General features: G+C 34.2%; 5 protein-coding genes across 8 annotated transcripts; all 5 read right to left on the bottom strand.

The window, feature by feature from the left end:
* Positions 1-11,688: 11,688 nt before the first annotated feature.
* On the bottom strand, positions 11,689-15,258 carry LOC147292364 (uncharacterized). The gene is made up of 4 exons (XM_086230275.1): positions 15,125-15,258; positions 14,652-14,782; positions 12,692-12,819; positions 11,689-12,522 (listed from the first exon to the last, which is right to left on the bottom strand). The coding sequence occupies exons 1-4, from the start codon at positions 15,256-15,258 to the stop codon at positions 11,689-11,691; spliced, it is 1,227 nt and encodes a 408-aa protein (XP_086086401.1).
* A 6,100-nt stretch (positions 15,259-21,358) lies between these two features.
* On the bottom strand, positions 21,359-32,407 carry LOC147292363 (glutathione-disulfide reductase). The gene is made up of 17 exons (XM_086230506.1): positions 32,294-32,407; positions 31,735-31,903; positions 31,572-31,636; positions 31,348-31,417; positions 29,285-29,356; positions 28,540-28,743; positions 28,031-28,104; positions 27,855-27,938; positions 26,968-27,055; positions 26,764-26,845; positions 25,853-25,926; positions 24,935-25,042; positions 24,741-24,805; positions 23,760-23,873; positions 23,271-23,370; positions 22,350-22,403; positions 21,359-21,786 (listed from the first exon to the last, which is right to left on the bottom strand). The coding sequence occupies exons 2-17, from the start codon at positions 31,873-31,875 to the stop codon at positions 21,691-21,693; spliced, it is 1,491 nt and encodes a 496-aa protein (XP_086086632.1). The 5' UTR covers positions 31,876-31,903; positions 32,294-32,407; the 3' UTR covers positions 21,359-21,690.
* A 9,670-nt stretch (positions 32,408-42,077) lies between these two features.
* Positions 42,078-56,430, bottom strand: LOC147292362 (Beta-glucosidase, GBA2 type family protein). 3 transcript variants are annotated; one of them, XM_086230969.1, is made up of 19 exons: positions 55,842-56,430; positions 54,801-54,911; positions 54,596-54,652; positions 54,368-54,444; positions 54,180-54,279; positions 53,064-53,137; positions 52,061-52,161; positions 51,871-51,974; positions 50,832-50,885; positions 50,681-50,736; positions 50,557-50,595; positions 47,406-47,547; positions 46,593-46,777; positions 46,195-46,262; positions 45,927-45,999; positions 44,864-44,925; positions 43,498-44,677; positions 42,388-42,586; positions 42,078-42,247 (listed from the first exon to the last, which is right to left on the bottom strand). In XM_086230969.1, the coding sequence occupies exons 1-19, from the start codon at positions 55,920-55,922 to the stop codon at positions 42,245-42,247; spliced, it is 2,766 nt and encodes a 921-aa protein (XP_086087095.1). In that variant the 5' UTR covers positions 55,923-56,430; the 3' UTR covers positions 42,078-42,244. The 3 variants fall into 3 exon arrangements, with proteins under 3 accessions (XP_086087095.1, XP_086087094.1, XP_086087096.1); XM_086230968.1 differs by having other exon boundaries at positions 42,078-42,586; XM_086230970.1 differs by lacking the exon at positions 55,842-56,430 and having other exon boundaries at positions 42,390-42,586; positions 54,596-54,647; positions 54,801-54,912.
* A 6,028-nt stretch (positions 56,431-62,458) lies between these two features.
* LOC147292361 (RNA-binding protein) lies at positions 62,459-65,801 on the bottom strand. Of its 2 annotated transcripts, XM_086234212.1 has the most exons (6): positions 65,643-65,801; positions 65,429-65,534; positions 64,799-65,048; positions 63,024-63,146; positions 62,738-62,865; positions 62,459-62,686 (listed from the first exon to the last, which is right to left on the bottom strand). In XM_086234212.1, the coding sequence occupies exons 1-5, from the start codon at positions 65,720-65,722 to the stop codon at positions 62,744-62,746; spliced, it is 681 nt and encodes a 226-aa protein (XP_086090338.1). In that variant the 5' UTR covers positions 65,723-65,801; the 3' UTR covers positions 62,459-62,686; positions 62,738-62,743. The 2 variants fall into 2 exon arrangements, with proteins under 2 accessions (XP_086090338.1, XP_086090337.1); XM_086234211.1 differs by having other exon boundaries at positions 62,459-62,865.
* A 3,172-nt stretch (positions 65,802-68,973) lies between these two features.
* Positions 68,974-70,841, bottom strand: LOC147292360 (uncharacterized). Its single transcript, XM_086230274.1, has 6 exons — positions 70,753-70,841; positions 70,609-70,684; positions 69,840-70,181; positions 69,667-69,725; positions 69,401-69,470; positions 68,974-69,228 (listed from the first exon to the last, which is right to left on the bottom strand). The coding sequence occupies exons 1-6, from the start codon at positions 70,839-70,841 to the stop codon at positions 68,974-68,976; spliced, it is 891 nt and encodes a 296-aa protein (XP_086086400.1).
* Between the last annotated feature and the right edge of the window lie 1,248 nt (positions 70,842-72,089).

Raw genomic sequence — 72,089 nt, 5'->3', positions numbered from 1 at the left:
GCGGCAACAACAGTTGCTCATCCTCCTTCCACATTGCGCAACTCATCATTCAAGGGACACAAAGATCGTCCTCGATGCAATTACTGCAGTAGACTTGGCCATACGGAAGATCGTTGTTATAGCAAGCATGGCTATCCTCCCCGCAATCCACCACGTAGTGATCAAGTTATCCGTCCTCATGCTAATAATGTGCAATCTGATCCTTTCACTACTTCTACTTCAAGTGTTTCACCACAATTTACTTCCAAGCAGTATCATCAGTTAATGAATCTCATCACTTTGGGTAAAGAACCTCCTAGTGCAAACATGGCTGGTACGTCCCTTTCTAATTTTTCTTGCTCTTCTCCATGGATCATGATACAGGGGCCACCCATCATATGACATCTACATATTCCCATTTCACCAAAGAAATTAAAAATCCTAATTTTCGTCCTGTTCATTTACCAAATAACACCCAAGTGCCTATTTCTAAAACTGGAAATTTATCTTTATCTCCTAGTATTCAGTTACAGGGTGTACTTTGTGTTCCATCTTTCAAGCATAATCTACTTTCTGTTAGTGCTCTCACTAAGAATCTCAATTGTGCTATTACCTTTCATCCTGACCATTGTATCATGCAGGACCTCACCTCGAAGAAGCCAATTGGAATGGGTAGACAACATGGTGGTCTCTACTACTTTCATAGCCCCAATGTCATCATGGTTGCACATGCTACTACACCAGCCGCTCCTCAGTCGTCTCTTTGGCATCTTCGTTTAGGTCATCTATCTTCTACGCGTCTACAACTTCTTTGTAGAATAAATAAGGATATTTTTCTTGCTTCTAGTCATTGTAATGTCTGTCCTTTGGCCAAACAATCCAGGCTTTCTTTTTCCTGGAGTTGCATTTCTACCAACTCTTGTTTTGAAATAATACATTGTGACATTTGGGGTCTATTTTCTACTTCTACTTATTCTGGTGCTCATTATTTTCTGACCATAGTTGATGATTTTAGTCGTTGTACTTGGACATTTCTCATGCGCTATAAATCTGAAACACCAACTTTTCTTAAATACTTTGTTAACATGGTCAAAACCCAATTTAACACCACAGTTAAAATAATTCGTTCCGATAATGGCTTAGAGTTTAAATGTCATGATTTAAATTCTTTATATGATAGTGGTATTCTTCATCAACTCAGTTGTGTTTATACGCCTAAACAAAATGGTGTTGTGGAGCGTAAACATCGTCATTTACTTGAGACAACTCGAGCTCTTAGATTTAAGGCACATTTACCACTTCAGTTTTGGGGGGATTGCATTCTTGCTGCTACCCATCTTATTAATTTGCAACCCACTCCTCTACTTGGAAACAAAAGTCCATTATCTTCTATATTATTGAGACTCCACAGAAAAGTGCTGAGGAAACTGAGACATATTCACAATATGAATACCCAGCAGTGACTTTAACTGTGGGAAAGTTCAAGCTCTGTGTGAAGAAGGGTGAATTTACCGATTCTCATATTATTGTGCTGCTGGGTGAGAATGGAACAGGGAAGACAAGATTTATCCATATGCTGGTACTCTTTAATTTCATTTTCATTTGTTCAGTTGTATTTTCACTTACATCTGGAGATTTTTAGTAATCATATTCTTTGAATTGTAGGCTGGTCGATTGAATGAAACCTGATTCTGATGTGGAGATACCTAAGTTTTGTGTTTCTTACAATCCTCAAAATGCTTTTACTCCAAAAGTAGAATCAACTGTCAGACATTTTCTTCATGCAAAAATTCGTGATTCATATGATAATCCCCGGCCAGTTTGAGTCGAATGTGATGAAGCCTCCTCTTATAGAGAAATTACTAGATAAAGAACTTTTGAAACTCTCTTGTGGAGAGTTGCAGAGGCTTGCATTATGTATATGCCTTGGATAGGTAAATGATTTTAATCATATTTACAGAAATCACAAATGATTTTGTTGGTAACATCTTTGTTTGAATGTAATTGGGTTGCTCATCATGTTGATAGGTTAAGTTTTTGCATGTATGTCAGTTGTGAATTTTGAATTTTTGATAAATTCAATAAGCAACTATCAGCTGTTATCATCAGTTTAGCAAATTCTTGGCTTGGAATAGAAGTAATGCTGACTTTTCTCCAATTTTAACTTAGCAAGTAGATAGTTGGTAGTGAGAGATTGGGTTTGAAATTGTGCCTAGAGAGGGCTGAATAGGAATTTAAAATTAACCATGCCCCTTCATTACTATTTCAAGTATGATTGTTAAAATCCTAGTTTGATGTGCCTTTCTATGTGTTCTTAGAATACATTTTGTCACACACAATATAAAGACTTAAAGGAGTTCTATGTCTTGATAAGGTTCAAATATGCCAAGTGTTGTTGGTCTTGCCTTGTTATTATGAATGGCAGTTGACTGGTACTGTGACTTGGTCGATTGGTAGTCTTGATTGTTTGAGTGTTTGGCAGTTGACTGGGGATAAGACTTGGTCATCCGGTGTTCTTATATCTCTAGATTTTTCGGCATACAGTTTGGATTTCTAACGCTTAACTTATGTTTATCAAGCAATCAGAATTCATGGCTACCCAAAACATGCTTTCAGTAGTTATCTTTTTGGATGCTAGAAAACTTTTTAACTGGTTATGACTAAATTCAATATAAACATTTAAGACATTATCACTATTATTTTAGGTGTTTCAGCATCCATTCCAACATCCACCCCCAGTTGCACAAGGGTACACAGTTACATCAACAATCAAAGACAATCCCCACCAAACACACCACCACTCAGGACAAACAATCCACATTATCTGCTATGGTCTGCATACAATTACTGAATATGAAACACTCTGAATTCTCTCTATTCTCTTTTATGCTCTCTCCATCTTTTATGTTATTTTCTTTACTTTCATAACACGTTATCAGCACAATAATCTCACCACGATGATATGCACAATGTAGATGTTGCAATAACATCATAAACTATCAATGTGCGATGTGGGTGATCGTATTATTACTTACTGGGTTTAAGTTGTTTAACGTTATTTATTTGCTTCCTCTTAGAATCTATATGGATTTTACTTCCATATGTATTTCTACTAACTATCAACTAAACCCGTGCCCCGTGCTTTTATACATATTTAGCTATTAGTTTTATATAGCATATGGTATATATGCTATTGATGTGACACATGTTTATCTGTAGTTGTTACTAATCTTTACAAAATGTCATTTTGTTTTTGTTTATTTAAATTACCAATATTGTTTATATACTAAGTTTAGATTTGTCAGTGCTAAATTTGTTCAGCCCCTTCACTTCAAAACGTATATTACAATTAAAAGTTGGTTTTAAGGGAAAATTTTTCATTCATGGCACGTATTTTGAGGTTAATCCTATTTTATGATACACGTTTGAGTTTATGTTAGTCTAGGACATATATTTACAATTTATATTTTTGTGGGACAAACAGTCACCTCCGTCAATAATTTCGTTAAAAATAGATATGTGCCACCCACATGACCTATTTTCATGGGACAAAATGGACAATTCACCAAAATATATTAAAAGAACTAAAACTAAAACAAAAAAGAAAGAAGAACAAGATGCCAGCGCACCCATTCTCCACCCAGCCCCAACCCACCTCCGGTCCTCCCCCTCCCCCTCCCCCTCCCCCTCTATCTCACTCTCTCTCTTTCTCCCTCCATTTCTCTATTCCTCTCTGTCTCTTTTTCTCTACAGATCGCACCCCCCTTTTTCTCTCTCTATTTCTCTGCACATCGCGATCGCCCCAACCACCTCTGGCGGTGGCCTTACCCGCAGGCGACGACCCACCCTCCCCCTCTCTCTCTCTCTCTCTCTCTCTCTCTCTCTTCTCTCTCTCTCTCTCTCTCTCTCTCTCTCTCTTTTTCTCTCTCTCTCTCTCCATCTCTCCCTCTATTTCTCTCTTCATCTCTTCCTCTCTCTGTCTCTTTTTCTCTCTCTCTCTCTCAAGGTTTTCAGTTTTCTAAGAGATTGATGAAATTTCAATGTACATAAATTTATTTATGAAATTTCCAAGAATTATAATTAGATCTGAACCTCAATTTGCAAATGGAGCAAATCTTTATTTCCTTGAATATTTTCTCATTTTTATTCCAAAACCAGAAATCTACATAAACTATCAAGTCAAAAAAATTCACAAATCAAAATAAAATTTTGAGACTTTGAGTCTGCATCTTTGAGCAAACATGGATAGGAATGATAGAGAGAGAAATGGATAAAGAGAATAGCAAGTGGACTTTGCTCTTTTCTTTCTTTAGACTTGCAGTAAGGCTAAAGGTGTGAAAGATGCGCAGTTGCGCATCGAGTAGCAGAGAGAGAGAGAGAGAGAGAGAGAGAGAGAGAGAGAGATGGAGAGAAAGAGAGGGGAGGGTGGGTCGTCGCCGGCAGTAAAGCCACTGCCGGAGGTGGTTGGGGCGGAGTGAAAAGGGGGGGTGCGATCTGCATCTCCCTCTTCAATCCTTTTTTTTTATTTCTGGGTTTTTTGTGTTTATAGTTTCAAACTTGTTTAATATATTTTTAGTTTTAATCTTGTTTAGTTTTAATATTTTTCAATTCTAATATCTTTTAGTTTTAAATATTTTAACTTATTTTAGTATTAATCTTTTTAATTTTTAGTTTTAATATTTTTTAAGCTAGAAATAGATTATTTTTTTTTTGTCTAAAAAAAATTATATATATACAAAAAGGACCAAATTGTCCTTAATTTTGGACGAAATTTTAACGGAACTGACGGTTTATCCCAAAACAACACAAACTGTAAATATATGTCCTACAATAATACAAACTCAAACGTGTGTCAAGTATGTGTCCTGTTTGAAAAATTTTCCCTTTTAACTTATTTTCTTTTGAAGTTTTGATAGAAAGATGAGATTTAATTTATTTTTTTATATTATATTATTGTTTTTCACATTGTTTTGGTTTATGACTATTAACAAATAGGATATTAACTACTCTATTGCTAATGATTTTGACCACATGATCAATTCTTTAATGCAAATTGAATATTAATTGCCTTGTGCTTTTATACATTCAGGTTGTCTAGATCAGTATGTATATATGAGTATTAATGTTAACATGCTTTTGGATTCATCTAATTGCTAGGTGGAAGGACGCAATGAGAGGGTTGATCAAAATTAATCATTATGATGACTTGCTATATGGTTAATTGCTTGCACAACTTTATACATCATCAAGAGATTGAAATCGGTATGATTAAATTTTATGCTCTTATATATTATGATATTCTTTTGTCTCACAAAAGATATTATGATAAAATTATTTGATCCCACAAATAATATCAGGATTAGAAGAAAAAAAAAATCCTTGATTCTTTGATTAATTAAGGGCAAGAAGTTCCTTAATCCTCTTCAAAATAATTGAGGGCTAGATGTTCCTCAATTCATATAGTTCATATGATTGTCGAATTAATTGATTAAAGACTAGAAGTTCCTTAATCCTCTTCAAAATAATTGAGGGCTAGAAGTTCTTCAATTATTTTAAAATTGAATGAGGGCCCGAAGTTCCTCAATCTTTATATGCAAATCTGGACCCGAAGTTCCTCAATCTTTATTAATTTGCAAATTAGGACCCAAGTTTATTGGCTTCTTCTTTGTTGGAACCAGAAGTTTTCATGATCTATTTTATTGCCATGTTTTTAAAATTTATGTTTTAATTTCATTGTTATTTTTAATTCCTTGTTTTAATTGTTAGCTTTACAATATTTTATTCATATGGACCTATAGTCTTAAACATCGAACCTGAAGTTTCAAGTACAAATATCACCTTGAAACTGTAATTCAAAATAAATCTTAGAACCTAAAGTTCTAATTATGTTAAAACTCGAAATAAAAATCTTGTCAAAGAACCAGAAGTTCTAACATAATATAGATGTACATGTAATTCTACTTGACAACTTATGTGTAATGCAAACATATGCCATTTGCAATTCTCCACTTATAATAAGTTATCTAGCTCTCAATTCTTTAATGCAAACATATGCCATTTGGTATTCTCCACTTATAATAAGTTATCTAGCTACTTATATTTTGAATTGGTTTTATTGCAATCTTAATCTTCAAAAGGCTTAAATCTGACCTGAAGTTCAGAATCCAAATTAGGACCCGAAATTTTGAATAGAATACTGATATCTTATTCTCCAGCAAGGGTATGCAGCCGGAAATTCCAATCCAAAGTGTCATAAGCCTTAAGGATATCAACCTTAACGGCACATCTAGGGGGTCTTTATTTAGATGGTAGTTCCTGAAAAGTTCTTGGACAAGAAGAATGTTATTACCAATACAGTGACCAGGCACAAAAGCAGATCGAGCAAGATTGATGAATGATGGGAGAATTCTTTTAATTTGGGTAGCTAGCAACTTGGAGATGATTTTATAGAGGGTATTACAACAAGAAATGGGCTGAAAGTTACTCATTGAGGAGGGGTTAGGAATTGTAGGGACAAGGGTGATGATAGTAGCATTAAGCTCTTGAAGCAGGGGGTTGGAAGAGAAGAATTCCTGCACAGCGCAAATAAAGTCATGACCAATAATAGGCCAAGCACGCTGAAAGAAAAGGGTATTAAAACCATCAGGGCTTGGGGATTTGTTTGGATCCATTCCAAAGCAAACAACTCAAATCTCTTAAACAGAAAAGTTATTGCTCAAAGATGCTGCAGTGTCATTAGAAATAGATGATGCATTGTCATTAGAAATATGAGAGATAATTAGGTTTAGATCTTTTAAAAAACTAGTTTTTAGATGGAGACTGGAAGTATTTTAAAATTTATAAGAAAATCCTTTTAATTCATAATAAAGTGCTTTAATTTATAAAAAAAAAATTTAATTCATAATAAAGTCCTTTTAATTTATAAAAAAATCTTTTTAATTCATAATAAAGTCCTTCATCGATTTGAAGGATATTTCTCCCGATTTAAAGGGTATTTCCCTTCCTAGGGTGTAAAGTGGACTTTGTAAGCTAGACTGCATGTTAGGTTTTAATTCCGGAATCACATAAAACCGTCAAAGAAGAAAAATAAAAAGATTTGATTAAAAACCCTAAATCGCTATTAGTTTTAATTTAAGAAAGACTCATAAAATGAACTGGACTCTAAGTCCCCCTAAATAACCAGTTGAGCTCATTTTAGAACATTTATTTATCCTCAAAATCTTATATTTTAGTTCTTGTGTTTTCGCAATTTTAGTATTTTAATTATCTAGCTATTTATTAGGTTGTATTAGTTTTTATCTTATTTTTTTAGATTTTATTAGGTTTTATTAATTTCATGAAATTTATGAGTTTTTATTAATTAGTTTATTTTTATTTTGTAGGCTTTTAATTAAAAAAAAAACCCAAAAATAAAATAAGAGGAAAGCCCAAAAACAGGAAGAAAAGAAGAAGAAAACTAAAGCCCAAAGCCCATAATCGGTCCCAGCCCAAACCCGCACGGAAGCCAAAAAGTCAGTGCGTAGGCCCAGCCCGCCTAGGGGAGGCGAAAGGTCACAAGAGCTGGGAATTAACTTCTTCAACTCAGTTTTGATTAATTTCAATTTCATAGCAACTTGAAATTAAAAAGAACCATAGACAATAGTGTTCCAAGCATGAGAATTACAAAAGGAATAATAGGTCTTTCTGCCACCAAAAGGAACGCCTAGATGGACCAAAGCAGGAGAATGATCAGAGGCCCCAGGTGCTAAGAAATTGGCCATGCTATTGGGGAAATTAGGAAACCAAGCACCATTCACCATGGACCAAAGCAGGAGAATGGTCAGAGGCTCCAGGTGCTAAGAAATTAGCCATGCTATTGGGGAAAATAGAAAACCAAAACAAATGTTATTGGGCAAATGTTACACGAGTTAATTACACTTACACCCCCTGAAGTTTATCATCTTTTCACATACATCCCCTGGGGTTTCAATAATTACACATACCACTACTTAATCATTGTCAATATGGCAGATATCAAATTCAAAAACCAAAACAAACAACCAGTCTAATGTTTGCACTTCTCAAGAAATGCTCAACATTTATCTAATTCTATAAATCCAAGGCTTCAAAGAGGATAAAGTACTTTTTTTCAAATAACAAACAAGTAATTCAAAATACAATCCAACTTCTAGGCATTCCCCACATTTAGTAGAAGATTTCCACTTCTTAATGAAACCAAAAAAAAAAATTAAATTGTTCAAGTCATCCTCTTTTCACCTAACATAATTTCTTTAAGTTCGGAATTTTCCAGCATTCACATTCGGCTCCACAAGTATGTTTTAGATTTTCATTTGAGTTAAATATGTCCAAACAAAATACAAGATTAAAATCCTAATGCATCTTCAAATCTTGCCTTCCTTCAGAAAAAGAGAATGACCACTTATATTGATCCATGTGTGCTACTGTTTCCTGGAGAAAGAACAAAATATCGAACACCAAATTGATCTACCTTAACATGTCAGTTCTAATGCATTCTCAAGAAACATAGCAGATTTCTGGCAAGGATGACCTATGAGTTAAATTATTCTACAGATTGCATGAGATCATTAAGTGTATTTGTTGTAACCAGCTCCACCGTATAAAGGAGTGAACATTAAATACAAAATAACAAAAAGGCACTCATTTTTTAAAAGGAGAAACTGTTACCAAAAAACTGCACAGGGTATATGTCTGTAATTTGGTTTGCTAGGTTCCCCACCAAAAACAATTTTCTGTAGGAAATATAAAATAAATGAATAACTAGGGCTGTAAATTGGATCGATACAGCTCGAGTTCGTATCGAGTTCGACTCGAGCTTGGTTCGTTTGCTCGACTCGAAAAAATACAAGCCAAGTCGAAGCTCGCTCGTTTAAGAAACAAGCCAAGCTTGAGCTTTAGTATGTTCGGCTCGGAAAGCTCGTGAGTAGCTCGTATTTTCTAGTTTATATGTTTCATACCTCATTTTCCATAGCTTATATGAGGACTTGCTATTTTTATTTCCTATTTTGTTTTTGTATTGTTTGGTTAGAAGACTTCTACTACCTTACGTCTCTTTTTTAATGAGAATTTTTGCAAATGTTATAAGTTATCAATGTTTAGATGAAATTATTTGTTACAATTGTATTTCTTGAAAACCATATTCATTTATATGGTGTTTTAAAGAAGTCTTTGATGCCTATCTAATTTAATTAAAAATATATATTAACTCTAAGTTAAATTAACATATTATAATGCTTTCAAAAAGAAAATGTTCGATAGAAATTAATATTTTTAAAAAATAGTAGCTAATAAAATATCTTTGATAAAATTATGTGAATAAGCTCGATATAGCTCGAGTTCGTATCGGGTTCGATTTTTTTTTTAGCTCGTTCGAGCTCGGCTTGTATAAGAAACAAGCCAAGCCAAGCCAAGCTTAAGCTCGAAAAATTTAAAACAAACCAAGCTTGAGCACGGTGGTATTCGGCTTGGCTCGGCTCGTTTACACCTCTATGAATAACAGCATGAAATCTTCTGCTTTTTGAAAAAGCAAAGAACCAAGGGAAAAAATTTAAACAATCCACAAAAAATTAATGGAAAAGGTATGTTCCCTTCATTAAAGCCACAGCAACTAGTGCAGGCACAACCCTTGTATGATGTTGAATTTGAACTTCTCGGACCAGGGTTGTAGGCTGCATAATATATAAAGCTGCCCAACAAACAAGAGGATGGGGATCTTGGAATGACTTCAAGATACACTTTGTAAGTAGGTCCAAACAATTTTCCATCAATACCTGCCGTCATAGAATGGATTGACAAACAAACCAAGATTTAAGGATCATGAAATAATAGTTACAGGATGCCTGAGTTTCTAAACTACATACATACTAAGTTGCAAATAGAAAATTACACACCATAAATAGGTCAAACTGTTAGGAGATAAGCTGCTAGCTTTATTTATCATTAACAAACCTTAAACCCAAAAATATCAGGCCAGATATACAAATACACAGAGAAACAAAAAGAAAATTTATATGGTCTATGTAGGTAATATATCTTTGATCTTTTACAGATAGACACAATATATGTTAATTGATCATTAATTATACGTAGATGAGGTCAGTCAGGCACAAAGCTATTACCATTTCGGTTGACCACTTGTCTGCAATCACTGCTAGCATACACAGTGCTGCACAACGCTTCCTCCAATCGCTAGCATTCCTGTAGCATTTGAAAACCTCTAGAGAAACTGGGGTTGTTGTCCTTTCATCTAAGTGTGTTAAAATTCTTTGCAGATACTGAATTGCATGTCTATATAGAATCGAAGTCATGTTCTCAAAGGCAGAGGCAGTTCCAGTTTTTCCATGTTAAAATGGAAAAGGTGTGACGAAGAACTTCAGTATATGAATTACTCTATATCTATTACAAACGTATATAAAACTTTATATAGACTACTCTAGGCTTGGTCAACAAGTCAGTTTCTACAATCAAGGGAATTGATGAACTTAAGTAAGGAAAGATTACAGCAGAAAGAGAAGCCTTCAATTACTCCTATGATATTGGATCTTGTCTAATTTCTGAATTCTCAACACCTCCCTCAAGTTGGAGAGTGGATGTCATGAAGTCCCAACTTGCAAGCCATGAATTCAAAATTGTCCTTTCCCAACGCCTTAGTGAAAATATCTGCAATTTGGAGAGAGGAAGGCATGAAGGCAGTGGAAATCAAACCTGCCTGTAATTTTTCTCGCACCACATGAAAATCGAACTCAATGTGCTTTGTCCTCTAAAGGAAACATAATTTGCTGCTATGTGAAGTGCAGCTTGATTGTCACAAAATAAAGTTGCTGGCTTGACATGATTGATTTATAAATCCTGCTATATATAACGCAACCATGAGAGTTCGCGACAAGTTGCTGCCATGGCTCGGTATTTTGCTTCGGCTGAAGAGCAGGCAACATTAGTTTGCTTTTTAGACTTCCAGAAAATTAAGGAATTACCAAGGAAGATACAGTAACCAGATGTTGATCCTCTAGTTGTTGGACAACTTGCCCAATCAGAATCGCAATAGGCTTTTAATGTAAGGTCATTATGTGCAGGAAAGAATAGACCCTGACCTAGAGATCCTTTTATAAAACGCAGTACACGTAATACTGCTTCTAAATGCGGCTTTCTTGGGTTTTGCATAAATTGACTAAGGACTCGCACAGAGTACATAAGGTCTAGCCTTGTGACTGTGACGTAAATGAGTCTCCCAACCAACCTCCTGTAACGAGAATGATTGTCTAACAAATCTCCATCTGTAGAAGTGAGTTTCAAATGTTGCTCCATAGGAAATTTGGATGGGCGTGCTCCTAAAAGACCTTCATCATGGTGAATATCTAATGCATACTTTCTTTGAGAGATAAATATGCCTTTCTTGGAGCGAGCTACCTCAATACCCAAAAAATATTTGTGTGCACCAAGATCCTTAATTCGGAAACGATTGTGAAGAAAAACTTTAAGTTCGTCAATGGCATTTGGATCATTCCCTGTAATCAAAACATCATCCACATAAATTAACACAACAGTGAAAGAATGACTGTTTCTCCGAGTAAATAAGGAATAATCTGATTTGGACTGCTGAAAACCAGCAGCTTGAACAACAGTGGAAAATTTAGAAAAACCAGTTTCGAGATGCCTATTTAAGCCCATATAGAGACTTGTTCAGTCGACATACTAGATTCTCCTCCTATAGACTTCTTCTTCAAGATCGCCATGTAAAAAGGCATTTTGAACATCCATTTGATGAAGAGACCAATTGCGAGAAGAGGCAATGGCTAAGAGGTAGTGAAAGGTAGTGAGTTTGGCAGTGGGTGAAAAAGTCTCACGATAATCAACTCCTTCAACTTGTGTATAGCCTTTGGCAACAAGGTGGGCCTTGTAGCGTTCAATGGTGTCATCCGGCTTGTATTTGATTTTATATACCCATTTATAACCAATAGGTTGGTGCCCAGGAGGTAAAAGGACAAGGGACCAAGTATGATTTTGTTCCAAGGCATGAATTTCTGCAGCCATAGCTTGTTGCCACTTAGGATCATTCGCAGCCTTGAAAAAAGAAGAAGGTTCCACAGTTTCTGAAACAAGTGCTAAAAAGGAACGATGCGAAGGTGATAGACGAGCATATGAAACAAAATTGGAAAGTGGGTAACAAGTACCTTTAGTGGGAGAAGACAGCAAGGTCGACGACGGAGTATGGGTAGGCGAGGCAACGTGAGAGATAGTGACATGATAGTCTTTGTGCCAAAAAGGTGCCTCACAATCATGAGTAGAATGACGCAATGGTGGTGCTGGTGGAGGAGTAGGTGAGGGAATGACATGAGGAGAGGATGTAGAAGATGCTGGTGAGACAGGTTCTATAGGAGATGTTGTTGAGACAAGTTCTGTAGACGCTGGTGAGACAGGTTCTATAGGAGAAGCTGGTGAAACAGGTTCTATAGGAGACGCTAGTGAGACAGGGTATTGGTGGTGACACAACTGCAGGTTCCGATGGCGAAGGAAGAGTGGTGGTGCCTATGGATGACAAGGGAAAAACCGGACTAGTGGTTGATGTATTAGGCGAAGCAGAAGCAAAAGGGAAGACATTTTCCTGAAATTTGACGTCGTGACTAGTAAAAAACTTTTGTGTGGAAATGTCATAAAGGCGATAGCCTTTTTGCCCAAAAGGATACCCAACAAATACACAACGCCTAGCACGAGCATCAAACTTATGAGATGGATGAACATTAGTGGCATGACAAAGACAACCAAAAACACGCAAGTGATCATAAGTGGGAGCACGATTATATAGTAGCTCATAAGGTGACTTTCCTGACAAAAAAGGAGTGGGTAAGCAATTTATTAAATAAACGGCAATAAGAACACACTCACCCCAGAAAGATAATGGTAGCAAGGATTGAAAACGAAGGGCACAAACGATCTCTATGATGTGTCAGTGCTTGCGCTCCACAACACCATTTTGTTGAGGTGTGTAGACGCATGAATGTTGATAAAGAATTCCCTGCTCATTAAAAAAATGTCGCAGAGAATAAAGTTCGCTACCATTGTCAACTCGAATAGTTTTAATTGTACGACCAAATTGAGTTTGAACAAAGGCAAAGAATGATTTCAATAAAGATTGAGTTTCAGATTTACATCGCATCAAAAATAACCAAGTGCATCGAGTAAAATCATCAACAATAGTAAGGAAATAGCGTGCACCAGTATGAGAAGTAATTTTATGTGGTCCACAAATATCGCAATGTATTAAAGAAAAAGGTTCAGAACTAGAAATTGAACTTAAACCAAATGGTAAGCGTGTTTGTTTGGCCAATGGACAAACATCACATGACTGATGAGACTTAAAAGGAATAGAAATAGACTTAGACAAAAATTTAGAACGAGCAGATGAAAGGTGACCAAGACACTGATGCCATATATGGTAGGAGGCGGAGACATGATGTATGGCTGGTTTTGACACCATAGGTGTGAGGTAGTAAAGGTTGCCACGTCGTTTACCTAACCCAATCATCTTCCTCGTTGTCAAATCCTGTAAAAGGCAAAAATCTGGAAAGAAAAGAACACAACAATTCAAAGATTGTGTTAGTTTACTGATTGATATTAAATTGACTTGAAAAGATGGAATACAAAGAACATTTTCTAAAGAAAAATTAGGACCAAAAGAAACTAAACCAACATAATGTATATTGGCCTTATCTCCAGTGCGTAAATGAACGGGTAGAAAACGTGTAGGTGATGTTGGATTTTGCAAAATGGATGATTGAGATGTGATATGATCTGTAGCTCCACTGTCTAAGATCCAAGAATTTTGAAAACCAGTTGAAAGAAGGGAGTTGCAAATAGGAACTGACAGATCTGCGCCATCTGCTTGTGGGTGGGCAACATTGTTCATTATGGCTGCAATTTGTTCATATTGTTATGATGTCAGATTTGGTGCTATTGACTGAAGATTCGGCTGGTCAGAGGTCTCCCCATCTTTTCCCATGGAGAATCAGAGAAAAAAGGTGAGTGTAATCTCAAGGCTTCTCTCACAGAAGGGAAATAAGAGAAAAAATGGAGAAAAGATTAAAAGAGCATGAAGAGAATCAATGCTCTGATACCATGTTAAAATGGAAAAGGTGTGACGAAGAACTTCAGTATATGAATTACTCTATATCTATTACAAACGTATATACAACTTTATATAGACTACTCTAGGCTTGGTCAACAAGTCAGTTTCTACAATCAAGGGAATTGATGAACCTAAGTAAGGAAAGATTACAGCAGAGAGAGAAGCCTTCAATTACTCCTATGATATTGGATCTTGTCTAATTTCTGAATTCTCAACATTCCAGGCCATATGTTGTACCATAAATTGGCATCATACTGACAGAGCACCAGTCTTGTTAATTGGAGGTGGAGCAGCTTCGACTTAGTGGCATGAGTTAACTCCATCAATAACATAGGTCCTAAGTCTAGAAAAAAAATTTCAGCAAAAATTTTTGTTTCCTCTGTCAAGCGTGCAAACTCTGATATGATAAGTATCTGCCTTACCATGTCGTTAACATGTGGCTTCAACATTTCTATCCTGTTTGTCGTTGGCAATCGCAAAAGATAATTGAGAGCCTTGGAAACATGATCTTCTTAGTTGTGGTCTAACAAACCAAACAGTCCAAGCACCATTTCTTGCCAATAAGTGCCAAAGTCCGATGAAACAGTTAACATATCTATCACACCAACCACAGCACCAATCGTGGCAACCCTAACATCAGCATTCGATGATTTCAGTCCACGTCTAAATCTCACCATTAAAATGCAGATTCTTAAGTCCTTTCAGAACCCGATTCAACGGGCTTTACTAAACACCCAGCCAGCTCCGACCATTCTTTGCTAGTACTACAAATCCTTGATACAAGATCAGATAAAACGATACAGAGTGACCTTATAGTGGCCATTGGAGGCGCTTCTACTTCCTCTTGAAAACAATAAAGAAACTTATTCTTAATCATAATCTGATTATTCGGTGTCAAGTGACACCAGAGATCCGTAGCTTTGGCATAACATAGAGCCATAAGAGTTGCCAGTACTGTTATAAATGCAAGCAAACAATTTGAGGAATAGAAATTCTGGGAAATACCTTTTGTAGCATAGTAGAAGATTGAATGCATGATCTTGACCACCATGAAGAATTTTCAGCCATGGCTGCACATCGCTCATGTTGAAAACTCGGAAGGCTAGTCTCTGGAAGTCCAAAGAGAATTTGTCCTCCATTTTTCGTGTTTCAAAGGAAGAGGCACCGATCTGAAGGAGAAGGAATTGGAAGATGCACTAGACTGTTGGAGATGGAGAGGGAAGAGGAGGCGCTGGTATGTTGAGGAGGATGGGCCTACGGCAGATGATGATCAAGATCGATTGGAGGCGCTTCTAAATCGATCTTGATCTTGATCAAGACCTTGATTTAGAGGAGGCTCCTCTAAATCAACATACCAGCACCTCCAATGGCCACTATAAGGTCACTCTGTATTGTTTTATCTGATCTTGTATCAGGGATTTGTAGTACTAGCAAAGAATGGCCGGAGCTGGCTGGGTGTTTAGTAAAGGCCGTTGAATTAGGTTTTGAAAGGACTCAAGAATCTGCACTCTTGGTGTTCGCAGATTTTTCAGATACAGCTAAGCTGTTTATTTTTTAAGCATTAGCGCCTAGCCTAAGTCCTTTAATGGTGGGATTTAGACGTGGACGAAAATCACTTAATGCTGATGTTGAGGTTGCCACGAATGGTGCTATGGTTGGTGTGATAGATATGTTAACTGTTTCATCGGACTTTGGCACTTATTGGCAAGAAATGGTGCTTGGACTATTTAGTTTGTTAGATCACTACCAATTATCTTTTGAGATTGTCAACGGCAAACATGATAGAAATGTTGAAGCCACATGTAAGGCAGATACTTATAATAGTCTACACAGTTGACAGAGGAAACAAAAATTTCTACTGACAAATTCTTTCTTGCTTTGGGACCTATGTTACGAGTTGTGGATATAGCCTATCTGCCCATGTATTATCTATGGGATGCGGGTCAGTTGCGGATATAGCCTATCCGCCCATTTATGGATAAAGATATATGTTTATTTTTATCCATAAATAGGTGGATAGGCTATATCCGTAACCCGTAACCCGTAACCAACCCGCATCAAGTCGGTTTAGTGTTCTTTCCATCTGCCCAATATTTCTGCATAGAGGTGGACAAATTCAGGTTCATCATCAAATAATAAATTCATAATTAAAATTTGACAATAGGTGAATCCAGGATTCTTAAACAAATAAATTTAAAAAGAAATGAAAACTGCTTTCACCTGTGTTACAGAATACTTGGAATAATCTTTAAAAAACTTAATTGAGATAAAAAAAAATTAAAAAAAAAAATTATTAAGAGGGTGGAAGAAAATAGCAGATTACCTTCGTTGAGGAAAATGGGGGAATCGCAGAGACGGAAGTAAAAGTCCTTCTTAGACGAAAAGGAGGGGAAAGAAGAAATGGCGCGAGAGAGGATATGTTGGTAATCTGAAGGTAAGAAACGCTCCCAAACGGCTTCGGATTGGGCAGCCGATAGAAACGTAGTGGAGAGCGTCGATGCTCGGCACGCATCTTTAGGGGACGTCAAGAAAATAATATGGGATATGCACTCTTCTGGTAATCTCTCTAACCTCACCATTCCCACTCCCTCTTTGATCTCAACTCTCTTGTCGCTAGTTGGAGTCGGCCATACCAATAGGGGGTGAAGCAAAATCTTCATTCTTCACCCGTATCCCCGATATTTTGACAATATTTTCGATAAATATCGAAAATCCTCGATATTGTACCAAAATCACCAAAAATTAGAGGAAAATTTTGAAAAAAAAAAAGGAATAATGAGAAATTAAGCCTAATTTTCCATACCCATCTACTAATTCAGAAACCTAATCAATGAATTAACATTTGTTTGTCAAAACCCAATAATTGAACAAGAAGAATCTATGAACAGGAACATCAATAAGCAGCTGTGAGCTTTGTGAAGGTGAGTCTCCTCATGTTTCTCTGTCTATGTATCTCTCTATCTCACTCCCGCTCTCTCTCTATTTCTCTGTCTCTATCGCGTTTGGTGTTTGTGCAAAATGGATAAAACGACAAAAAAGCATAGGGTAGGAGAAGACTATATTAAATTAGCGTAAATTTTGCGTTTGGTCCACTTATTATTCCATAAATCTTGTTTTCGTCCACAAATTTTTTTACGTTCCATATTGGTCCACGAATTGTCTAAAGTGTTCTATTTTGGTCCAAACCGAACAATTTTGCCCCTTAGTTTTGTACCAATAAGTTGACTTTGAGAGACAAAATTGTCCATTTTGGACCAAAATGGACAATATCAAACAATTCATGAACCAATATGGATCTTACAAAAATTTATAGACCAAAACGAGATTTATGCAATAATAAGTGGACCAAACACATAATTTTCTCATTCAATTATTAATGGGTTTGGACTTCTTTTAGGTTTTGATTATGCCTTATATTAGGATTCTAATTAGTGGGTTTGGGCTCAAATTTCTACACAAATAGTGGGTTTAAAAAAATATTAAACATGAACACATTTTAATTTGGGGCATTTTACTAGTTTTTTTTTTTTAAGAATTTTTTATTTACTGTTAAAAAATCTTAATTCTACATTCTTATTAAATAGAAAATAACATTCTAATAATAATAAATAATAAAATGTGTCATGATTGTGTTCAATTTTAAATAATAAATAGGATCAAGTATCAATGAAGTTATACATTAATTATCTATTATAATTCAATTTTACTTTTCAAACTTAACCTAATGTGTATTATATCTCCTACATATCCTATACTTATTAGACTCAATTACAAATGCAACCACCAACTATGGGGAGTATTTCAAATTAGTCCACGAATAAAAAAATATTTCAAATTAGTACACTAACTAATAAAAAGTTACAAAATAGCACATTTGTTATGAATTCCGTCAAAAAAGACAGTTAAATGCTACTTTGGACAACGATGACGTGAATGTTTTTAATAATGTGGACACCAAATTTGCTATACATGGATTTATAATGTCATATTGATAAAAAAAAAAAAATATTAAAAAAAAAAAAAAAAAAAAAACCTCAAAAACTTGTAAACCCTTAAACTTGTTATCATTAATCCATGTGGTGTAAATTTGGTGTCCACATTATTCAAAAAATTCATATTAACACTGTCTACACTAGCATTTAACGCCCTTATTGACGGAATTTGTAACGTATGTGCTATTTTGTCACTTTCTATTAGTTAGTGTACTAATTTGAAACATTTTTTTGTTCATGAATCAATCTGAAATACCCCTCATAATTGGTGGGTGCATTTTGTAATTGAACCTACTTATTATATAGACCCTAATTTATGACAATTATATGTTTAATACATGCATTGATAGTTGATTTTATATTGCCAAAAGTTTCATTTAAAAATTATGTGTTTTGAAGCCAATATCTGCTGTATTTGTGAACGGTGGTCAATATCGATATATCCTTATTTTGGAGTCTCGATAATATTTTTACGGCTGATACTTTAAACCTTGGTCACGAGTCATGTTGGTTATATAAAATGTTCCCACTTTTAGTCCTTGTCCATTCAGTCAAGGACTCAAGCCTGTTTGATTTTTGTCAATTTTGCACATGTGACATGCTCATGACAAAATAATGAAAGGCAAAATTGTCAAATCATTTCATATAAAGTTTAAATGATAAAAATTGAGAATTTCTTTCATTTTAGATCTATATGGTCAATTTCTTCTCAGGCTGGCATCACCATAGCTCAAACCAGGACGATCCAATATACACATCTCTGGTTGATTCCCCGCATCCACGTGCAAACGCATTTGTACATAACTGAGATGTTCGGTAATTGCAGTCCAACATACAAATTCTAATCGGTAGCCATCCACCCAAAGAGTTTCCATTATTCGATTGACACTTATAGAAAATTAGTATCATGTTTGGTACTAGTTCTTCGAACGAAACATGAACTAGTATACTAACTGGCCAAATGCACGAAAAAACTTCAAAAAGATGTAAGAAAATTTAAACTCATGCCTCATTTGGAGGTTCCCTAGGAACGATTTTACTTTCCATTCGTCAAAAATCACTATTTTTTAGGGGAAAAACGATTTTGGGCCCTATGTTTTGCTCCGAAAATGGATTTGGTTCGTGTGGCTTCAAAACTCTATATTTGGTCCTTATGTTTTATATTGTTTGCAATCTTAGGAATTTTGCACTCAACCTAAAAATTTTTCTCAAATCAAAACTAATAACTTGTTTAAACTCGCAAGTTTATTAAAAAATGACCGAAAGTCATGCATATAACCTTAAATTTGATTTTCAAACAAATATTTAAATAAATCTCAAATTTAAAGTTCAAACCCTGCAAATTTCTCAATCTCTTTAGCAAATAAATACGAAAATGAAAATTGAAATTAGTTTAGAAAACCCATAAGATGGTCTTTCAATCCCCCAACAAATTTTTTCTTGAAACAAATGGATAATTTATCCCCAAATTAAAATTTTGAGTTTAGTCAAAATTGTACTAAGATTACAAACAACATAAAACACAGGGGCCAAATGCAAAATTTTGCAAGTACAAGGACTAAATATGTTTTCAAGGTAAAACACAGCCACCAAACTTCTTTTTTCCCCTTTTGTGAGAGTGGTAGTGATAAAGAGTTAAGTTATTGTTAGCAACTAGTAAAGTATAAAGAGTAAACTGATTTTTTTTTATTTTTTTTTTATAAAAAACATCATTTATTCTTAATGGTCAGTTCATATGGAGATAATAATCCATTCATGTAAAAAAATGGTGTAGAGCAAATCCTTGGGTATGAATAGAATTTCCCAAAACTAATGCGGCACACAATTCAAAATTTAGGGATCCTTTTGTGACAAAATTTCGTTTAAAGATAAGAGGGCTGCTATTTGCACACCCTAAATTTCTTTTTGCACACCCTTTCTTAAAAAAAAAAAAAAAAAAAAAAAAAAAAAACTCAAGGGAAAAGACCATTTGACCCTTCCCTCACCCACACACCCCCATCCTTTTTTTTTTTTTGCACACCCTTCCCAAACAAAAAAAAAAAAAAAACACACACACACACACACCCAATCCCCATCTCCCCCCCCCCCCCGGTACACACCCCTTCCCCACCTCTCCTCTCTCCGGCACACACCCATCCCCGAGCAGCCTACCACCACCGGCGACCACCCCACCCTCTCTTCTTTTTCTTCCCCCTACCCCGACCACCCCACTCTCTCTTCTTTTTCTTCCCCCGACCACGACCACCTCCCTTTCTCCAGCTAGCTCACCGTCGCACGCCGGCTGGAGAGAAGAGAACTTAAAAAAAAAAAAATGGAGTGGGTTCGGTGGACCAGTGCCGAACCCGATGGTTTCGTTCAGTAAGTACCCACCGAACAATCCTATTCTATTCGGCGGGTACCTGTCGAACGAAACCACTAGGTTCGGCACTGGTCCGCCGAACCCGCTGCAATTTTTTTTTTTTTTAATTTGTTTGGCTATTTGCTTGGGTGAGAGGAGAGAGGGAATGAGAGATAGAGAGAGAGAGAGAGAGAGAGAGAGAGAGGTGAAGAATGTGGTGGCTGTTTGTAGGTGGTGCATGCGGGGAGGAAGGGGGAGGAGGGATTGGGGAGGGCTCGGGAGGAGGAGTCGGAGAGGAGGGGAGGGCTCGGGGGGAGGTGGTTGGGGTGGGGGGAAGAAGAAGAAGAGAAAGGGTGAGGGGTAGGCTTCGACGGTGAAGAAGAAAAAAAAAAAGAAATTTGCAGGTGAGGGGAGAGCCAAATTTGCAGGTGAGGGATGGGGGTGTGTGGGTGAGGGAAAGGCCAAATGGTCCTTTTTTTTTTTTCAGAAAAGGTGTGCAAAAAGAAATTTAAGAATGCAAATAGCAGCCCTCAAAAATAATAGTTGGAGAACTATTGCTATAATCAATCCAAAATGAAAACAAACATGCTTTTTTGTTTAAAAAGATCGAGTCGATATGAGTCAAGATTGAGTTACCCCCATCTTGACCATATCTCAACTAGGACATAATCCAAAACAAATTGACTATGTGAACTTAAAAAAAAAAAAAAAAAAAAAGTTATATTTTTGCATCTCAACCATTCCACGTATATTTAAAGGATTATTGTCATCAAACATCATTGCTTTCAAGGTTCACATTTCTAGTCAAAAAGGAGGAAGTAAATTACTCGTGCAAAGAATGACTTGAACATAAATGCATCCATTTATCTACAGTGTCCTTAATTTCATAGATAGCAGCAGAAGAGGATATAAAGCACATTAACACTATATTAATAGATATCATATCATGTAATCGAATTTGGGCCAAACCAGTGGCCTTAAATGAATTTGTATCACATCAGGGAATAGAAATGGAAAGATCAACTGCTATGGTAATTGCATCTTCATCTATCATCCGAACATATACTGCCCAATTTAGATATGTGAAGAAGCTTTATTTTTGACAAAATTCAACCAATTTCAATTTCCCAATATCTATGTTTCCGTTGGTGAATGTGAAACAACTATGTAGGCTTGGGAGTACAGGACTGTCTCCTCCAGACCTTGTGTACTTTTCATTTTTCATCCTAATGTATGCATCCTTATAGATTTGTCTTTGGTTTGCTACCTGCAGCAATACGCCTTGTCACCGAACGCATTGTCACAAATTCCTCTGCAGCAGAAGGGTGTATCCCTACCTGCACAAGGAATAAAAAAGCTTTTTCAGTATAAGTGTAGCCACAAGGTAAAAACATGCGCGGAAATAAATTCTCAAAGTAAGGTGACCATTTACATTCTCTTCCAACATCCGGAACCTAACAGAAAGGATGGTTACCATCTGTCCATCTCTCCCCTCCCTCCCCCATTTCTCTTCTATCCCCTGAACCATGTCTTTTTCTTTTTTTCTTTTTTCGGACAGACCCTGAACCATGTCAGGGGGGTTAGGTAATGTACCAATGCCTCCTCTCCCTCCCAACCCATGTTTATCGTTATCCTTATACAGCAAATGCATTTATCCTCGTATGGTGAAAAATCTATGGGTCACTATTTTATGTGCATTAGTGCAACACACTGTTTTGTTAGCCAAGAACAAGACATTAAAGGGGCAAACACTATATTCGCTACTGTATAGCCATCACCAGAAGTCCAAGTAGGGTCAGTGATCCCAACATAAATCAAACCCAATCAAAGTGGGTGAGATTTGAAAGTATAACTCAGAAAATGAATCATCACCAAGCTCTAAAATAGAGGTACAACTTACTGTACTGTCGAATTGTGCCTTGGTTGCTCCGCACTTCAGTGCAATAGCAATTCCCTGTATAAGACACCAAAGATAATGTGATTCTCTGAACAACAAAAAGATGGTGAAATTAAAAGGAAATGGAGAGTACTATACAAAGCATTTAGCTGTATAAGCTCAAGCAACACAATCTCTCAGCGACATGGTGAAAATTAAGCTTTATTTTGCAGGAACTGATAACTCATATGATTCTAAAATCAAAAGACCTTAGGGCAGTCCAATGCAAACTAAACATACAAATGAAAATATCAAAAGATTATACATTAAATTATCCCCCTTATTCAAGCAACATATAGAGTCAATTACTGATCAAGAATTGTGCAAATTATTAGAAATCTTTCATAGCAAGGAAATGATGATGGCATTGCAACACCAACAAAGAAAAAATTAGAAACACACGCGCGCACACAAAAAAAAAAAAACAGACAAGCAAAATTCATTTTATTGCTGAGTATAAATTGGACTGGTTAGAACCAGGAATTAAGGATAGACAAACCACCCCTTTCATATTGTCATATCAACTTAGTAGGTTCAGCTTCAAGTGAGCAACAGACGAAGCCACTACGAAGTAAGAACCAGTATTTTGAACATTCAGCTCTCTTAGGAAATTCATGCAATGGGGCAGTGAAAATTCAGGAAATCAAAAAATGTGTATTCAGCATTCTGATGTCAAGATTGCACACAACAAAGCCACAAAGTGAGAGATACAGACAAAAATTTTCTAGATTATCTTTAAAGAAGGAATTAATGCACTTTATTAAAGCAAGGCCAATTATGTTCACTTGATAAGTTCTTTTAGAGATCAAATTACAACAATTGCAAGCACAACACAGAATTTCTGACTGATTTATTGCAGAGTTGTACAAGTGAAACAACATATACCTGCAGAATCTCAGGTGCATCTGGCCCGCACATGGATGCTCCAAGCACCTTATCCGTCTCAGCATCAACAACAAGCTTCATAACTGACTTTTCTTGTCGTCTGGAAAACAAATACAATAAAGTTAATGCTTAAAACACCAAGCAAATGGATTCCAGATTTTGTTCATAAAGAGTAACTAGAAGTTTGAGTTCAGTTTAACTGATAATTAGAGGTTCAAGATTTTGCTCATTCATTGAAGTTAGAATTTTCGCCTATATATATATTGTTCAAATGATAATTGACCCCTCATGTTAATAATCTTATTTGTGGCAAGCACAAAAAGTATCTGAACTCAAACTTGATCATGGGGACTCAATTCAAACCAAATAAAGCACCAATTGTAATTCTGGAGTCAGCATCTGTATGGAGACATGCAGTAAGTCCAAAGATAGCATATCTTTGCTAGACCATGACCTTATTTAAAGTAAGACCTCTTAAGCAGTACATACCCAGATACAGTGTTCTTCATTGGATTGAAGGTTGATGTGAAAACCAATACATCACCATTGGCTTGTTCTATTGCCTCTTCTTCATTAAGGCCCACGACAGAAAGAGGTGGTATGCTACAAATCAGAAGCACAAATTCATTAAGAAAGAAATCAGAAATGTGTGATTATCATAAGATTGCCTTAAACACAAAATGAAATATCCATACAGCTACTGAAAAGCCAATATAAAATGGGTGGACATGAAATGTCTAACATGACCAAAGGCAAATGTTACACAGACCACTACTTAATCATTGTCAATATGGCAGATTTCAAATTCAAAAACCAAAACAAACAACCAGTCTAATGTTTGCACTTCTCAAGAAATGCTCAAACATTTATCTAATACAATAAATCCAACGCTTCAAAGAGAATAAAGTACTTTTTTTCAAATAACAAACAAGTAATTCAAAATACAATCCAACTTCTAGGCATTCCCCACATTTAGTAGAAGATTTCCACTTCTTAATGAAACCAAAAAAAAAAAAAAATGTTCAACTCATCCTCTTTTCACCTAACATAATTTCTTTAAGTTCTGAATTTTCCAGCATTCACATTCGGATCCACAAGTATGTTTTAGATTTTCATTTGAGTTAAATATGTCCAAACAAAATACAAGATTAAAATCCTAATGCATCTTCAAATCTTGCCTTCCTTCAGAAAAAGAGAATGACCAATTATATTGATCCATGTGTGCTACTGCATCCTGGAGAAAGAACAAAATATCGAACACCAAATTGATCTACCTTAACATGCCAGTTCTAATGCATTCTCAAGAAACATAACAGATTTCTGGCAAGGATCACCTATGAGTTAAATTATTCTACAGATTGCATGAGATCATTAAGTGTATTTGTTGTAACCAGCTCCACCATATAAAGGAGTGAACATTAAATACAACAGAACAAAAAGGCACCATTTTTTAAAAGGAGAAACTGTTACCAAAAAACTGCACAGGGTATATGTCTGTAATCTGGTTTGCTAGGTTCCCCACCAAAAACAGTTTTCTGTAGGAAATATAAAATAAATGAAGAACAGCATGAAATCCACTGCTTTTTGAAAAAGCAAAGAACCAAGGGAAAAAATTTACACAATCCACAAAAAATTAATGGAAAAAGTAAAAGAAAAATACATACAGCAAAGCATGTTCCCTCCATTAAAGCCACAGGGGTAAGGTTTGCTCGGTTTGTAACATCACCAACAGCCCATATGCTAGGTATGCTGGTACGTGAATACTCATCAACCTGGAAGAGAAAAGAAAGCCAAGACCTATATGTTATTGTTTATGGCCACATTACATACAAACTATTTATGAGAATGGTAAAGAGAAAAGAGAAAAGGAAAAACAAGGTAAGATACATTACTATTATCAACAAAGTCAACTCTATATGTATTTTATGGTTGAAGAAAAAACTGGGTCTTCAATACATAAAAGAGGAAACTATAAACTCCACTAATAGAAGACTGCCCCCAACTGGTCCTTTACACAACCCTTTTTAAAAAGTATGTCATTGGCGGCATAATGTAATTTACAAACCCCAACTTGTATCTCATGCATATCTCTCAAAAGCCAATAACTCATTCGTGTTACACAATCACAGACACACGCCTAAAATTGATTGGGATGGAACTTGAGAATAAAAAGTTATGATTTAAACCCCTACCTGCATATTAGAAGATATATGCATTACCACTGAGCTTTGATAGTTACAAGGATTTTTACAACAGAAAGGAAGATGGACAACAGAACCAAAGCAGAGCTATTAGGGTTCTAAAATTACGGGAACCAGAAACACAGCCCACTTGCCTTCTCACAAAGCAAGGGGTGGGGGGACTAAAATATTTAAGAAAACTCACATTTACAAATACAAATTAACGACATAAAAGATATTAACACCTGGATTAGTGGTGAATCAAGTTCACAATAACTTCAAATGTCTAGAAAAGAAAAAAAACCACTGCAGAACTAATACTAAAATCTACACAGCCAAATCCAATTCAAAAGTAGAAACAAATGACAATAAGCAGGAGATGCAAAAGACAAAGCTAGTAACCTTCACAGCTCCTGTTGCATCCAGTTTTACACCTACAGCTTCCAAATTCAACCTCTTTGTATTGGGAGCCCGACCTATCATTTATAAAATAGACCAAGGTAAAAATCATAAAGAGAAGATATCATGACAATGTTCACCTCCAAGCTCTATGTTATGAGAAACAAAAAAAAAGTTTATACTACTAGTGAACCGATTATTATATGTATGAATTTCATGAAATCCCAAGATGTCTAGATATATGGATAATTGGATATAAGAATACCACAAAGTAGTGCAACTGTCAGAATTAATATAACCATTTAAATGCAAGATATGCAATAAGGTATAATCATTTCAAATACCTAACTAAAATATAAAAAAATAACATGCAAGTGAAATTATATGTTTAGACTAAATCATATTCATGACTTACATGCAACCTCACATAGATATTATTATCCAGATTAACCTCTGACATAGGCTCATGTGATAACTACATTAACCTGACAGAATCTCATTAGACAAAGCTTTACTGATACTATGCGCTAAAGACAAACAAAAGCAGATATCAAATGTGCAATCAAATAAGTTCTCATAATATGATCAAATCCCAAAAGCAGAGTTTTACTGCCATGGGTCCGCATCTTGACCCCATGGTTCTTGTATCGTACGCGTGCCTTAAACGGGCCAAGCCCGTGCCACGGAACAACCCCCCTCCCCCACCAATTCATGTTGGACCCATGTCATGCTCATGTCAGCCCACTGTTTTAAGCCTCTAGGTATAATATAATTAAAAGTAAAATGAATTGCAAACAATAAAAACTCCATCCAACAAACATAACCTTGATACAAGCCTGTAAGTTAACAAGTAGCCTAACTTCTAGCTCCATTATCAGAAATCCAACTAAACAGGTCTGTAGTTACCAACATACCAGTAGCAAACAGTACAACATCTGCTATCAGCTCTTCACCATGATCTGTGATAACTTTTATGCCATCCTCTGTTTTTATCAACTGAATATACAGAAATATTTATTAGTACAAAGATCAAACAGAAGTAAAGACTAAAAAAGCAAGAAATGATTAATGACAGCAACAAAAGTAAGTCTACACTATTTCCTATTGAGTCAGAATACCTCAGTCAAACTTGTCCTTGGGTGTAAATTAATGCCCCTTCCTTCAAGATTCCGTGCAACCACTGCCCTCATTTCATCATCAAAACCTCTGTAGTAGAATAATGCCATATCTAATTGAATCAGAACTGCTACTGTGTCTTTCACAATAATTTTTAACATGGAATAGGAAACATATACTCAGAATGCAATTCACTTCTCAAACATAAAACAGCAAAAACTTCCAACTATCAAATGCAAGGTAAGTGGAGCATCATCAAAAACTAAATTTACTCTCTTTTGAACAGGAAGCTTTGCAGGCAGCATAAACAAGCAGGAAAAGTGCAATTTTATCTTTTCCATAGAGAGCAGAAAAAAAAATTAAAATAAAAAAGCGTTAAGTTTCTGTAACTCATGTTAGTTTAACATTTTATACCACACAACAGTTCAACATTATAGACCTGCATTGTCCAACTTCAGCCAATTTCAGCCCCTCATTTCCTGTCTTTTCAGTTTTCTTCTCTTTCCCCATGGGCATACAATCTCTTTATTCATAACAATGGTCCATCCACTAGGAATTCACCATGTTTAATGGTCCAAAAAGACGTAAACTTTTTAGCAAGGAAGTTACAGTTTTCAACGTCTATTTCCTTCAACTTCAGAATCATTCCAACATTTGATTTAATAAAAGTTTGAGCATGACAAAAATGTCTTGCTGTGCAATAAGAAAATGTCCAAAAAGCCAGGAAAGTTAAATATGAAACTCAGCTCCCAATAAAATGCCTTGGGGCCTCACACTTGTAACAAACATTAAATAATACACATATAAAATTTCAGTAACTCCACCGTCAAAATCAAAGAGCCTAACAGTTCACAAATAGAAAGAGCAAACAATAATCCGAAGTAGCAACCTCAATGGAAGTTCCTTTCTGATTAATAGATCCACGGAAGCACCCATCCCACGCCATATTGAAGCAAACTCAACCGCAATATACCTAATATCAAGAGAGGATAATGGAACAAGATCACAAACATGCTAAGCAGATAAAATCAAACAAACAACACAAATGAAGAGATTAAGACAAACCCGCCCCCAAGCACCACAGCACGTCTAGGTAACTCCTCCAAACTCAATGCTTCATCAGATGTTATAGCCAATTCCTGGAAAAGTCAGTCAAAATAAATTAGAAAGAGGAGAATATGTGTCTAACAACAATAACAGCACATCTTAGAAATCATATTTGAATGCTCTGACCATGTTCAAGTACTTTATCAAATTTAGAGAGTACTTCCGGTGTAATTGCAAATGAAGGACAGTCGACTACTATCAACATCAACTCTACTAATCCAATTGGGATTACAAAGGGCCTGTTTGGCTGTGTTTTTATTATAAAGAATGTTCTTTTGAGTGTTTCAAATTGTTTTGCTTTCTTTGTAATGAAACATAAAACAAAGAAAAAAATATCACTTTGATGTTCAATAAATTTTCCTTTCGTAACTGCATAATGTCATAAAGCACAATCAGGCCAAAAAAAATCCTAAGGTACACACAATATTTAGTATATCAATTCAAATTCCCAAGTGCAGAATAACTACCTGACCAGGAATACCAGGTTTTTGAGCCCTACTGCCAGTTGCAATCAATATATGCTTCGCTGAATAGCTCAATTTAGTGCCATCTAGCTGTGTCACCTCAACTTCATTTGGACCAACTATCTTACCCTCTCCTTCAAACAATTTAACCCCAGCATTCGACAATAAGCGTTTGTAGATTCCATTTAATCGAATTATCTCCTCCGTCTGTTTAAGAAAAAGGGCAAAACAAATATTATTTTCAAGTTATTATCACGACTTAATAAGTAATAAAAGGCAATTTAAATGAACTGGGGAGAAAGTGTTTCTGGATTCCAGAAGAACATTCATCAGATAAAAATTTCTAAAGCCAAACGTAGGTATTTACTTCGTATGGAAGTTTGATTGTAGGAGTTTCCAAAAAATTAAAAGTGAAAAAACCCACAAGAATGTGTATTATTTGGTGGACTTCTTGTTCGCCCCTGTTATACTGTCCATTTTCTACAATTAATTTTCTCTGTTCTTTAAAATAAAAATAAAAGCAAGTAGCCTACACATTTTAACTGCAGTTGAAATTATTCAGAACCATACATTTTTTGAAGGCTTGTTTTGTGATTATGAAAACAATTAGCCCAAGCAACAAGAAATTCCCAATAGCTATGCAATAATTTTGCAAGGCAACCCACATGTAGGTTATTCTGCTAAAAGATGTTTCAATCACATAATATAAAGTACAGTGAAATTTACAACTCAAATGCTATGCTCCAACCTTCTTATGCAAAAGTTTCTTCCAGTTGAAATCAACTCTCTCATTCACTTCCCACCCATAATTCCGAGCATCCTACAATAACAAAACCAGTACACACATCAGACCATATCTTTTAATGAGAAATAATAATAAGATATAAACATCGGAAATAAAGAAGTGAACAAGCTGTCCACTGGAAATACATAAATAAAAACTAAAAAACCTCCACACGGAAAACCTCGCAATGTGCTAGATTATGAAGAAGATCAATAATTTGAGCATCGACTAAATTGAGTGATCAATCTGTTTTTTGTTTTTTAGCTGAAGTGTTTGATCACATCATATGACCACATCCCATCAGACACGTGAGTTTGGGGAAAGGGAAAGTACATTCATCAGACCATTTAACATAAACTAAAACAATATATATTGAAAAGGGGGGAGGGGGAACCTTCCTATCCAATAAACATAGTAAACAATGATTGCAAACTATCAAGTATTAAAAAAAAATTTATTTTTGAATATCTTAATAAGCAGAGTAATCTATCTATCAAGCATAAAACCGAGCTCCATCCCATCCTTATAGGAAAGGTTGAATTTTACTGACTGTGAGATGCATCCTAGAATCATGAAATCTCCTACCCTCATTTGCATTTCCATGGGTCACAGATCGCTACGTCCACCACTCAATGACAAGTTTACCTTATAGAACACTGAATTGTTGTGGAACTTGAAGGTACTTTTTCAAACCAAGGATTTGCATTTTCCACAAATCCTCGCTTCTTTATTGATAATTAACCTTAAAATTAGTCATATTGATGAGTTTACTGAAAATTACGGTATTTTATTTCAGTTTTTTAAGTGCTAATAGCAAAGATTTTCAGTATTAACCATGTTAAGTCTGTTTTACAACACTATTATTTTCTAGATTGAAGGTTCAGTGACTAACTATTCATGACATGCAATATAGTTCTTATATTTATCCGATATAGTTCTAGATTGGAGGGCAGCACTTAGATAGATGGATTTTGCTTTATGAGGCCTAACTCTATGTTTTTCTTTTTGATCTTTTCTCTTAAATAATGGACATCTTGTCCATTGAGTGTATTGCTTTGAGCTTTGATCAATAAAAAGTATCTTTCTTCTCCAACAAAAAAACTATTCATGACATGCAAACTCTGTGGAGCTTCAAATTTACATTAAGAGTGACCATTTTCGCCATTAAAATAATTTCTACAACATTTATATAACCATTATTTTCATCACAGACATTCATAACTTTTGATGCCACCACTACCACCATGCTCATTGTTAATGTTGATGTTTCTATGAACAGCACAAGTAACTGCCTATGCCACCATATTGTGATTGTGTTTATTAAAGCTTTTAGGATCAGTTGGCCCAGTTGAAGCTTTTAGGATCAGTTGGCCCAGTTGAAGCTTTTAGGATCAATGGTAAACCAATTAAACTTATAATGACACCCGAGCAGGAGGACCAATATTTAAGGTCCCCTTTCTCCACCACATGCTCTCTCCATTTAGTTCAAATAATACAGTGTTGCGCCCCACTTGTGAGGGAGAGCCTAGGCCAATGCCTAAACAGTGTGTTAAAATTTAAAAACTACTGTCTGCCCACTTCCTGAAAAAGCTTCACATAGTTACATGATACATCAACTAATCACCTCCAAAATAAACACAATTTTGTTTCAAACAAAAAGTTTGAATAAGAATTATTCAGGTTTAAAGTTTTGAAAATCAGGCATAAATCAAAAGGTGAAGAACAAAATTGTAAAATATATGGCTTTCAGACTTTGGCATTCTGTACTTCTCAGAAAATTTCAAGTTCTATAAACAACACCTATGGGATTGAATAAAGTCAATCCATAGGAAACATGTCGAACTCAAGAATCTAAACCCACATTGGTTTTAGTACAAGGAATAACAAAATTCAAAACCATTCAAATCCTAAAGGTCAAGAATTGATATGGTCAACTATCTAACTTCACCTACATCTTTTTCCACTGGAAAATAAGAATATCAGACAAAATAAACAGTTTCAACAAAAATACTCATAAAATATCTCACCTCAATTTCACCACCAAAAGCTGCTCCATACACCAAAATTTTTTTGGGAACACAACCACGAATTACACATCTGAGAAACCGAATTTGCAAAACAAAAATCAGAACCAACTTCAATTTCCTTTCTCAGTAAGAAAGGCAACTTCAATTTTCGGCAGTCATATGGTCACAGCAAGGTGACAGGCCACCAGAAAGAGTATTGAATTTAAGAATTTTAAAGAACTTACGTTCCACCCACTCCTCCAATTACTTCAGAGCTGATCGGATGAAATGGAAGCTCGCATATCGCAACCTGTGAAATGAACCCATAATATATATGCTTCCGTTAGAGAAAGCAATGAGTGAAGAAAGCTCAAAACAATGTTAATGTGGGGTTAGCTGGTTAATTACCTTAGCTCCAGAATTAGCTGACAATCTGGAGGCACGGACACCACCACTTCCAGCCCCAATAACGAACAAGTCGAAGTCATAGTGGGCTTCTTCTTCATTAGGCTTGCTCAGCTCACCATCAATTAGCATCTTCCTCGCCATGATTATTATAGACTATATCGAACTAAATCTACAGAAACCACAATACCATCATCAAACAAATAGTTAAAAATAAAATGAAATTAAAGGTGCATAAAGCAGAAAAGCCAACACTCTGTTTGGCTGCTGAGAAAGTTTTGAAAAATTTTGAAGCCGATGAATTTGATTCCTTTTTGTTCAAACCAAAACGCACCCGAACTTACCAATTAAGAGTCCCATAAAATGAATACAGAAATTAAGAAAACCCCATTGAGTAGGCGGTTAAATGCATGAGCTTTCCACAACCACAAATGAAAAACTGAATAATAATAATATATATATATATATACATAAATAGGTAGGTTTCTTTAATTTGTACATAGAGATTAACAAATTTAAAACTTTGTGTGGGTAATCAAAGAAACGGAAACGTGGATCGTACCAGAGTGAAGAAGTTGGAGACGGCGAAGCAAGTCTGGTGGTTTTTAGGGTTTTTAATGTTAATATAAATGGAAAATTGCGAGATTGGTAGCTGCAGAAGTAAAGAGAGACCGACTAGGGGTGGGCATTTACTACCGAAATACCGAAACTGAACCCGTACCATACCGTACCGTGTTAATGTTATACCGAAAAACAATACCGATTATATACCGTACCGATACCGTACCGTACCGAGTCTAAATCGGTATGGTATAGGTATGAAACTTTCAATACCGTGAAATACCGTACCGTACCGATATATTTTTAATTTAATTATTTAATATTTTTTTAATTGAGTGTTGCCATATTAGTGGCTATTTGGGCAAGTCTATAGACTATAATAGACTTGCAAGTACTATTGCTCATAATTAAAGTAGTGTTTATTGCTTGTTATAACTATTATTGTGTATTTGTCTTGGTTGTTTGTAATAAGCCATAAGGCTTAAGTACTAACTATTATTATGTATTTGTGTTGACTGCTTGTAATAAGCCATAAGGCTTAAGTAATACTATTGTTTTTGACTGTTTTTGACTGTTTGTATTTTGTAATAAGCCATAAGGCTTAATTATTTTGGCTTTGAGGACTATCAAGTTGAGTTTTGTTTTATCTTTTGGTTGGGAAAAAGTATTTCTTTTTTGTTGTGAAAAAGTATTTCTTTTTGGTTGTTAAATATTGTTTTTTGACAAAAAAAAAAAAAGAAGTTTAAAATATTGGTACATACCGAAACCATACCGAACCATACCGATTTCATAGAACACTGGTATGGTATGGTACGAGTTTTAAAAATGTCCATACCGTACCGATACCGTACCGAATAAAAATTTCGGTATGGTATCGGTATAGGGCTCATACCGTACCATGCCCACCCCTAAGACCGACAGAGAGAAAGGGAGAGATATGGGTGAGAGCAGAGGACTCAGAGGAAGGAAGATGGAATCAATGGTTTAATGTACAGTCAAATGCATGACATTTAGTTGTATCGCTTTTCTCAATTTTGACTTGTGAGTTGTGACTCATCATCATAATTCATAATTCATATTTCATAAGCCAACATTTATGTGTTTCCGATTTTCCTACTTTTCTTTTATTCTTCTTTGATTCTTTCTAACCCATTAATTTTCTTATTTAGGCGGTTTGGCACTAATTATTAGAAGCGTTTATATTCAACAAAAAGCGTTTATATTCAACAAAAACACTTATACTCATAAGTACATATAAATTTTTATAAAAAAATTCAAGTGTTTCATGCAAAAACACTTGAAAGTGCTTCTCAAAAAACTATTTAAAAGCGCTTTTATAATCTAGAAGCACTTTTATTTATTTCTGTCAAACGCAATCAAAAGCATTTTTACTAATTTGAGATCACTTTTACCAATTTTAAAAACAGTGTCAAACGTGATTTTAAGGTTTTCTCCTATTTTCATTTTCAATCCCAAAGTATTTGTAAATGATCATTATAACTCTTAATAATCTTTTTTCCTAGAACATTAACATTTTTTTAATCCTATTAGCTTTTTTTTTATAAGAAGCAACTTTATTATAATTTGAAAGCATATAAAAAAACCTTTAGGGTTAGCTCAAGTGGTAAAAGTAAGTGGGTAAGGATTAGGATTAGGGGTGGGTCGGTGTCGGTAACCGAACCGAAACACCAATATCGACCTCCGAACCGCCACACGCCAGAATGACCATATTCAATGTCACCACCACCACCACCGAAAATGTCAGGTTCCAATAGCTTCGAAATCGATTGGGTTTAGTCAATAACATTTGGTATCATAGAGAAAGAAAGAGAGAGACAGGGGATGGTGGTGGGCCAGTGGCTGTGGGATGGTTCTGTTAAATCCAACCGAATCGTTGGTATCAGAGTTGGCACATGATCGGTTTTTTTTGGTAATTCGGAGAAAAAATTCAACCCTAATTAGGATTAGGATTAAAATTAGATTAAATTAGGGTTTGATTCCTTCTAATATAATTAAAAAAAAACATGTAAAAAGAATTTGAGACAAGCACAACTCTATTATTATTTTGTATATATTACCATTATACACATACTATGATTTAAGTTGATCATCAGTATTACTACATAAACATGTCACTTGATATTAGACTGACATTCAATCATTTTTTGTGATTTAAAAAATTATTTTGCAAGTTCATTATTATGGGAGTTTTTACAAAGGATATGACTATTAACTAGTGATGCACATTATTAGTATAAAAAAAATTGAAAACATGTCGTCCTTATAAAACTTTTAACGTACTTTTATTAGGTCCCAAATTTCGATTTGCATTCTACTTTTGAGAAAAGTCTCATAGAGCCATAGAGGTTGGGAGGGGGGGCGGTTTATTATTTGACTAAAATGCAAAGCAATTAAAGGGTGGTCGTAGTCTCGTAGATCAGTTGGCATTCGCATTAGAGTGCCCTTATATAAATTTAACATGAAATATCTTAAAAAGTATGATATTAACTCTAAATTTGTCCTACATCAAAATATGAATTCGAACTTGAAACTTTTTGCAATGTGCACCCTCCATTCAATTTCAACGAGATTTATGTCAAACATAGCATGTGTGTACCTCTTTTTAACGAAATGATTTGGTCTTAGTTTATGAATGCTTATATTCAAACCCTAAATTATGCTTCCATACCTTTAAACTTCCAATTTTACCCATAATCAGATTCAAAAAAAAAAAAAAAAAAAAAAAAACAAATACACATACACATGCACACACACACACACACAGAACACTGTTAGTGTGTCTAATATGTAAATAGTGGAAAGGTTAGAGTAATAATATGTAATTAATATTTTCATGTAATTACGGTTGCACACCTTGTATATATAATAGTTATATACCACTTATGCGATCACAACCTAATATCAGAAGTGTTTTACAAAAACAGCAACCCCACCCTCCTTTCCTCCACCCCACTGCCGAGCACACGTGACAACCACCCTATTGTTGACAGTCACTCGCTCCGAATACGCATTTGATGGACGCAAAAATTGTTCTTTATATTATGAAATATTGTTATTCATATTTTTGAAGGTAACAAATTTACGTTATTTTGGTTAATTTCAATAACTGTTAAGCCCTGTAGAACAATAAACTATGTTCTTTTATTTTTAATTGGAGTGTTGAAGAAAGACCCTTCTTTAGTTATACTACAAGGTCAAGGACAACAATTTGCACACGACAAGAAAATGAAAACCAACACTCACATGAATAGTGATTAATAAATATGAGGGGATACTAAAACATGGGCATTTTGATTTTTGAGTATGAGACGTGTATATTTTGCCTATCTATCAAAACTTGGAGATCACTTTTCCTCAAATAAATAATTCGAAAGCCAAATGTGGATGGATGTGGTCCCTTCAGAAAAGCAGAAGGAATGTGGAACGTAATCGAAAGAGCAGTTGGATTTGCAATTTGCATATCTTCCAAAAAGAGTATCTAAATATTGGTCTACTTAGCTTAATTAGAGAGAGACTTGTATATAGTTTTTGTGATATTGACAATGGTAGGAACTTTCACTAAAGGATACTTTAAATGAGGTTTTTTTTTTTTTTGCCACTAAATGAGGTTATTTAAGAGATTTATCTTGGGTTGATTTTCATTGTAGTTTAATAATTGAATTGTTTACTTTTTAGTTTTTATTGAAGAATATTTATACACATGATCAAATAAATAATACACACCGAAATAATCCTCAATTGTTATATAATATCCAGTGGGTCTACTTTTTCAACAAAATAGTAAGTTTTTTCCTTTGTTATATAATATAGCAAGCAAGTGAGATATGTTTTGTTTTAAGTCAAAATATGGTTCGAAGTAGGGCTAAAATTTACTTATCCTTTATTGTATACAACATATGAGATACACATATGGTTATGTGACTATCATATGACCATGTTTGTGTCTCACATGCTGTATGCAACAAGGGATAGGTAAGTTTCTCTCTCGAAGTAGATATTTTCTTTTTCTATCACCGATTGATCTGCTATTTTACAAAGTGATAATCAGTCTACCAATCGTTTTCTTATTGTATTTTTTTGGTTTGGTATGAAGCTACGACTGCATGGAGTTTATAAAAGTTTAGGGCTGAAGACCTACAACATAGATAATAAAACTTAAGCATAAGCCTTAAATCATAATATAGTATTAAAAAAACAACTAATGGAATAAGTTATAATTATGACTCAATTAAAAAGTTATGATTGTCATATAGTCATAGTTGAGTTTGTAGATAAACGGAAAAAACTTTGGCCCATTGATGAATAGATAGAATAATGTTTTTGGTTTAACCTGAATGCTGGTACCTAAACTGAATTAGCATAAAATTTTAGTAATTAATTTGAAGAAACAATATAATTTAGTACCTAAAATCAACGAACCTAAAATCAAATGCTGTTTGATTTATGTAATTTTTAAAATGATGATCATTAAATAATATTTAAAAGATAGACAATTAAATTACCTTGCGTAGTGAATGGGTCCTCAAAATAACTTTTTATTTTTGGTTACATTCAAATAACTTATTTAATAAAATAAATTTCTTATTGCAAGCTCTCTTATGTCTATTGAGAACGGTGGATAAGATAATAAGTTGTAGATTTGAATTTCACTGTAATAAGAAAATAATTCAAAGTAATCCTTAGAATTTCAAAGACTTATGGAATTCACGTGCCTACATTTATTTTTTCCATAGTGGAATATTCTATAATATCGGTTTTAGGAAGTGATGACACCGACAAACATGACCAAATCCATTTCCATTGGTCATAACCAGTGAGTAAAATTTCAGATTTCGCATAAATTTTGATGGAAAAAATTAACATAAATGAAAAGATTGTAATCAAAATACGAAAATTTTGAATGAAATTTTACTATTTGTTTATTTAGCATATTATCTACTACATTAATAAAAAAACATTGAAGAAATCAAATTATATAGTAGGTTTCATGTGATATAAGATGAATATAATGCGTGCTGGCCGGAGACAAATACTGTTAAATAAAAATTATTCACTAATTAATAATTACATAAATTTTATTGATAAACACCGTTATACTACAATATTGGATCATGAATTACATAAGTAATCAATACCACATAGAGCTTCTATGAGGTTCAAAATGTTCACTATCTTCAGCATCCTCATGTCTAGAGTAAGTGTATTGCGAAAAATAATCATCTAATGATAATTCTCTAGAATAATTGTTTAATTGTTCATTTGTTCATGGAGTGATTGTATAATTTGTAAATTATATTACATATTTACATTAATATTAAGAAGGTATATTTGTATAATTTGTGCATATTATCTAATTTGCATAATTTGCAAAGACATACATAATTAATAACAAATGATATTTAATTGTTCATGGTGACATAGACTAATTGTATAATTTGCAAAGACATACATATTAAATAATTTGTAGAATTTGCACATACTCTAAATTCTAATTTGTCCATACTCTATCCATACATAATTTGTCCATACAGATCATACTCTATCCATATTCAATTTTGCTCAATTAAAGGATTTAAAGGGGAATTGGGAATTTTGGCAAAAAAAAAAAAAATGGGAATTGGGAAAATTAGTAAATTTTTCGAAACTTTTCGAAATTTTTCGAAAGTATGCCCGAAATCAGTACAAATCATTCTCGAAACTTCATTGAAATTTTGCCAAAAAATTGATGAATTCGTGTTAAAATTTTCATACCTCTAAAAAACAAAATTTTATTCCTTGGTCATAACTTCCGTCAATATTGAATCATGCAATGGAAGAAAAAATAAAATAACCTACATAAAAAGAGAAAAGGATGTATAAAGCCCATTTCCTTATCCGCATTCATCTTCAATGAACCAAGACCGTAGTTGCTGTCTTGTGCATTGCATCATCTCTAGTCATGGATTCAACTTTCATTTCACTCGGAAAAAGCCAATTTTTCAACCAAAGGTAATTACATAAATGGTCCATTTATTATATACTAAGTCTCGTTTTGGTCTATAAATTTTTATAAGTATCATTTTGGTTTACTAATTGTCTGAAGTATTTTATTTTAGTCCAAACCGAGAATTTTGCCCCTCAATTTTGTATTAATGATTTAACTTTGAGGGACAAAATTATCTGTTTTGGACCAAAATGAAACACATCAAACAATTCATGTACCAATATGAAATTTAAAAAATTTTGTAGACCAAAATGAGACTAGCTTAACTAATAATAAGTAGACCATTTCTGTAATTTCCTCTTTTTAACAATGTCTTTGTCTCTAATCCAATAGCATTCTAAGCATTTTTTTAGGAACAAGAAGAATAAATTATTTATCAAGAAAATAAAATTTAAGCATAAATTCAATTTAGACACATAACTATATAAGCTATTTCAACGGAGTTCATGAACTTTAAAATATTTCAAATATACACCCGATCTATTATCTAAATTGAAAAATGAATTTTTGTCCATTGATTCGTTGAGAGATCAGTTAAATGACAGCTTGGCTTTTGCTGACCGGGATTAATTGGCGACGTGGCGCTATCTCAGCAAACATTTCTCGCCAAATGAGCGACACGGGCCCACAATTTAATAATAATAGAGAGAGAGAAAGTTTGTGGGCCCGTATCAGGGGTTAGGTGGACCCGTGTCGCTCATTTCCCGCCAAATGAGCGATACAGGTTCACCTAACCCCTGACACGGGTCCACAAACTCATCATCTCTTTCTCATTCGTTGAACACAAGTGAGAGATTTATATTCGAATTTGGGGGAAAAACGTGATGTTTTTTGGAGACTAAATGGTTAGGAGAGCGTTCGACGAGTAGAAAAAAGGTGATGAGTGTGTGGGCCCGTGTCAAGTGGACATGTGTTGCTCATTTGGCGGGAAATGTATGATGAGTTGGTGCCACGTCGCCAATTAATCTCCGTTAGCAAAAGGCAAGCTGACATTTAACTGACCTCTCAATAAATTGATGGACAAAATTTCATTTTTCAATTTACATAATAAATCATGAGTATATTTGAAATATTTGAAAGTTCGTGAACCCCGTTAAAATATCATATATAGTTATGTGTCTAAATTGAATTTATGCCTAAAATTTAAATACTATATAGAACATCTATTTCAATTTACTTACTAAAACTTTTTTTTTTTTTTGCTAGTTGAAAAATCAACAATAAATTTTACAAGATTGGGGCCAAAAATGTTGTCAAATTGTGGAACGAACTTCAAACACTAGCTTAGGCATTCAAACTCTCACACAATAATATTTCTTTATTTTTCAAAATGAAATATACGTCAAACAATCCTCAAAGCTAGTAGTCCTTTAACTGGGTAAACACAGCCTCGTGTGGTCTGCATAAAAGAACAATAGGAGTTTTAAGCTATGTAGTATGTGCCTTCAACTTGAACAATAAATCAAGTACTGAATGTACAATCGACTACGAAATTTAACTACCTCTAGGCTTGAATTACTATTCATGTCTTTTGACATGGACATCCAAATGCGACTTTTTGATTAATCAATTTGTGTTCCAACGAGAAGATTGATCCAAATAGCCTATGGCTCTTCCTGAGAATTGTATTCTCTCTATTTTGGTCTGTATCTCAACTAAATAAACAATGATGGCAATTTATTTAAAAATAAAAGCTAAACATTGAAATTTAATCAATTTTATAATAGGCTGAAATTATCATGATTATTGAAATTTCATGATTATCATGTATTTCTCTTCAATGTTAGAAGAGGTTTCATGTTCGAATATCTTAAGATATGATAATTAACTCTTTAAACTTCTTATCTATTTTGCAAAGACATCATCACGTCTCTTAAAGCGGTGATTTTTATCACAACAGCCCTGACCCACAAGGATCATGCCAATTTCACAACTTGAAAATTGACAAGTTCTCCTGGATCATCATATTCATATATGAGTGCTTAGGAGCCAAGCCGAAGTGTAAATGTGATTGTTATGAACTCATGGGTCAAGTTGTAGATATTGCTAAAAGATGAATAGATAATGCAAAAGTGAAAGTAAGATAGGGACCACAATTGACAATACCAAGCTTTTCATATTCTTTCTTAAATATCTTTCTTGGAATTAACTCTTTTTGGCATAAGTCCTTAAACTTCATAGAGATATTGTGAGAGGGCTGAGAGTCAAAGACAGTTAACGGCCAAAATGACATGATATTATGAGGGACCTGAGGGCTGATTGAGGACCAGTTTGGAGTTTTTGAGTGCCATGACTTATACTCAATAATTGGGTGTATGGAGACATTAAAAGGTTACGTTTGAGGTCCTCATTGCTTGTTGCTGGGCAGGCCGTGGCCACATGATTCCAGGCTGCTAAATTTATAAAACCCTTCAAAATGCATACAACTTAATGACACACACATGTACTTGTTCAACAAAAAGAATACACAAACTTCATTGAATGCCTAATCTCATGGTTGAAGAGAGAAGAGAGAAATTAGGAATCTAAGGGTGCGTTTGGTAACGTTTTACAAAATAGTTTTTCATTTAACAAATTTAAAAAATGACAAAAATGCGTTTGATTGCCGTATTATGAAAACAGTTTTTGAAAAACACAAAATAGAATTTCTAGTGTACAGTGTAAATTCAGAAAACGACTAAATAATGTTTTCAGTAAATTTAAAAAACATAGAGAATACGGATACAAATAAAAAAAAATTTATAACTGAAAAAAAAAAATGAAAAAACATGTGATTTGCACCTCCTCCCCACCTAGCCTGACCCACCTTCGGCGGCAGCCCTACCCCCCGCTGCTGCCCACCTCACTCATCTCTCCTTTATTCATCTATTTCTTTCTTTTTCTCTCTACCCATCTCTCAAAATATATACTTTGTAATCCCTCTATAGTTTCCAATTCTCGCTTCAATAAACGGATCAAGACTCCCCGTAACATTCATGGCAGGAAGCTCACGAGCCTTAACAACTCTTATATAGTGAAAATACATTCGTTAAACTAGATCATAGGTGCTTGCAGTTTTGTTTCAATTAATAATATGACCACCAACAACTCTTTCACCTCCAAGGTAGTTGCGCCGGCCGAGGTGGATTGGGTAACTTCTCTTTTTTAATTATATATTTTATGAAATTGATTAATAATAATTTATAATTAATATCTTTTGTGAATATAATTATTCGGTTGTAATAATTGGTTAATATTAAATGTGTTTTCATTATTTTTATTTTGTATAATTATTTTTCAATTACGTTATTAGACGTTTTCTCATATTTTGAGAATGTAAAATTTAATTTATTATTTTTATTTTACAATACAATTTTTAAAAAATTATTCTGTAAAACATTATCAGACGGACCTTAACATTTTCAACATTTTCGATCACACCGCGGCAATCTATCTATATTATAGTACATGTAGATCTCCCATATGGATAAGTAATACCACGTTTGTTTGTGAAGAGTGACCCACATTTTTTTACATTTTTTTCCAAAAGGACGATACATAAGAACTGGCGGTCCTTTAAGGGACCACCTGCCATGAGTGACTATCCATGGTATTAGGAAAAGTATTGATTATACTAAATGTTCAATATAGATATATACAGCTATTAACTCGAAGCTTGATCTTTTCTGTTGATAATTCAATTAAATGTATTCATTTTTATACACTGGTACTCATGTGTGGCTATTTATTCAGCTACCCACAACACAGTATTTGCATTTAGATCTTAGAATTCAGATGGCAATACAAAGAAATCACTGGCTGCATTTTTGAATTACAAAAAATTTCTACAATTACAAGGGAAGACTGATCTATATATAATGCAAATAAAAGGCCAGCAGCCCAGTCTTTTATTACCTATTTGGCTATTTCTACGAGACTTCCTCCAGACCTCTCCCAGCATATATTGCTTCACTGCAAGAGGGTTCAAGGAAGCAAGGAAAGATTAACTTTTTCACTTCTTTACAATTTAGTAAAGCTACATGTTACAATCAGCATGCACAATGAAACACAGAGTTCCCAAGGCACTTTGCCTTGTGTACAATCGTACTCACACCTGTTTCGTTGTGAGAGGATCTTGAACTAATAGAAGATAAATGGATTCTGTCCATTATATTGATCGTTGGAGCCTCGAGGATTGCCTTAGGCATAGTTAATGCCCATTGCATGCTCCAAATAGATAGTGGCCTCATATACATCAGAGATCGGAAGTGGCCGTCCATTGTCCATCCCTCAGGAGTCTGGAACCCGTATCTACATGTAGCAGAACAGGAGAGTTAACTTTATTATACCAAATAAAAAATTTTGGTGTTCACAATATGACAAAATATTCAAGAAAGTATTTCTACTCTGCAAGAATTAACTGAGACACAGATGCTGAAAATTGCAATCTAATTGCACAAGAAGTAATGATGTGAGAAATTTAACTGTTAAAGATGTCTATAATAGAGTCAACCAAGATAGCCTATCTTAAATTTCTACCATTTTGTTAGCCGCTTTAACCATACAGAGAGTCACTCCTTCCATAAAACATAAGGCGTGCTCCAGCATAAACATGGTTTCAACTTAACCATACAAAGAGTCACTCCTTCCATAAAACATAAGGCGTGCACCAGCATAAGCATGGTTTCAACATAAAGTAGACCTTAGACCATAAACCATAAACCATAAACCATCAAATTTCCTTAGACATTGTCATTTAGTTGATTCATATCATTCCAGAAGTTATCACTGTAGTAGACATCCATAATTTTAATTAGGTATACAAGTGGAACTATTTAACGTGATAATAATAGGTTTTTATTTTAACCTCAGAAGAGTATCAAGCATATATCTGAATCATATTCATTACACGACTTCATTAAAGAGCTTCATGAATACATTCATCACTAGAACTGAAGATAGGGTGTTAGTGCATGTTGTGTCAAGTTTCATATACATCAACAGGCATTTCCCTAGCATTTTTTATGCTTTTAGGGAAATTGATAGCTATTATTGACCAAGGGGAAGTGAAAAACTTGGTAACAAGTAAACTATAATTATCCAATGCCGTATCATCATTTTCACATCTACATGCCATAAATAGGTTTTCAGTAGAAGTAAAGAGGAGAAAACACACCAACAAAAGAGTACTGCAAATATTTATAAGTGTGTGTCATACTTACCCGAACCCCTCTTCAGACCAGCCGGCAATAAAAATACCTTCAGCAGTATTGAATGCCTCTTTCACCTTTCCAGCAAGGATCATCGTAGAAGCCACTCCATAGGTGACACCAGTCCATATTTCACGTGACTGCATGCAAGACTCATCCACCTTTCCATTGGGATGCATTCCATTGACGGCACCCATTCTGCCTCCTTTAATTTTCATGACATTGAAATCATAGATTTTTTGCAGAGCACTTTCGATTTTAAAGTCATCAAAAAGTGAAGGTAAACCTGAGGATGCGGTATACCACTGCCCAGCCAGTTGATCTGCTTGTATAGATTTACTGTTACTACTTGATCCACTGTCGTAATTAAAATAAGAGCCATTCCATAATTTTTCTTCAAATGCCGGTTTTGCCTTCAAATATTTGGTTTTGCACCATTCGGCAAAGGTCTTGTCGCCTAGTTGAAAGGCCATCGCAGCTGCAGCTTGAAGTGCAGCAAGCCACAAGCAGCCACAGTAAGCACTTACTCCATGAACTGTCCAAGCATCGTAGGTCTGATCAGGGAAACCATCGTTCTCAATGAGACCGTCGTTGTCCCTATCAAATTGTTCCATGTATTCCATTGCAGCACGAACAGCAGGCCACACATCAACTCCAAATGACATATCCCTTGTTGCAGAAAAATCTCTATAGACCTGAAGTACAAACTTTGGGTTCAGATCCTTCCACTTACTAGTATCATGAATATTATATGCATTCATTTCATTCCATGGATCATGTGTTCCCAGATCATGAGGGACAGCTCCCCTAACCTTACGAATTCCCCAATTCCCCTCCGCCAGAAACTTTACTTTCCTTCCATCTTCAGATAAGACAGCTTTTGCAAAGTCCCTTTGGATATTGAGTTCAATCTTGGGAAACAGCATAAGCAGGGCAAATGACGCATAGAAGTGTACATCATATGTGTTCCACATGATATATTCCACTCCTTCCAGATAGAGAAACCTCCCAGCATCTTCATTGTCATTTTTCCGGTCCAACATTACATTCCTACGGCAACCAGTAGCAGTATGCTCAACAACTGCACCTTGTTTGCAGTTCACTTCACCCTCAGAAACTTTGACATCTGTATCTTCAACATTTGTTAATTGATGTTGATTGTTGTTAATGTTTGATGCTGGTAAGGGAGAATCTGCATGAAGGATCATTAACAATTATAATGTATTTCTTAGCTTTATGGAAAAAAAAAAATGTAGCAAAAATGGAAAGATAATATGTATTTAAAAGTGCATGAGGTACGTCTAGTGTCCATATAACAAACATTTTTAGAAGTGATGTGAAGATGTAAGGTATCAGGGAAATCAGGATAAATGAATACCAATCCAAACTGTTCCACCAGCAACCAAAAAGTAGAGCTCATTGAACAATGTGAACTTGTACCTGCAAACATTGTGCACAAAAATATGCATTAATTACAAAAATAAAGATAAAAAGGATCAAGTACTAGTTCTATTATGTCCTAGATCACTAAAAGTCTTAAAATCACCATAACCAATTAATGATAAATAAGCATTGCAAAGTAACTCCAAAATGTTCACCCAATGGTTATGGATGCATGATGATTTAATTACAACATTTGCAGAGGGAAATTACATGCATTTAAAATGTCCAACATCATAAGATTTCTGACAAGACAATCTCGTACAAATTGAGATGCTATGTAACTGAACCAATTACTCAAGCAAGCTCAAAACAGCTTAATGATAAATAAGCATTGCAAAGTAACTCCAAAATGTTCACCCAATGGTTATGGATGCATGATGATTTAATTACAACATTTGCAGAGGGAAATTACATGCATTTAAAATGTCCAACATCATAAGATTTCTGACAAGACAATCTCTTACAAATTGAGATGCTATGTAACTGAACCAATTACTCAAGCAAGCTCAAAACAGCTTAATGTTATTTAGCCCTTTTGTTCGGTGGAGAAGGTCGCTGACTGTTAATTTGGCAGAAGAACCCAAAGCATACCACCATTGCAGAAAGCACAGAGATAGTTGTCCATGTCGAACACAATAAAGGTATCTAACATCACAATCTCTTTAGCAATGAGATGCAGAAAACTAATTTCAATGTTTAAGATATACAGGGTTCTCCATCATAGCCAAGAAAAGGCAAAGAATCTGTGTTCTATGGCATACACATGACGCATACATTTTTCTTATGTAGGCAAAATATCACCATTGACACACTTAATTTTAAAGAATTTTGAATAGAATTGAACACACAATTCTAAACTTAAGCTCCAGGCCTCTACCACAATTTGTTCCAAGGCAAAAGGGTTTCACACACCAATTTAAGGCACCAAATAATGTTTGATGGAAAATTAATGGTTTAACTAAGCACAATCACGTTATAATGCTTCAACTAAGGCTTACCATTCTGGTAATGTTTCATCATTGAGGATAGGACTTTGCCATTTTTCAATCTCTTCTTCCCATCGCTTATAATCTGTTTCAGATTCCAAAACTGATCAGGGACCAATAAACATACGAAGAGTAACCCTTGTTAAACTTGAAGCAAATGCCAAAAAGTAAAATCTAGAAAATGTAAACAGGATAGTGGCTTGATTAATTACTGATTCTGCAGAAAAGGATACTTAAACAGATCTCAACAACAAAACATATCCAAACCAGAGATGCATACTTGTTAGCGCATCATGCACCAAGTCCTGAGCAGCCCTTTCAGAGGTTCCATAGAATTTTGTGTACCTCCTGCAACAAAATAACAAGATTAAATAACCAAACACGCACATTACTAGTATTTCTGTTTATTTTCTAACTCACAATTATCAAATGCATTCATTTGTCAAACAGCTATGTTGTTCAAACACCTATGCATTGTTAATTGTCTGTATCCACAGTTTTTTTTTATAGAAACATACTTTTAATAATTGAAAACAGAAAGCACATCATAGTGGACAAGCTATCCACTATCGAAGAAACCTGAATGCACATTTCCAAACAGGTTTTCATGTGTAAATTAATAAACACTGATAATGCAGAAAGGTACAAGGAGGAAAAGAAGATCTACAAGAAGTTTACCTATGGTATGAGCTTCCTTTCAAAAATTTTACTTTTGGAGATGACCATGATAGACCAAATGCGACGGTGCACTTCCCATGAGGTTCCACCCAAGCAGAAGCTGAAACTGCAGCACAGAGTGTCTCTCCAGGTGATGAAGACATGCATGGTCCAGAATTGAAACTCTCCCAATCAAATTGTCCATCCTTGAGAGATAAAGGCATGAGTTAAAAAAGAACTGTCCGGTATCAAAGGAAGTTATGCACCATAACAAAATTACAATAGGTAAAATAGTTTTCACAATTTTAATTTGGGTTAAATACAAAAATAGTCTATGAACTTTACAGTGAATCTCAATTTGGTCCACTAACTATAAAAAGTGTCAATTTGGTCCACGAAATTTTCAAGTTGTACCAAAGCAGTACAAACGTTAACTTCCATCGAAAAATTTAACTGAAACTAGTCATGTGCACAGCAAGTGACCACATTTTCAGGACCATTTCAGTCCGTTATCACATTTTTATGTGACCAATTCCGTTAATTTTCAAATAGAAGTTAACATTTGTACTGCTTTGGTACAACATGAAAAATTCGTAAACCAAATTGACACTTTTTATAGTTAGTGGACCAAATTAAGAATCAGTGTAAAGTTCGTAGACCATTTTTGTATTTAACCCTTTTAATTTAATCAGCCAGATCACTGAATTGAAGTATGTTCTAGATAGAAAGCCAATTAAATCTTAGGTAAATTCCAGAAAAAGACATATAGCATTAACCAACCAAAAACACATAAGGTACGTAGAACTAAGAAACCAAAAACAGGGAAAGTCATACCTGCACCATTTTATCCCACATCTCCTTCGCCGTAACATTACTTCCTTCGGATAACCCAAAACATGGCAAAACACTTACGCTTACATTTTGAGTTTCACACGCAGCTATTGCAAAAGTAACAGGAGGATTCCCTTTTGCAGTCCTGAAACATATACATAGTTCTTAGAAACAATTAAAATCCACTGTCAGAGTTAACAAAATAATGACTGACATAAAACTCTGGAAGAACTTTCAAAAACCACACATCGTGATAAATTTATTTGGTTGTACAGGTTACCAAGAACCAAAAATATAAAATAAAGCAGAACTTGTAGACAGTATGCAATGTTTAAGCAAAGCAAACAAAAAAAATCGAATAAGGTGCTCACAAGCAGACATTTCAATGTTAACAGATATGCAGAAAACCCAAGTATCAACTTTAACATGGCCACATCACTTATTGTCAATGATTGGAAAAGATTAACATTTGTAAATAGGAAAACACAGGAAATTAAAAAGGAAAAAATAGAAAAAAGAAAATACTTGTATGAAAAAGATATTGTAACTATTGGTTTGCAATATTGGCTCCTGTGGATAGTCAGGTTGGAAATAAACAATTGGTTTTTTTTTTTTTTTTATGGCAAGAGGAAGCGGATTTTCCTTGGGATAGGATTAGGTTCTTAGCTTCTCTTGGGGTGTCTTTATCAAGGTATTTCAGAGATATACCCTTTAGTAGAATTCATCTTCATTGGGGTGTGTATCGACTTGAATGTAATTTGTGTTTTTTTAGTTTATAGTCATATCATGGAATTTATGGACTTCTTGTCCATTTTACTTGTACTTTTCCAATTTTAGTGATATATATTTTTAGCTGTACTGAATATATATATATATATATATATATACATACATATTGTAACTACCAAAAAACAAAAAAGCCTTACTAAGTTACTCCCCTAAATTAATATACAACAATCCCTCCCTTTTTTGAACAATTAACAAAGTGCAGAATTAAGCAGTTAGCTTTCTTTCCCTTTTATATTTTATATTTTTTTCCATGTTTTAGTAGATGACAGAAAAATACAATAATGTAGAGGCATACTATAAGTGTACAAGTGTCATGTGACATGACACGACACTCAATTGCTGGTCTAAACAAAGTGGAACAAGGCATAATGGGAAGCAGGAACACAAATGATGCGTCACTTGGAATCACTTGGAAAAGAAAGTTCAGCTACCATTAAAAACGAGTTTACATTTGCTTTCTTAGATCTTCTTACAACAGATATTTAGTTAAAACGTTTTCACCTCTGCTATGGTGCTACCATAAATATCAATTGAATTGCTTTAGAAATTGAAACTTCCATATGTCTTAAATAGTGTGAAGTTACAACAATAAATTATGCTTCTACGACTGTTAAGACAAGTTTCGCAAGCTTAGAAAAAGCTATATTTGTTCTCTATATTTTTAAGTAATTTAGATGACAATAAAATAGATGATCATGATCCAATTGTTAACGAATCAACACATCAGAACATGTGCAAAATGTAGGGTCCTACAAATGATTTGTTTTCACAATCAAATATTCAAGAAAAAGATTATTATTTTTATATACTACCATTAAAAAAATGTGCCTTGCATATGTGCTGTAACATTCAAAATACTGAGACCATGACATGAACATGCATTAAAGGGTATGAAAAATTAAGATTTACGATGCTTTTACAAAATCCTTGTAAATAATTTGATTTTATCATCAAGCAGCAAATGGTTTTAATTGAAGGTGGAATAAAATGTTATATTATTCAGACAACAAAAAAAGAGGCATTTATCCAATTTAATTCACTTTCTTGAACCAACAGAAAATAATTACGCATGAATAGGATTTCAAGAGAAATTCCTTTATAAACATAAGAAACATGCACATCTTTATGCATGAATAGGATTGCAAACTACAGTTGTATTTAACATAAAATGTTGGCAACCCAATGGTGCCAACTTCTATGCTTATCTTATGTGCAAATAATTTATGCTTATAAGGGAATTGCTGAGGATTTCAAAGAAAAAATAAATATACAATTAATGTTTTATAAGTCATTATACTTGATTGCTCCACAATTTTACAATTGAAGGTGAGAAATAAATGGGAGTAACAGTACAAGTAAAAGTGAAACCAAAAAATCTCATCTTAGTTATTTTTATGATCCAAAGTATAAAAAAAAAAAATTGAAATTTTTGTTTAAGGACTTGTCATATAATGTGGTATGAGATTCAAATACTTTCAGGACCACTATATAAAAGATATAGACCAAAAAATAAATTTATTATTTATAAGGGTACTTTTGCACAGTCAATGTTATTAACACATTCCCAGTTTCATATGTAGCATACATTAGTGTTCAAATGTAAGGGTTTAGGGTTCAACTCAAATAAAGTAGACTTTTTCCCTGTATTACTGAAACAGGAATGTAACTATTTAATATATTCTACATTTGGAGATATAAATGTTTTCAATTTTTCAAGGAAATATTCCTTTCTTTTTTTATATTGGCCACACTCATGATTGGCAAACTGGTATATGAAATGAAAACCCAATTCAGATTCAATCAAAATGGCCAAATGCAAAATATCAGTTTTCTGGCGTATTATCATGTCAGTTAGAATTCCCAACCAAGCAGCCAATATCACAATGGATCATTGTCCAAAGAAAAATTAGAATTTATATTTTAACCTATCAATTCCATAAAATACATAAGCAAACATATTTTACTTTTAACATCAAGTGATCAACCCCTCCTAAGCCTTTTTGTGCTTGTGTAGTTGTGCTTCAATTCTTTTCCATCCACTATATCTTGAAGAGGTAATTTTCAAATCTTTAAATATTTCTGCTTAAATGCTTGTATGACAGAATTTTTTTTTTTTTTTCAACTTTTTAATTCATTTTACTGAGATTTTTGGATTGGATTTTAAGTTGGTAAGTTAATGCAGAAGCATCTTGTTTTGCATCATGATCTACTTTCTTTCTCTTTGTCCAAGGCTTTGTATGCCTCAACAGAAGGGAAGGGGCTGTTTAAACACTTTGTCTCTACTTTGACCTATTAAAACACTGTATTGGCAGAGAAATCTGCAAACCAACCATCATAAAAAGTGTAATAAGGTTTGATGACTTGCTTGTGATGAAGGAGTACACCAGAGACTCCGTCTTCGCCTCTATCAAAGAAAGAATTAAGTTAGAAAATATTAAAAGTATGTATTGTTCCATAGTAAACATAAGAAATACACCAAATTTACTCACATAAATGGTTCATTGACGTGATCTCCCGACAAGTGTGATATTCCTCCAATTGAATTCTACATAGGAAAAGCAATAATTACTGAATATCAAGATCCTTGAAATTCTTTGAATTGTTTGGATACACAATTCTGGAAGAGAGATATAATCTTACCGCCCATGTAAATAGAAGGCTGACTTTTGCTCTTTCTTTTCCAGTGTTCACCAACTACATCATAAACAAGCGTCTAATAAGAAAACCTAATAATAAAAACTCTTATTGAAATTCTTATCCTAAAAATCATAAATTTAACTAAAACAATTTTTATTTTTATTTTTGTAAAATTTAACTAACTTTCAATAAGAATTCCCAGAAAATCCATATAACTAAATTACCTACATAAAGGAAGAAAAATAAATTGGAAACTAGAAGGTTTAGAGAACCTAAGTAATCTTAACGAACTAGTCAACTCAACCACAAAAGCCAAGTTGATTAATTTGGTCAGTATGACCATGAAAAGTAGAACTTCACCTTGTTTAAGTGGGTTCACTTCCACATAGACCTCCATTTGGTTATAGGTTGAGAACTATTTGCACCGATTTAAACTTAGTTTTGACTTATAAAACTAAAACAGATTGAACTATTCCACCTCAGAAACCATCCAACCATACTAGAGCACATGTGCTATTTCAAACCCAAAAAATAGGGACCAATAATATATGGTTTCAATTAAAGCTAAACGTTGAAAAGCACCATGCTTAGGTGCCTCGTTATAAAGAAATTTTATTGCAGTAGTTGGCAAGGACAACACGCAGAATCAATCTGTTGACCCCTATTACACTTTATGAATGTGCCTGACATAAGCAAATCACATTTAAGAAATAAAGTCATTTCATACACAAATTATATTTTGTGGTATATCACATATGATAACCATATAGTGTTTTAACATTTTTTTTAGGAAGAAACACACATTTTATTGAGAAAAGTAACTGAAGGGAACACATATATGATAACCATATGGTGTTTGAGTATTGAACTACTAAAACCTACATCTTTGCAAATGTCTTGCAACTTGCAACAAGGTGCTAAACCTATGTAATTTATAGCTCTTTTTTTAGCAATCTAGAGCTCATCTACAATATCAAAGAGGGCATGGAACTAAGATTTTTTTGCATTTGATTTTATCTGATATGAGGTTAAATTAACGTACCGTGTAGACAAAAACAGCCGCAGGAAGACTGCTATCTCTATAATTATGTGGGATGAATGGTGATATTTGGCGACAAGAAATTTTCAATTCTGGGTCAGGTTCACCTAAAATAAAAAGCATCAGAATTAACACACAAACTCAAAGGGGAAGTTATGGACAGCAGATGAAAGGGAAGAAAGAAGACTGATACCATCATATACAGTCCATGCCCTTGGAAATAGAGCATGGTATGTGGAATGCTGTCCGTTCAGATTCCAGCCCCACGATGATATACCCTGATCACCAGCTTTTCTGTAAAAGCAATCAAATTAAATCAAGATATCAATAATCAGGGTCTTGAACTAATTTAGGTAAATTTAGAACACCCAACATGTTACGACCAAGTAACGCATTATTCATCAAATTCCAGTAAGCCATAAACAAAACTGAAAAGTGAGATGCATGCCATCTCAACACAAATGAATCACCCTCAGGATATAGAAACCACCTACTCTAGTGTAACATGAATGAAACTAGTCATATCATTGCCTTGGGGCTGATGCTCATGGTAACCGGGTTGGGAACCGTGCCAGGGGTTAGATGTATTGGTCCAGGCAAATCCACTATGTGTAAAATAAGAGATAAATAAATCATTGCCTTGTGTAGCATTAAAGTTTCCTGTTCATCATTGCTTTAATGACTTCTTAACTTCTCCTTTTCTTTCCCATGCTTCGTCAAATCAGGATTTTGGTGTGAAATCTTTAAGGTTGTTTTTACTTCTTTGCCTATTTCTGTACATAAGTTGCAAATCCTATTTGTGGAGTGGCTGCTCTCTTTAAGTTGGAAGTCTGCCAAATGGTTACAAGAACTAAGAATATGTTTGGTCTCCATGTCATGATTAATAGCAAGAGTTAGAATTGGCCTGGCAAAGTGCCAGAGCATACCACCAAAGCCCAAAAAGGCCAGGTTACCCAAGGATCATCTAGGAATCTTAGATTTCACTTGCCCATTTAGAGAGACTTCTTAGACTGCCCTTGATGCTAAAAGGAAGACATTGACTCTCAATATGATACATGGACAACCAAGCTTGGTCTTGACTTGCAGTCATATTTTAAAGAAGCATGTAAAAACTGTATAAGGTACCATTGTAAGATGGTAAGAAATCATACTTGATTTAAGAAAGTGGTTTCTAAACTTAGCAATTATCCTCTTACCCTATTCCTTCGTGTTGACCTGGGGCCAAGACTGATGCATAATTTTTATTCCCTCCATCTCTAGATATAAAAATCTGCATCACAACATGAATCAAATTATCAGAACTAAAATCATGATTAAAAGAGAATAGGACAAAACAATGTGCTTCTTCTCAAGAGACAAATGATAAAATTTCAATATTCACTTCTCTATACGTTGTACAAAAGCATACAACAAAAACAACAAAGACATTCCTCAGCTGAATACAGTATTCAGTAATACTGGGGCGCTACAAGCAATCAAGCTGGTCTATGCAGTTAGACAGCATCTCAATATTGAATATGTCATACCCTCACTAATTATCAATCTCCCCTCCCCTCCATTTTTTTCAATATAATAATTTTCTAGGCAAATATTAGGCTACAATTACTGTGACACCATCTCTCACACATGATCCAAACTTTTTCTTTGTTCTAACTCCAAGACCACCTTATCAAATGTTTGCATGAAACTAAATTAAGCACCAACCATCAGCAAGTAAATAGATGAGTTCAAATTTTGACACATAATTCCTTGTCAAGAGGCGGAAACGGAAGTTTGATTATCACTGTGAAGAAATTTCATTCTACAATTTGGATTGGTTTGCAATATACCTCCACCCTAACTCTAGACAGATTGGATTGCAGCAAAAGCACATATCCTGTTAAGAAAGCGGATAAAACAAAAAGACTACCTCATTTGCCTATGCAATTCCGAGGGCACAATTTAAGCACTGAATATCAGATTACTGGTACTGCATTTTACACACTAAAATTGTTTAGCATTGCATTCTGAACTATTAGTACTGAAATTTTTAAGTCCTGAACATTTAGAATTTTAAGTATTAATTTCGGTTAATAATTAAAAAGAGTTGTAATAAGGTATTTTGATGAAAAACTGGTACCCAGAATGGACTTCATTCTGGAGTTTCATGCCAGAGAAAACCAGAAAACCATGATTATCAGATTATGTACCAATAATAATACAAAAGACACTTAAAATTGACTGATAATATCAATGCCTGAGTAGCGCATATATTTCGAAGAAGCAAAAACCACTAAATTACAAAGTATAAGATAATAAGGATAGAACTTTACAGAAAATTGATTGGCCATGACAGGAGAACCATCACATATACCAGGAATGATTTGCCATTGTCTGAATTCGCCTCTAAAACCTCTAGAAATGCTGCCACTTCTGCAATACATGTAGATAAATGCCCCCTATAAGATTAATAAAGATAACAATCCAAAGAATTGAGGCAACCTATTGATTCACAACATACCCCATCCCTCCTAGTGGAACCCCCTGAGATGCTGATGGCTTGCAACTTTCTCGTGTAAAAGGATCAATAGGTGCTTTCTGCATGAATATAAAAAATTTTGGCCAAGTTTCAGCATCCTTTGTAAGGAGATATCTTCATCCAATTGTTGGACAGGTATAAATTATATAAATACCAGTTGTAACGAAACAAAAACTAAGCCTCTACATCTAGAAGGTTGAGAGAATTTACCCTTCCGTGAGAAGCCTCTTCCCTGATATATGACCACAAGCGTATACCTAACCTAAACTAGAATTTCAAAATTTCCACACTAGTCAGAAAGATATAACCAGTCCAGGAATACTAGAAAATTGGGTAAAGAATGAAAAAGCTCCAACATCAGAATGTACATGACGAATTTATCAGTCAACAAAATGAAAGAAAACAAATCACTTACCATCTTTATAGCTTCCCTAAATGTAACACTAAATTCTCTGAGAATATTAGCATGGCAGTTTAACTTCCTCCTCCAGGCATGTTCTGGTGGGGCAGCACTATCAAAATCAAACTACAGCAAATAATCAAGAGAAAAAAAAAAAAAAAATCAGTTTGAGTGCAGAGTAAAAATAACAACCTGACCCAATTTCAGAAAAGGATTAAAAAACCAAGAAATAATAGTCCAAAATCAGTTTTCTAGCTAATACACAGTAATAAAAATGCTATTAAAAATTCATTAAGAACAAGAGAATTGTTTTTTATAAGGGTTCATCCATTAGATACGATAATTTGACAACTAATAACCCAAAATCTAACAATGGTAAAAGACACAAATTATGGTTTATGACTCAGACTTGAGATTCCAGGTTCCCACGTTATTGACAAAATAATGAAAATGCCCATGTTAGCGCTTCATGCATTAGCAAACTATATAATGAACAACATAATAATTTAAAATTTAGTTCCATAACAAGACGGGTAACTCTCTTATCATCTCCAAATTTCAATGGTAAATAGAATTGACATGAACTTTAGCAGGAAGCCTTTCAAACATTTAATAAATTGCAGAGAAGTTTTAAATTGCAATCCCTCTCCATTCCTTCAAGTTAATTGAAATTCCCTTCCACTGTTCTAATTAGTCCGAACACCTTGAAGAACAAAACGAAATGCAGAGGACGCCATAAAATAATTGCATTACACATACAAAACAACTGGGTTATGAAGAAAAAATAATTAAAAAACACTACAAAGAAACAGAGAACAAGTGTACAACTATTGTCTCTGATTCTGTTTAACTAAATTCTCGATTTTTTTGGAACTTTCGATGTTTTTATTTTCTTTTCCATCTGTTACAATTTCTCAGCATCCAAACACGGCCCAAATGCTTAGCACAAAAAGAAAACATGGCCCAAATCCGTTCGCCAAAAAACAAAGCAGCCCAAATCAAAAACGCAAATTTTTTTTACTAAAAAGAGAGAGAGAGAGAGACGAAGAAGCATACCAACTGCAGAGTGTTCTTGCTGATATACTCCTCAGGCGGCCATGAATTCTTTCTACAATGGAACAAATTCCCACTAACCATGTCTGTGTGTGGACAAATCAATTCTCCTCAGTACAAATTACAAACTCGCAGTCAAAAATGAAAGCCGTCCTCCGTCGAAAATTGGATATAATTAAGAGGGCCGAAACTGAAAGCTTCCTTGACCTCCAAACAACGCCACCAACAACCACCAAGCGAATATAACAAGCTTACAGCAAAAGCGAAGCAATCAAGCAATCAAGCAAAAGAAGCAAAGCTGAAAGCTTGGCAACCAAAATCTTAAATTTGAATCCGAGCTCGAGCTGAAGCGAATCAGCACCACAGCGATCGCACTTTTCGGGATTCGAAAAGCAAAAACGAAGCAATCAAAGATTTTGATTATTGATTTTTGATTGATTGAGGGTTCTTCGTGGCAAGCACAGAGTCGACCGCCTGTACCTCAAGTGCCTGCTGCGACTACGTGTCTCGGATCGCCAGGTGGAGCTCTCTGCCTCTGCTCTCTCTCTCTCTCTCTCTCCCTTTCTCTCTGGAATTGCTATTTCTCTCTCTAAATTGTTTTTCCTTTTTGATTTTATGGATTGAGAAAGAAAGAGCGCGTGGGTCGACATTCAACGGCTTCCGTAGCTTCTACCCGAAAATAATAAAGATTAAAGAGAAAAAAAAAACAAAAAATGTGAGTAAAACCTAAATATTGAGAGATGAGGTTGTTTACATTTTAAATAAAATCCGATCATTGTCCAACGTTGAATATGGGGAAGATCAAGATGCCCACTATAGTAATTCTCTTCTTATTCCATTATTCTTCTTTCAATTCTTTTCTCTTTAGTCAACATTGATAGGCATATATTAATGTAGTGTGATGAAAGGTATAAAAGATAAAGAAAAAACGATTTAAGACAAAATTGAGTAATGTGTAACTACTCTAATAACTTTAGATTAAATTTATCATTAAAATTGTTTACACACCAATTAGTTATTGATCTAATTATATTTTTATTTTCCCACTTTGTTGAAAGAGATTCCAAATTTCAATCTTCTTCCTTTCATATCATAATAGAACAAATAAAATGAATTTACCCATTTTCATGTACATTGACAAAGCAAGTGGAGCTCGATCCTGTTGGGACTACAAATTCACATTTAAACCTTTTTTTTTTTTTTATAGTTTTTTTAAGTTACATTGTGTAGAAAGAAAAAAAAATTGGTAATTTGGTTTAGAACATTCTTACATACAACGTGTTCACAATTGAAAAGTAAGGAGGGTGTATTCAATTAGGATTTTAAATGATTTTGATGGAATTAAAAAATTTGGTGGTATTCAATCAAAACTTTTAAAGAGTTTATAAAAGTCTGGTGGTATTCAATCAATACTTTTAGAAAGTCTATGGTATTCAATTAAGACTTTTAGAGAGTCTATAAAAGTGACATGGTATTCAAAAAGTTATTGATTTTATTAAATGATAGACTTTAAAAGACTTTCATGGACTTTGTAATGTAAATTATGTTATATCAAAGTCAATAATTCTCCAGCGTTCCCCCTGCAGATTTCAAAAGATTTCAAATATTAAAAAGCTATTAAAAAAGTGGTATTTATTTATTTTTTAAAGAGTGATGCTAAACCCCCTAATCTTATTTTTTCACTCACCTCTTAATTTATTTTTTTCTAATTACTATATCCTCTTATATTAATTTTATGTTTCTCTTATATTTAATTGACTCATCATCCTGGGTTAGAACCAACAGCGTTGCCACAATGCAATGTAACAGCAAGATATTCAAACCAACCACTTCACAGTCTTTAAGTACTCAACAAAATCACAAGATTATATATTCATAATTTGAGAAATAATGTTACCATCACATCATATAATGTTCTCAACCTGTCAATTCAATTAGACAAATTCTAAAAACTCGTTAAAACACAATATTTGACAGTCTAACAACATAAAAACATAAAATTCAGAACACTTATAATAAATTATGAAATAAAATAATTTTGGTCCCTACAATTCTAGCCCCAACTTTTTATATTGTTTGCAATATTATGACAATTTATAACACATGCATCTCGGTCTTGAAGCTCATCCCCATTCCACTCACTCACGGAGGACAAAAAAATAAAAAACATATTGGAGAAATCCTAAAATAAATAATAAAAAATTATATCAAAGTTATTAGAAGTCTATAAAAATCCTTCAAAATCTATAAGAAAAGTCAGGGAAACTCTAAATAGAATTCTGTCAAGGTCTATGTGGAGTTTATGAAAGTCATTAAAAATTCATCAACTCTACCAAAGTCAATGACTTTTAAAAACTCTACAAAAGTCCATTAAAATCTTAATTGAATACACCCCTTAAGTATACCAAATTCACTTTTTAGTACGTTTTGGAGGTACAACACAAAAAGCAATCCCCAAATAACTTGGCACGTTTTTGTGTTATATTTCTATTATATTTTCTATGTACGGTAACTCAGCTTTTTGTTGCAACTCAAATTCTTTGTTTAAACTAGAAAATTTAGAGTCTTATTAGGAATTTATTTAGGACCTTTAAATTATTCCGTTTAATACAATCAACTCAAAAAGAGAGTTTAGAGAGCAAGAGAGAGTTTGAGAGCAAAACTCCTATATTCTTTCTTCTAGACTGAAAATCTCAAGCAATTATGTGATCGATGTAACCTATTAAGGTGAACCACATAAATTTGTGTGTAATTGCTTCTCAGTTATATATTCTAGGTTTAGGGTTAATTTCTAACATATACAACACTCTTCATGTATTAGTCATATCACTAATTATTGTAAGAAATTAAAGTTTTTTTTTTCTATAAATATTATATAAAACACGTCCTTTATATTCAACATTTTAGTACTAGTCATATGTTGTGAGAAACTACTTGTATACAAGTATACAACAGTTGTAGTAGAAAATAATTTCCCATCAAAGAGACAAGGTCATCTTACCCTAGGCTACATACATAAAACTAAATTTATAAATTATCGTCACATTTGTTGTTTTGCTTTTATTTTAAGGAAATTATTTTTTTAACAGCTATTTTGTTATTATATTTGTAAATTTATAAAAGATTTAACATTTTTTTAGGGTTATTTTTTTTAAAGTCTAGTTCAGAAATTAAGCTGATAACTTAGTCCACTTACTATAGGAAATTTCAGCCTGATCTACTTTAATGAGAAGCGCGCGACACGAAAGTCACCGAGCTCTCTGTGAACAGTACCGAGCACTCGGCAATTGTTACTATCAGACAGTGGCAATCATTTCATTGTGCGACGGTAATTATTTAAATTGCAAAAAACACCCATATTATACTGTTATTAATTGTCACTGTGTGACAGTGACAATTTGTCCAAATTTTTTTTTTTTGTAAAAAAAAAAATCCCACCGAACACTCAGCCCAAAAAATATAATGTGAACTTTATTTATACAAAGTAAACCTATTTATCATTGCAACTTTTTAGGTGAGTTTTTTTTTTTTTTTTTTTTTATCATTAAGGGCTATAAAATAAACTTTAAAGTAATTTTTTTTTTCATTGGCTATCAATAAAAATGTTTGTTTTGTACTACCTAAATAGAGAAGTTTAAAGTAAATTAGCTAAAAGCCACAAAAAATTGTAAATTTCACTTATAAACCTATGTAAAAGATCTATTTATTTTTAAGTCATAAGGAGTGGCTTAAAACTAAACTTTTTTTCTAATGCCGTATGTAACCCTCATAGAGTTACACTTTATTTTGTTATGATGCAGAATGTAACTCTTGTAGAGTTACACTTAATAATTTAATAGAATTACAATTTGTTGAATAATGTAGTATTGTTTTAAGGTTTAAGCATTTAAAGTTTAGGTTTTATGACTTTATATCTAGGGTTTTAGGTCTTTAGCCCTTTAGCCTTAAATTCTATAGGCTAATATCATAAACCCTAAACTCTCAAAATAATTCATAAAAAAAAAAAATAAACTAAAACTTGGGTATGTTTGAATATCTTATTTGGGTATGTTTGAGTTTGAATAGTATTAAATGCTTCATACTTGATTTTTTTTTTTTTTAATTATGACTTAGAAATATTTTTTGTGACTTAAAAATAAATACATTAAAATTTTAGATTTATGACTAAAAAATATTGTATGTTGTGGCTCATTAATAAAAAACTCAAAAGTTTATGTGTGGAACTTAAATCAATATTATGAAAGAGTAAAAACGAAAATAAATAAATAAATTTTCCTACTGAGCATAGTCATGGAAGGTGTGCGAGTCATTGCGGGAGCTAAGAATTGTCTGGTCAATGGATATTGGCATTTCAGTCAATGCAGGATGTAGGGCCTTGCAGAAGCATCGATGCTAAGGTTCTAGTCTTCTAGATGGTTGAAACTTGTAACCTTGTAAGTTGTAACATTCTATTAATATATATTTAATTTTTGTTTAATTACAGGATTTTATAATTACAATCTTTCCTTAATTAATTTTCTTTAATTAGAAGTTACTCAAGTTAGAACCTACTACCAGTATAGTACGATATAATTGACATAAAAACTATATGTATTAGAATAATGATTATAACATATCATGCATCCTAATAATTAGACCTGACAAAAGTGTATATAATATAATAGTACATGAATAAATACACAAAATATATTAATGGGATCAAAATTTTCCCTCGAGTTGAGTCCGTAATAGATTGACTCGAAAAAATCATGTAATAAGATGATGACTATTATTGATTGCTTTCTCTTAGAAGGGGAAAAAAAAGATAAGGATTTCTATATAATAAAACATAACGGTTTTTAAATTTTAAAATTTATCTTCGGATCCGAATAGTTGAGATCGTTTCTGTTTAAATTCAATGATCAATAATCTATTTTTCAAATTTACTTTTCCGTCCATGAGAATTAGTTAGCTGTCTCTGTCTTCTTAATTAATTTTTCCTTAATTCTCTCTTCTTAATTAATTTCCCCTTAATTTCACATATTTAATTTTTTTTTTTTGTCTTTCATTTGGGTTGAACAACTAGGTTTGTTTGTATTTGTAATTTAAGAATAGAAATAGAAGAAGCTTATTAAACGAATTATGCTTGTCAAAATATCAATTTTTGCACAATAGAAAGAGCCGCTTCACACTCGCAGGGAGAGGCTAATTATTCATACAAAGTAGTAAACTAGTAATCCAAAATATTTTAGTTTTTATTTTAAGGACATGATTTTGATGCTTTAAAATTAAAGCTTTGTACAATATGTGACTGTGTAAGAGTGCATGAAGTTATTTTTTAAAATACAAAAATGAATTCTCTTTTTTTTTTGGCCACTGATTCTCTTTTTCTTATTACATTAAAGGTAATTAAAACTTTTTTAATTACTTTATTCTTATGGAACTAACTTCAAGAGCTTAAATTTTTATTATTATATAGTTCATATTGACATAATTGATGTCTTTGTTTCATTGGCTGGCGTGGTGCATCCATCCATATATATTATATATTGTATTGTAGCCCTAATGAAATTTTATAAAGATGTATGAGGGAGAGGGACCATGACTAGAGCCAAAGATGATGATTTAATGGATAGGGTTTTAGTTAATGAGATGTGGCTTGCATGCTTAGAAAAATAATGGCGGTGGGGCGGTGTTGTAGACTTTTAGTACAGCTTGTCAACCACAGCATTAATAATAGTAAAATAATAATACTCCCTCACAGATTACATGCATTACTTTTTGATATTTATTTATTTATATATTAATTTGGATTTGGTATTCCACACTATACGGCCATCCAAAATGGACCCAACCAGTCACCGACTAGAGAATAGTGGAGAGTAGAGAGAGCCGTTGACTAAAAGACAAAACGTGGGCCTGGGCCCGATGAAGTACGGACTACGGAGCCATTCAATTTCAAGTCGTCGTCTTGTTGATGAACTCGGCTCCACCTACAAGTTGCTAAATGTAAATGCCATGATGTTGTAGTGTACTATAGTATAGTTCAATGATTGACCATATTATAGTCACATTCATGATTGCCTTAAATTTCAATCAAATTGATTAGAAACCTTAATGTCAAATGATTAGTCCCATTACCTATATTTTCTTTTCAACAACATTATTATCCACTTTTAATAATTTACAAAGAGATAATATATATACAAAAAATGCTAAAAGAATCACATTTAGTATATTTTTAAAAGAGGTGAAATTCTTCTATACAAGAAATATGATGCACTATAGTACCAAAATGAAGTACAAATAGTTTTATCATATATATATATATATGTTGCAAACTAATAACAAGACAGATGTTTAATGGTAAAGTTATTTCTGCTTCTGGATTTTCTGGTTTTTGCGTTGTTTAAGATTTATGGAGCTTTGCTTTCTTAATATTGCCCTCCATGAATTTAATAAAAAGGCATATGAAAATACAATTTTTGAGAAAACCAGTTCAAGCATAGTTAAAATATTCAGGTTTGATATTATTTCTGTATTTTTATAGTTAAAATATTCACGTAAGTTAAACAACAAAAGAACAAGAAGAATAAGCTTCAGATTCAGAATCAGCCGCCAGGAAAGTGAAGAAGGCCAGTTCCCAATTATATAGACAAAATCAATTTTCAAATGCACAGGACGCCGACATACAATGTTGAGACCTATCCACATGCCAAGAAGATACGTCTTCGTGTTAAAATATGTGCCTTAAATTACACAAGACATCTACAAAATGTGCTGGGAGAAAAAAACAAAGTATTCTACAGTTTTTACTTATTGGAAAGTATTATCATTAAACAAAGTAGACATGGTAGTTATATGTGTGGACTTGGTGGGAGATAAAAAAAACAAAGTAGACTTGGTAGTTATATGTGTGGTCAAGATCAATGCCACTCTATTCCTCCCAATGTGGTAGAGCCCACTCCTTCCCACACCTCATTGAGACCCACTTCTTCATTGTCAACACCCTCCATGTTGCAGTCCCACCAGCCACAACCATTTGCATCTGTTAGCAGAAAGCAGCAAAAAAACTTGACTAATTAACAATAAGAAAATTACACATCTGAAGAGAGAAAAAAAAAAGGTGAAAAATTGTGTTTCACAGAGAAATAAGAAAAAAATAGCTGTTAGCACTATTTCTGGCTCAAGTTATAGCATACTAACAGTGATTATAAACAGTTCCTGGTTTCTCCTTGCTTATCTCATCCCTTCTCTTTTTGTGCTTGTGCTTTGGATTACCTCCAAGAACTGCGAAATGCTTTGTTGCAATGTGTTTGTCATCCCCACCTAATGAGTTCACATTTGGAAGAGAAGGTGGAGGGGGTGGGGGTCAGATTTAGATACCAAAGACTTAAGTTGATTGAGTAAAAAAAGGATAAAACTGGATGATAAAATCCAACAAAACAAACTTTTAAGATCTCACTGCTAAAAAGCAAACAACCAAATACAATGCAAATTGTAGGGTATATGCTAAATAGGAAGAACCCAACTAAAACATGATGTCTTCGACTCATTGGTCCATCTTTTATGTTTCTACTTTATCTCACAGTCCTCTCATTAATTAATATCAAATCTTCCTCAGCAATTTCTTAACAAATGTATGACACTAAACAAGAAAAAAGTATGGCACTGTTGCAGGCACATTCTCCACTGGAATCTATTTATTGTTTGCACTATCCAAGTTCTAATATCTGTTGCTAATAACGTGATCACAGATATTAGGCACAGGCCTAACTTAGCCTGGTTTACAGGTTTAATTATCGAGGCCAGGTGAGCCAAGTCCTGCTTTTGGGTGCATGGACAACATACTCAATACTGTAGATTCTAGAGTAGAGTCTGAGACACTGCTGCAAAGTTGGCAGATATGGAACTCCATGAACCATGTTTGGTACAACAAATGTTAGGAAATACCCACAAATATGTCTATGCAGAAAATGACACATTAGAAGTTTCCCAGATTTTTACATGTTGCGTGCATATTCATGAGCTGATGAAGCATTCATATGGGATGTTCTGTGACTTCTGTCAGAATACTACTCAGCCTTATAGCAAGACTAGAGAAACTAGACCATTTCTGCAATTAATTTTATCCCTGTGACTAAATTCAGGCCTATTCGGAATCTAACATCCTCAGTCGGACCTGGAGCCAATGCACTTATGCACATAGCTAGAGCATTCCTAAAATTTAATTAGATTCCTGTGACTAACGTTCAGGCCCTATAAGGAATCTAGCATCTAGAGTCAGACCTGCATCCAATGCACATACCTCCTGCACCATTTAGGTGGAAAAGTGCAGATACATAGCTGCTTGCACAAACTTAAATGCATCCGCTGTAATACATATAGACAAAGAAATAATTCATTTAACACCTTGGTTAGAGCTCATTTAAACTCCCCACTCTATATCTATGTTTCTCCAACCAAACTACCGATTGTATCTATCTCATATTTGTACTCTTTTAGAATTAATAAGCACAACCACATAGCACAAATATTAACCATCTTTCTTGAGAGTTAGTGCACTCAAAGACAAAAGAACTAGCACCTAAAGACATGGAAAACTGATTACACTACACTCCCTCTTGTTAAGCTCCTTGGTTCTACTTTTGAACTAAACAACCAAATTTGGGCCAATAGATTATTGAATGAAACTAATGCTTTTTTTATAGCAAAGAATATGTAGAAACTGAATTGTGATTATAAGATCCAGTACACAACACCCCTATCCTGAGCCTGCAATAGTCATTTGACTTGGTTGAGTTAGTCGTTTTAATATATTTTTTCTTCAACTTATTACAACATATAGAAAGGATTCAGTTTTCAGTTATATGTTATTCCTCTAGTTTCAATGAAAATCAATCAAAGATTGATTAGCAAGAGAAGCCTATTTTATTCTAAGAACATATTGCACCAAGAAATTTGGAGATAGGATGGCAAACCTTGAAAAGGGTTCCTCCTTTTTCTTGATTCATATACAACATAGTCATTAGAACTTTCTACTTCACCAGCACTGCATGAACCTATAGAAGGTCCTTTTCCTAGATCAGTATGCTTGAACTGTGCAAGAGCCAATGTCAGAGCAACAGGATTCTTCTCTGCTTCCCCTCCTTTCTTGGCCTCAATTTTCTCATCAATGGACTCACTTAGATCTGTCGGGCCCAATAATGTCGAAAAGGGCCTCGACCTCACCTGAGAAATATTAAACCAACTTCTATCATTCAAACCCCCAAATTTTAAATTAGAACATGAACATAAACAAAGACCCAAATGCTCCATCCAATTGCTTATATTAACTAAAAGAAAATTTTCAAGTTCCAAAATTTCCATTATCTGCTATTTAAACAATTATTTAACTAAGGTCATTTAAAGTAAAAGTATGTATTCACATATGTAAATGTAGACAATAAATTTCAAGTAATAAACTAATGGCAAGTCATCCCCTCTTTGTGTTTTTATAATCAGTATAACAAAAAAAAAACTGAGCAGACACGATAAAATCCATAATCTGATTTGCTTTTACTTTCCCTCACCATTTCTAAGAAACCAAACAGAGGGTATCATATGGGTACCTTTATTGTCGTGGGTACTCCAGAATTCTGGTGCAGCTTCCGTTCCGAAAAGTCTGAGATCGACACATGCGAGCCTTTATCTGGGTCTTCTTCTACAACCTTGACACTAATTTCATGCACAAAAACAATAATATCTTACAAAGCTAGTTCGAATTAGTCGGTGAAAGATTTATTACAAAGAGCAAAAAGTTTTGGGTTTGAGTTTTTTCCTTACGGCTTTTTATAGCAAGACGAGAATGATGACGGAAGTGAGCGCTGCCCCAAAACCCTAAATGGAGATTTCTTTGAACTCATTCCTATGCTCCAATGTCTGATAATCAAATTTTCTTGTCTGGCTACAGCTCATTTCTATGCTCCAATGTCTGAGAATCAAATTTTCCTGTCTGGCTAGGAAGTTTTGGGAGGTTTATTAGTATGCTTTAAATAAATAATAAGAATTTAGACAAAAAAATTAAAATAATAAATAATAAGAAGAAACCTATTTTGAAGTTTTGGCGCCAAAGTTTCAAATTTCCAAACTAATTATTGAGTTTTTAACCCTCCTTTCCCCAAACTAACAATTATGACTTTTTTACATATAAATTGTCCATTATGCCCCTGATATAAATACCTCATTGTTGAGTTTAATTTATTACATATTTTGTATCCTTAAATCTTACATTTTTGTCCTTATGTTTTGGCAATTTTAGTATTTTAATTCTTATTTTAACTATCTAGTTATTTATTAGGTTGTATTAGTTTCTATCTAATTCCAAAAATTCATTAAGTTTTATTTCTTTTTCTAGTTTTGATTTAATTTTATGATTTTTCACTAATTAAAGTATTTTCATTTGTATAATTTTAAATTTAAAAACCCAAAAAGATATTAAAAAGAAAGAAGAAGAAAGCCCAAAATAAATAAAAGTAGCCCAACCCAAAGAAAAGAAGAGAAGAGAAGAGAAGAGATGAAGTAGGCTCATTGTCCTGACCCACAAAAGTCGAAGAGTCGCGGTCCAAAGCCAGCCCGGCCCTGGAAGCCCAACTGTCACAGGGCTGGAAGAAGGTGCTTGGAAGCTTCCTCCGCCTCTCTCTTCCTTCTGCGTATCGCACTCCCACCCGCCAAGCTGAGCCGCTCGATCCCCCTTAATATACAAGGTTAATATACAACCCTCGTTAATATACAACTCTTACTACAAGGTTTGTATACATGCGAGAAAATAAACAAATAAAATTTATCAACAAGTTTTTGGCGCGCACCGTTGTTAGAAGTGTTTTGATAACCGTTGTTAGAAGTGTTTTGATACACTAGTTTAGGCTTTTTATTTATTTAAATCTTCCACTAGTTTTTCATTTTTAGTTTTATTTTCAAACAAAAAAAAAAACACAAACGATTTTGAAAAAAAAAATATTCACATGTCTATCCTTGCCTAGTTAATATTGTTTATTTTCCCTTATTCCCTTCCCCCTCTTGTAGTGGCCAAATAAAAAAAAAAGTATTAGTTTATCTATTTCTCTTAGTTGTTATTATTTGCTTTATAGTTTTATTTTTAGGTTGTGATAGTCAGACCTCTTACTTTCCTTTATGCATATCTATCATATTTGTTTAGTTCATAAACTTTGCACCTAGATTCTAGAGTGTATAGTTTCTTTTATTATTTGTCTTGTCATTTTGCCATCTTTTGAAAATAGTGACCAAAATATATATATAGGCTTCTTCTATTGATGTATATCTCAACTTATTTATGTTGAGGTATACTATATTGGAGCCCACACGAGTCGTTTTGTGTCGATCCGAGCCATTCATTTTTTACATCTTCATTGATAGATCATCCTTACAAAAAATTAGCCAAATCGGAAATCATTTGCCTATCTAACTTTGATCAAATAAATGGACGAATCAAATATTTTCGATGAAAGCGTTCATTTGTTTTATCAAAGTTAGAAAAGTAAATGATTTCCGATTTGGCTAATTTTTTACAAGGATAATCTATCAATGAAGATGTAAAAAATGAATGGTTCGGATCGATACAAAACGACTCGTGTAGGCCTCAACAAGGGTATACCTCAACATAAATAAGTTGAGGTATACCTTAATAGAAGAAGTCTGTATATATATACATATATATATATTCCTTTTCTTTCTTAGTCTGTTTGCTCCAGTATTTTATTGTCTAAGACTTTTTCTATTACTTGCCTCTGCATTTTTTATTGTCATCCTAGATAAAGTAATTTTTTTTTCTTTCTTCTTGTTTCTATTTCTTTATTGCCATTAATAACTCTTGTTTATTTTATTACTCTTCCATTTCTCATTTTGTTATTAGTGTTAGTATTTACTCTAATCTTTTCTTGTTATAGTCCTTGGTGTTGCAAAGAAGTAGATCATCAAGAAAGGAAGTGCATGCTTAAAGTTTTGGTTGCCCTTCTCCAAGTGTGTTAGGCTAATGTCTTTTAAATTTCCTTGTTTGGTGTATGCTTGTTTGCATTGTTGCGCATTTTAAATTTCATATTTCGTTGTTTTGTTGGTTGTTGTATTTTGTTTTTGTTAGTTCGTCCGTTCACTTAATTTGTTAAAAAAAAATTAATTAAAAAAATGGATTGGTTTCAAAGTGATTTTTCTCTAGAGTCTAGCCTTCAAGATAAAATCAATATGCTAGATAAGACCATAGATGTCATTGCTTTGAGCCAAAATTTGAATAATGGCAACCAAGTCCATTATGAGCTTTGTTCTTTGTGTGGTAGTCCAATGCATCTAGCCCAAACTTTTCCTTCCATGTATATTTATTCAAATTTTTCTCAATCACCCGATCTCGATTGTTGGCAAAATAACCCAAATTTCTCTTAGTTGCAAAACCAACCTCAAATGAGCATAGGAGATGACCAAATGCAAAATTATCCATTATACCCTCCTAGTGAGTCGTATCCTAATGTCTTTGACCATAGTCCACCATTTGTTGCACCACCGCAACAATCATCTTTATAGGATACACTCCAAGAGTTCATTAAGTTAACCGGTAAAGCCATTCATGAAGTCATAGATGTTGCCCAACAAAATGTTGAGGCCATTGCCAAATTAGAACAACAAATAGGCCATTTAGTGGATATTATTGGAGAGGGTGTGAAACAACTTAAGCCCAACTTTGTAGGACATTTTTGGAATAGGGAGCCTTCAAGTTATATCTATTTTGATGATGATATTCAAACCATGGATCTTGACACTAGTCACCAACCACAATAAGATGAAGATAGCATTTATGAGGAAATTATGACCGATAGTGTAGTGGTAGACTCTACCCCTAGGGATAGTATTGAGGACCCACTTGCACAATGTTTAGCCCACTTTAGTTGTGATTTTGATGTTGACCATGCCATAGATGATGTGAATACATTGTTGGACTCCACACCTATCATAGATATTGTTAACTTTAGGGTTATGATTGTGGGAATTTTCTGTATATTCTTCTCTTCATAGGAGGCACATATATATAATACATCAAGCCTTAGAGGCCAAGCAAGCCCTAGTTCTATTTATAGTAGGAAACCTGAATAGAGCAAGAATTAAATTACAATCAATACAACCAACTCACGCCAACACTCCCCCTCAAGTTGGTGCATAGATGTCTCTGATGCCAACTTGTCAAGTGAGTTGTAGAATGCTCCCTGGAGACAGCCTTGGTCAATATATCTACCAGTTGATTCTTTGATTTAACAAACAGAAACTGAACAATCTTGGCCTTGATTTTTTCCATGATGAAATGTTGATCAACTTCAACATGTTTTGTACGATCATGTTGAACTGGATTATGTGAAATATCTATCGCAGCCTTGTTGTTACAAAACAAATTCATCACGGAAACATGTACATAACCAAGTTTTATAAGTAATCTCTTTAACCAAAGGAGTTCACAAAGCCCTTTGGTCATTCTTCTAAACTATCTTCTGCACTCGAAAGGCCAACTATCTTCTGCTTCTGACTCCTCCAAGTAACTAAGTTACCTCCCACAAAGGTAAAATAACCTGACGTAGATCTCCTGTTAGTGATACTTCCTGCCCAATCTGGGTCTGTCTACCCATCAACATTTAAGTAACTATTCTTTGAGAATATAGGCCCTTTCCCTGGAGCTAACTTCAAATATTGAAGAAATAGAATTACTACATTCATGTGATCTTTACTAGAACAGTGCATAAATTGACTTACAACGCTTACTGCATAAGTAATATCAGGCCGCATATGTAATAGATAAATTAATCTTTCAACTAACCTTTGATACCTCTCATTGTTAGTAGATACTTGATCAGGATACTCTCCCAAATGATGATTCTGAACAATTGGAGTGTCTGCAGGTTGCAATCAAGCATTCTGGTTTTGGCTAGTAATTAAGTCTAACACATACTTTCTCTAGGGTAGAAATATGCCCTGCTTTGAACAAGCTACCTCAATGCCCAAGAAATACTTGAGCCCACCAATATCTTTCATTTCGAATTCGGTTGCCAAATACTTTTGGAGCCTAGAAATCTCCTCCAAGTTATTTCTAATAACTATCATATGGTCAACATAGATTATCAAGGCTGTTACCTTTCCCTTCTGGTGTTTCAAGGATAGAGTATGATCCGAGTTGCTCTTCTTATAACCATTATTCCTCATGGCCATACTGAACTGTCCAAACCATGAATGGGGTGACTGTTTCAACCCATACAATGCCTTCTTCAGCTTACATACAACACCGGTGTGAGAAGATGCAGTATACCCTAGCGGAATATCCAAGTAAACTTCTTCCTTAAGATTACGATGGAAAAAAGGCATTCTTCACGTCATACTGATATAACGGCCAGTCTAGATTGGTTGCAAGAGATAACAGTACCTTAAAAGTGTTAAGTTTTGTTACTCGCGCAAAGGTTTCGTGATAGTCTATACCATAGGTCTGTGTGTACTTTTTTGCCACAAGTCTTGCCTTATATCTTTCAATTGATCCAGCAACATTGTGTTTGATGGTAAACACTCATCTACATCCAACCGTTTTCTTTCTTCTTGGTAATGGAACAAGGGTCCACGTTTGATTTTTCTGTAGTGCCTCCATTTCTTTTTTCATTGCTTTAGTCCACTTCGGGTCTGTCAAGGCTTTATGTACTCAGCTAGGGATATAAACAGTAGACAACTAATACACAAATGCTTTGAGTGGTTATGATAACCTCTGTGATGATACATGATTGGCAATTGGGTACTTCGATTTCTTAACCTCATATGGAGAATATCGACTCGGTGGCTTCCCACGGTTATGTCTGAAAGGTAACTGATACTCAGTAGAGTTATTTATCGAATTCACATGAATAATAGTAGGAGAGCTTACCTCAGGAGTATTCTCATGAGATCGGTCTTAAGGTACTGGAGAGTAGGGATGGGGTCTTCAATTCCTTCTACTTGCTCACTTTCTTTCATAATAGGTGATTCAAACACAAACGGTGTGATTTCTGTCTCTGAGGATCGATCATTTTGTGCAATATCTGTCTCTGCAGACCGGTCCTATCTTTGGGTTGTCTTCGTGGACCAGTCTTCCTATGCAATAATTTTTGTCAACTTTTCAACTTCAACTCATATCCATTTTTTCTCTTCACTCCTTGACTCCCCCTAGAGAGAAGAATTAGATACCGAAACAGGAAAAAACATCTCAGACTCCTAGAATGTAACATCCAAAATAATATAAATACATCGAGTAAAAGGATGATAACAACGATATCCCTTCTGATGCGCATATCCTAGAAAAAAACAACATAACGCACATAGATCAAGTTTAGTATGCTGATTTTTATGGAGAAGGACGAAAGAAACACAACTAAACACGCGATGAATGAGCATTAAAATAGAGGGCAATGGTCCATGCCGAGAGAGAGCCTGAAGTGGGGTATGAAATTGTAAGACTTTAGACGACATTTTGTTTGATAAGTACACAGCTGTGGCAACTGCATCAGCCCAATAACTGCGAGGAACATGAGCCCCAAGGAGTAGAGCTCGTGCAGTCTCCAAAATATGTCTGTTCTTGCGTTCGAAAACACCATTTTGTTGAGGTGTCTGAGGGAAAGTTGTCTCATGGAGAATGCTATGAGTATGAAAATACCTTCTAAAATCATGATTCACATATTCTCCACCATTGTCGGAATGGAGAATCAAGAGTTTAGTTGAAAATTGAGTTTGAATCATCTTATGAAAGGTCTGAAAAATACCAACACATCATTTTTATTTGTCATCAAGTAAGCCAGGTCATGCAGGTACAGACATCCACAAAAGTCACAAACCATCGAATTCCAGAAGAAGTAGAAATATGAGAGGGTCCCCGAACATCAGAATGAATTAAAGCAAAATGCACATCACTTTTATTCGAACTTAAAGGATAATACACACGGTGACTCTTAGACAAAATGCAAGTATCACATTTAAATTAAGAACCATTAAAATCTGAAAACAAATCAGGTAACAAGTGCTTCAAATAACCAAATGATGGATGCCCTAAACGACGATGCCACAACCAAATTTGTCTTATCTTCACATCAGATGGATGTTGCACATTGTTAGCTCTGCCTAGACTGAAGTCACCCACATAATATAGCCCCCTCCGGTTAGTACCACGACCAATAATCTCCTTTGTGAGAATATCCTGAAGAAAGCAGAAACTCGGATACATTAGTGCAC

The sequence above is a fragment of the Dryas octopetala genome, chromosome 2 (genome assembly GCF_963921425.1).
Source record: "Dryas octopetala chromosome 2, drDryOcto1.1, whole genome shotgun sequence".
In the NCBI taxonomy this organism is placed as follows: Eukaryota; Viridiplantae; Streptophyta; class Magnoliopsida; order Rosales; family Rosaceae; genus Dryas; species Dryas octopetala.
Note: the sequence above shows the minus strand (reverse complement) of the source record. Positions and strands in the feature narration are given on the sequence as shown.

Coding starts and splice junctions, on each gene's coding strand:
- LOC147292364 (XM_086230275.1), bottom strand. CDS start 15,258: ATGGAGGACAAATTCTCTTTGGACTTCCAGAGACTAGCCTTCCGAGTT. Junction 14,783..15,124: donor CTTCTACTATGCTACAAAAG/GTATTTCCCAGA, acceptor GGTGAGATTTAG/ACGTGGACTGAAATCATCGA. Junction 12,523..12,691: donor ATGCTCGTGCTAGGCGTTGT/GTATTTGTTGGG, acceptor TGTCATCCATAG/GCACCACCACTCTTCCTTCG.
- LOC147292363 (XM_086230506.1), bottom strand. CDS start 31,875: ATGGCGAGGAAGATGCTAATTGATGGTGAGCTGAGCAAGCCTAATGAA. Junction 24,806..24,934: donor TGGAGGGAACATGCTTTGCT/GTATGTATTTTT, acceptor TATTTCCTACAG/AAAACTGTTTTTGGTGGGGA. Junction 21,787..22,349: donor AGGCACAATTCGACAGTACA/GTAAGTTGTACC, acceptor TTCCTTGTGCAG/GTAGGGATACACCCTTCTGC.
- LOC147292362 (XM_086230968.1), bottom strand. CDS start 55,922: ATGGTTAGTGGGAATTTGTTCCATTGTAGAAAGAATTCATGGCCGCCT. Junction 54,912..55,841: donor GCAAGAACACTCTGCAGTTG/GTATGCTTCTTC, acceptor TATTTGCTGTAG/TTTGATTTTGATAGTGCTGC. Junction 51,975..52,060: donor GGCATGGACTGTATATGATG/GTATCAGTCTTC, acceptor TTTTTATTTTAG/GTGAACCTGACCCAGAATTG.
- LOC147292361 (XM_086234211.1), bottom strand. CDS start 65,722: ATGAGTTCAAAGAAATCTCCATTTAGGGTTTTGGGGCAGCGCTCACTT. Junction 63,147..64,798: donor AAGGAGGAACCCTTTTCAAG/GTTTGCCATCCT, acceptor TGAACTCATTAG/GTGGGGATGACAAACACATT. Junction 62,866..63,023: donor AGGAACTGTTTATAATCACT/GTTAGTATGCTA, acceptor TTCTGCTAACAG/ATGCAAATGGTTGTGGCTGG.
- LOC147292360 (XM_086230274.1), bottom strand. CDS start 70,841: ATGAAAGAAAGTGAGCAAGTAGAAGGAATTGAAGACCCCATCCCTACT. Junction 69,726..69,839: donor AGTATTTCTTGGGCATTGAG/GTAGCTTGTTCA, acceptor CCAATTGTTCAG/AATCATCATTTGGGAGAGTA. Junction 69,229..69,400: donor TTATTTTACCTTTGTGGGAG/GTAACTTAGTTA, acceptor TGTAACAACAAG/GCTGCGATAGATATTTCACA.